Here is a 72089-nt window from a genome sequence, read left to right as displayed (position 1 = left end):
TATCTAAATTAAAACGGGCTTTGAATTATACTTTGGAAAGTTAACACCGTGTACAGTTATCTGAAATAAAACGGGCTTTGAATTGTACTTTGGAAAGTTAACACCGTGTACAGTTATCTGAAATAAAACGGGCTTTGAATTGTACTTTGGAAAGCTAACACCGTGTACAATTATCTGAAATAAAACGGGCTTTGAATTGTACTTTGGAAAGCTAACACCGTGTACAATTATCTAAAATAAAACGGGCTTTGAATTGTACTTTGGAAAGCTAACACCGTGTACAATTATCTAAAATAAAACGGGCTTTGAATTGTACTTTGGAAAGCTAACACCGTGTACAATTATCTAAAATAAAACGGGCTTTGAATTGTACTTTGGAAAGCTAACACCGTGTACAATTATCTGAAATAAAACGGGCTTTGAATTGTACTTTGGAAAGCTAACACCGTGTACAATTATCTAAAATAAAACGGGCTTTGAATTGTACTTTGGAAAGCTAACACCGTGTTCAATTATCTGAAATAAAACGGGCTTTGAATTGTACTTTGGAAAGCTAACACCGTGTACAATTATCTGAAATAAAACGGGCTTTGAATTGTACTTTGGAAAGCTAACACCGTGTACAATTATCTAAAATAAAACGGGCTTTGAATTGTACTTTGGAAAGCTAACACCGTGTACAGCTATCTGAAATAAAACGGGCTTTGAATTGTACTTTGGAAAGTTAACACCGCCATTCTATGCTCATCTGTTCTTTGTATTTCGATATTGAACACCGCAATCCTGTTAACCTAATACATAAGTTATTGCCATAAAAATCTTACATAAATAATGTTCATTTCATCGTTTCTGTAATCATAAAAAACTGCCATTCATATTCCAGAAATGATTTTAATTTCCCACAAGGGAAAACAAAACGGTCACAAAACATTATCAATAATTCAAAAGCGTGTGCTGTAAAATTACTTTGCTGTATGAAATTACAGAACTATGACATCTTCAGGTATGTGCGGGACCAAAACAGCAATAGATCATATCGCGGGATTAATGCAAAACCGTTATAACTTAATATGGAAATAGAAGGCGTTACGACAGTGTTTCGCTAAGCCCATCGAAACGCGTCTTGGACAAGTCCAAACAAATATTGTTTTAGCTTTTCAAAAGCGTTTTTGTTACGCCAAGTGCATTCGTTTTATAATGGCATTGTTGGTGGTAAAATTATTTCTACATCATTTCTGTCAGGCCACTTCATGCGTTTAATAATCAAAACTTTATGGAACTAACAACAATTGTTATCGTAACGACTCTTTATTGCTTCGTTTCCGATGGGGGAAAACTGGATGAAGTTGTAGAAGTATCATACTGAACTTTAGGAGGAATTAAAGCTGCACCCTCACAGATTAACCGTTTGACAACTTTTTATTTGTTTTTCCGTCTTCGTATGAGCCAATTTTTTTTTGGTAAATGTCCGACAACCGGTAGTATAAGACTGTTGTTTAGAGATCAGATCACATTTTTTTATATTTACGCTCGGAAATAGATGTTTTGGGTTTAAGAAAAATGAAAATTTCGGCAGTTTTCCAAACAATAGAGATCTGTTCTTATATGTGTATTCCTATATTACTAATTTGAAAGCATTGATGCCCAAATCAGCTGACTCTGAGACTAAATATGAAAAAGTTGTCAAATCGGTCAAGCTGTGAGAGTGCAGCTTGCTGTGAGAGTGCAGCTTGCTGTGAGAGTGCAGCTTGCTGTGAGAGTGCAGCTTTAAGACATGTTTAGAAAACTCAATTTAAAGAAGACATGGTTTATTGAAAATGACTAAGTAACGTAACTGAGCGAGACCACTTTGAAGAGTCAATGATACATAACGTTGACACTATTGTACTTGCCATTTCAGTAAATGAACAATCGCAATCAAACTAGTTCGTTTAAACAACGGTTGTGAAACAAGTTATTACAACATTAAATGAATCACTCTTGTTTGCCGCGATGTTACGCAAGACTGTGGGCTTGTACTGTGGGAGACCGAAGTACCCGGAGGAAACCCTCTTATCCGGCTTGGTGACTACAAACCAAACTCACATTCTGATCAGGATTCGAACCTGGGTGGCCTAGATGAGAAGCGAGTGCGCTGACCACTGCGCTAGCAATGAAACCGAGTCCGTTCTTTCCAAAGATATATTTTTTTCCAGAATTGATATGTATGGTAATTGGTCATTAGTTTACTAAATGGCATAGAGCATCTCATATACAATTATGTTAATTTCACATCCCTGGTGACCCCATATTATTATGGTATCATTTGAAAGGGTTGTGTAGAGAAAGAATATGTACGAATCAAAAATTATACAGAAACGAAATTTCTGACAACTTTTGTGACCTTGAAAATATTGTAAAATTGTTCATTTCACGTCTGATTTCAGATGAATAAAGAACAAAAGCTCAAGTTCCAATAACGCTATTCAGTGTTCAGAGTAATGCCATCGCAAATGGGATCGCCGGACAGATTCAAATGAAATCATTTAGAAGAACTCACATGTTGTCACGAAACCAACCGCCAAATGTCCGTTTTGTCATGTTATGGTTTTTGCTAAGTGAGTTTCTTATAATCTCGCGCATGCGCATTGGCTAGTATCGAGGCATTCGCATGGCCTTTCGTGCTGAACACTAAAAAGTAAGCATTTATTCTTGCTTATTTATTCGATTAGTCCTCGCATTGCATCGCCCGGCTTGCCTGATTAATTGGTTCGAAACACAAACTATTACTTATAGTGCAGTTTCGGTCATTAACTTCAAATGAGATATTAGTATTTAGTTATCATAGCCCTTTCAAATGATATGAGGAATCACGTGCCTTAAAGGGGTTCTCACATGGGTCACCACGGGTCGAAACCGATGTGACGTTAATTTCTTAATTACTTTTTTAGTAAAAAGTATATTTTTTCTTAGCCTTTAATAGACTATGCTATTTTCTGCTTCTACACGTGTGAAATATTTTAGTTATGCTTGTATTTAAATGATGCAATCCTTAGCCAAAAATTCAACTTGACGGAATTTTGTAGAATGTAGAATTTTGTGAAACGCTGAACTTTCATCGGTTGTGACCCGTGGTGACCCATGTGAGAGCTCCTTTAAGTCACGTGATTCCTCACCTTGATAATCGGCCCCAGGCTTCCAAATTGACGAAAAGCTTGTTTGTACATTGGAAACATCGTTGTTCATGTTACACATAGACGTTCACATATCAGAGATATTTTATAGTCATTGTGTCTAATCTAAACTCCGGACGAAATGAAACAAAGTGAACTTGACATTCCTAGCAAGCGTCTGCCAACCCTAGACGCGTTCAAGTGTTTGAAACGCATCAAAATAAGATAAACTGGAATGCATGCACTTGTACGCGTATAGGATTGGCAGACGCTTGCTAGCAATTGCCCATTTCTCGAATTCATTCGAAAGCAAAAGTAACCAGCTAAATCAATTCCATTCTCTATAATTGAATCCTTTCCATAATGGCACGCTAAGAACTTACCAATCGCATGCACAGTAATACTCGATATCTGGTTGATTGATTTTATTTTAGATAACTGTACACGGTGTTAGCTTTCCAAAGTACAATTCAAAGCCCGTTTTATTTTAGATAATTGTACACGGTGTTAGCTTTCCAAAGTACAATTCAAAGCCCGTTTTATTTCAGATAATTGTACACGGTGTTAACTTTCCAAAGTACAATTCAAAGCCCGTTTTATTTTAGATAATTGTACACGGTGTTAACTTTCCAAAGTACAATGCAAAACTCGTTTTTATTTCAGGTAGCTGTACACGGTGTAAACTTTCCAAAGTACAATTGGCCAACTAGTATTTCTTTCAGAAAGTTGTACATAAATTTATCGTCGGCAACAACGGAACTTTCTTCCGTTACACTCCATTATAAATGCGTAGCTCCGTAGCGTATCGTGGTATCCGACGATGACATGAGCATTTCAACTGACAAATAATGAAAGAGTGAATTAAAATATGATAAAGTGCAATGCTAACAAAGGTATGGATTCTACATAATTGAGGTACAGTTTACTTCTAAAGATACCGAGAGGCTATGAAAGAAGTACCCCCTGTGGGGACCGAATCTACAATCGTTTTCTTGACAGGCGGACACCTATACCTCTAGACCACTCTCACCCTCACCTTAGAGTTTGTTAATACCCATGCGGTAACAAGCAGTAACCGGTTTGGTGTTCAAATTAGGGTTAGTCTACTGACCAAATCCCTGTTTAAATGAACCGATCTAACTGATTAAAATAAATACTAATATAAATTTACGGCTAGAAAAATATATTGCCATTCCGTAGGAAAAAAAAGTTACTTCGAGAACGAAACCTATTTATTATTCGATATGGTAAATTGGATTGATGAATATCATCCATAATACGATGAAACCTACAGCGGTCAGTGAAACTGTCTATTAGGAGTTGAAAGGGGCTAGACAGCAGGCCCCAATTTCTCGAAACTTCTTAAGCTTAACAGGCTTCAGTAGATTATTTCCATTAGGTAGAATACATACTTGAATTAAATTTTGATAAATAAAAAATAAATATTACGCAAAAAAAAAAAAAAAAAAAAAAAAAAATAGTGAGCTGTGCTTAATCCTGTTATAAGGGACATAAACTGTTCCGAGAAATTGGGGCCAGATTATTCAAATGCAAGAATTTTATTTTGTCAAAAGCTTACATAAATCATATATCGTTGTGTTCAACGCTATGAATCTTACTGGGGTATATCTACCCAGTATGTATAAAAAACTCGGTAAATTTATCGCCACTCACCACGTGACTTTCATATGCTAAATATACACACAAGAATGACTTTCCAACAGGACGGACAATGCAAGGACGCGGAAAACTGCTGTGAAACAACGTAGATACAGAGCACGACAGCTTAACATCGGTGATCGACACTTTTGAAAGAGATTACCTCTGCTGAAAATTCAGGTAATCTATCCATCAATAACAGAAAAACATGCTTGTGGTTACAAAACATTGTTTTTTAATGTATACATTATGTTATTTAAAAAAGAAATTAATAAAATTGCTATATAATCATAGCACGTTTTTGACCTCCCTTTAATATATGAAATCCTGATAGCAGCTTCATTATGGTGTAATTCAAAAATGTTATCCACGCCACAATAAAGTAATGGTTAATCAATATAAATCAATGATAAAAATAATCTTGATGTTAATATGTTAAATGCACTAACACATCTTTGCATCCTAATGATGGATGGCTTACATTAAAATACAGGCAATACTATAACGCAGTATACTTTGCTTCGAGCTCTACATGATTTCAATATGTACTATTTATTTTTTGAAATTATTGTGTAAAACACACTGGCGCGACCAGTTACGACCCATATATATATGCCTTAATTTGCAGCCTTGTGACCTATGCCATGACCTATCTTTAGGCCTAGGCAACACTTCAAGATGAAAGTGGCCCCCTTTCCCATTTTAATGTATCACCTCTATAAACGTGAATTCTTGATGAACATTTCTAGGGTTTTTACATTTAAGTATAAAAAACATACAGTTTTGCTAAAATCGTAGACCAATGACCTCTGTCATGACCTAGGTTGAGGCCTAGGCTACACTGTGGTATAGGTGTCAGTGGTCCCCTTTCTCATTTTTAAGGTATCACCGCTACGCATAATTGAAATTATCATGGAAAATGCCTAGGATATTAACCTAAAAGTATAAAAAAACCAAAGCCTGCCTAAAATCACCGCCAATTGACCTATGCCATGACCTAGGTTAAGGCCTAGGCTACACTGTGGTATAGGTGTCAGTGGTCCCCTTTCTCATTTTTAAGGTATCACCGCTACACATTATAGAAATGTTGATGGAAAATGCCTAGGGTATTAACCTAAAAGTATCAAAAACCCTGAGCCTGCCTAAAATCGCAGCCCATTGAGCTATGCCATGACCTAGGTTAAGGCCTAGGCTACACTGTGGTATAGGTGTCAGTGGTCCCCTTTCTCATTTTTAAGGTATCACCGCTACGCATATTTGAAATTATCATGGAAAATGCCTAGGGTATTAACCTAAAAGTATCAAAAACCAAAGCCTGCCTAAAATCACCGCAAATTGACCTATGCCATGACCTAGGTTCAGGCCCAGGCTACACAGTGGTATAGGTGTCAGTGGTCCCCTTTATCATTTCTAAGGTATCACCGCTACGCATAATTGAAATTATTATGAAAAATGCCTAGGGTATTAACCTAAAAGTATCAAAAACCCTGAGCCTGCCTAAAATCGCAGCCTATTGACCTATGCCATGATCTAGGTTTAGGCCTAGGCTACACTGTGGTATAGGTGTCAGCGGTCCCCTTTCTCATTTTTAAGGTATCACCGCTACGCATAATTGAAATTATCATGGAAAATGCCTAGGGTATTAACCTAAAAGTATCAAAAACCAAAGCCTGCCTAAAATCACCGCCAATTGACCTATGCCATGACCTAGGTTAAGGCCTAGGCTACACTGTGGTATAAGTGTCAGCGGTCCCCTTTCTCATTTTTAAGGTATCACCGCTGCGCATAATTGAAATTATCATGGAAAATGCCTAGGGCATTAACCTAAAAGTATCAAAAACCAAAGCCTGCCTAAAATCACCGCCTATTGACCTATGCCATGACCTAGGATAAGGCCTAGGCTACACTGTGGTATAGGTGTCAGTGGTCCCCTTTCTCATTTTTAAGGTATCAACGCTACGCATAATTGAAATTATCATGGAAAATGCCTAGGATATTAACCTAAAAGTATCAAAAAACCAAAGCCTGCCTAAAATCACCGCCAATTGACCTATGCCATGACCTAGGTTAAGGCCTAGGCTACACTGTGGTAAAGGTGTCAGTGGTCCGCTTTATCATTTTTAAGGTATTACCGGTAAACATAATTGAAATTATTATGAAAAATGCCTAGGGTATTAACCTAAAAGTATCAAAAACCCTGAGCCTGCCTAAAATCGCAGCCCATTGACCTATGCCATGACCTAGGTTTTGGCCTAGGCTACACTGTGGTATAGGTGTCATTTGTCCCCTTTCTCATTTTTAAGGTTTCACCGCTACGCATAATTGAAATTATCATGGAAAATGCCTAGGGTATTAACCTAAAAGTATCAAAAACCAAAGCCTGCCTAAAATCACCGCCAATTGATCTATGCCATGACCTAGGTTAAGGCCTAGGCTACACTGTGGTATAGGTGTCAGTGGTCCCCTTTATCATTTTTAAGGTATCACCGCTAAACATAATTAAAATTATTATGAAAAATGCCTAGGGTATTAACCTAAAAGTATCAAAAACCAAAGCCTGCCTAAAATCACCGCCAATTGACCTATGCCATGACCAAGGATAAGGCCTAGGCTACACTGTGGTATAGGTGTCACTGGTCCCCTTTCTCATTTTTAAGGTTTCACCGCTACGCATAATTGAAATTATCATGGAAAATGCCTAGGGTATTAACCTAAAAGTATAAAAAAACCAAAGCCTGCCTAAAATCACCGCCAATTGATCTATGCCATGACCTAGGTTAAGGCCTAGGCTACACTGTGGTATAGGTGTCAGTGGTCCCCTTTATCATTTTTAAGGTATCACCGCTAAACATAATTAAAATTATTATGAAAAATGCCTAGGGTATTAACCTAAAAGTATCAAAAACCAAAGCCTGCCTAAAATCACCGCCAATTGACCTATGCCATGACCAAGGATAAGGCCTAGGCTACACTGTGGTATAGGTGTCACTGGTCCCCTTTCTCATTTTTAAGGTTTCACCGCTACGCATAATTGAAATTATCATGGAAAATGCCTAGGGTATTAACCTAAAAGTATCAAAAACCAAAGCCTGCCTAAAATCACCGCCAATTGACCTATGCCATGACCAAGGATAAGGCCTAGGCTACACTGTGGTATAGGTGTCACTGGTCCCCTTTCTCATTTTTAAGGTATCACCGCTACGCATAATATAAATTTTGATGGAAAATGCCTAGGGTATTAACTTAAAAGTATCAAAAACCAAAAGCCTGCGTAAAATCGCAGCCCATTGACCTATGCCATGATCTAGGTTAAGGCCTAGGCTACATTGTGATATAGGTGTTCCTGGTCCCCTTTCTCATTTTTAAGGTATCACCTCAACAAATATTGAAAAAATGATTTAAAATTATTATTGTTTAAGCCTAAATGTACCAAAAACCCTTAGCCTGCCTAAAATTGCAGCCCATTGACCTATGCCATGACCTAGGTTGTGGCCTAGGCTACACTGTGGTATAGGTGTCAGTGGTCCCCTTTCTCATTTTTAAGGTATCACCGCTACGCATAATTGAAATTATCATGGAAAATGCCTAGGGTATTAACCTAAAAGTATCAAAAACCCAAAGCCTGCCTAAAATCACCGCAAATTGACCTATGCCATGACCTAGGTTAAGGCCTAGGCTACACTGTGGTATAGGTGTCAGTGGTCCCCTTTCTCATTTTAAGGTATCACCGCTTCACATAATAGAAATGTTGATGGAAAATGCCTAGGGTATTAACCTAAAAGTATAAAAAAAACCCTGAGCCTGCCTAAAATCGCAGCCCATTGAGCTATGCCATGACCTAGGTTAAGGCCTAGGCTACACTGTGGTATAGGTGTCAGTGGTCCCCTTTCTCATTTTTAAGGTATCACCGCTACGCATAATTGAAATTACCATGGAAAATGCCTAGGGTATTAACCTAAAAGTATCAAAAACCCTGAGCCGGCCTAAAATTGCAGCCCATTGACCTATGCCATGACCTAGGTTTAGGCCTAGGCTACACTGTGGTATCACAGTCTACGGAGCCTAGCCTTCGGTCTTTTATCTGAGTTTGAATGAAAGTCTAGTGTGTGAAAACACTCCGACAAACCTTTTCACAAAACCGCCGCCTGATAGAGCATAGTCAAAACATTATTTTGGAAAAAGGTTTGTCGAAGTTTTTTTTTTAAATTAATCACTTAATCGAACACCAGAAATAAAACAAAGGCGGGACTCTTTAAGCGGCATAGACTGTCCTTTGTTTCATTAAAACTGGTGAAGCATGAGTAAAGTTATCTTTCATTTAAGTTTTTATTTTAAGCAAAATGTTGCCTTCCTACGTAGGATATACGACGCAATTTATCACATGGTATACACACACTGGGTATCAATACGACAATAGCATAGGCCGTAGCTTCGATTTACGCCCGGGAATCTGAAACTACTATATGCCTCACGGCCTCTCATAAAACGGACTCAATTATTCTTCTGTAATACATTTAGCAATCCGTTCCGTAACAATCAGGCAAAAACTGAACAAAATAACATAATTCAACAGAAACAATACACAATTAAATTTGGAATATAGTCGACCCCTCGTTAGCTCGAACTCGCTTGGATCGAATTTCTCGTTGGCTCGAACTAGATGTAAAGGACCGATTTTTTAACTGAGGGTAAACAATCCCGCATGGCTCTAAATTTTCGAGGCTCGATATATTTTCACCGGTTCCTGGGAGTTCGAGCCATCGGAGTTCGACTGTATTTCAATGAAATTAACGTGTTTTCGCAATATTTCCATCGTGTATTTAGCATTCGTACATACAAGCATTTATCGTATACAAGAAAAATATTGTCAAGTATTTTTGTCGACTAGATTTTTGTCGACTTGACGAGATATAACACATGATGCTGAAGTTATGTTGATTTGTCCATTACATGTACAGTCGAACCCCGTTGGCTCGAACTCCCAGGGACCGGCGAAAATACCTCGAGCCTCGCAAATATTGAGCTAAGCGGGATTTTTTACCCTCAGTTTAAAGAAATCTGTCCTTTACATCTAGTTCAAGCCAACGAGGTATTCGAGCCAAGCGAGTTCGAGCCACCGGGGTTGGACTGTATTGTGCATTTTATTTGATTTGTCGACAAAATCAATATATCCACTAATAAGTGAACAGCTCGACATACTCTTGACGCTATATAATTCGTCAAGTCGATATAAAAGAAGTCGACAAGACTTTATAGCTGCACTACAGTGATTGTAAGTGTTGACACATTAAAATGATTTGTCTCAAAATCGGCTGATTTGGGCATCAATGCCTTAAATTCAGTCATATTAGCAAAATATATCTAAAACATACATTTTTGAACCTAAATATGAAAAAAATGCGATCTGATATTTTGTCAGAAGTCCTATATTACTGATTTCCAGACATTCACACAAAAATTGACTCATTAAAAGACAAAAAATAATGTCAAAACGATCAATTCGTTAGAGTGCAGCTTTAAGATCACGTGACCAGTAAATACGATAAACGCTTCCATACATATTATGTGTTTTATTTTATACCAGCAAAATGAAGATGCAGAATACTGAACTTTGTTAAATACAGCAAAATGACATACCCCAAAGTTATATAGTTATATACAAAATTATAGTTATATAATTATATATTATAATAGTCAAAGAACACATTCGTTAGTAATTAATATACGAAAAATGTATGTTTCAAAAGAAATTGAGAGAGAGAATAATAATGAAAAGCGTTGATACTCTAAAATTAAAAACAATTGCTGCAGCTTTTACGCCACTATAAGATAACCTCTTTAAATGCTTCAAATAAAAACAAAATTACATACCTAAATAACTGATATTCCAACAAAATATTTCAAAGAAATGCCTGTCCCCGAAGAAAATGAGCGGAATAATGATTGCGTAAATTTTAATAACCTTTTTATAGGCCGACTGTAAGAAAGCCCCCTTGAATGTAACCAATAAAAGCAAATAAAAAGAGGTTTGATAAGTTGATGGTATAATATTACATACATGAGAGTTATCAAGATAATGGATAATACATTTTCTAATAGGACACTATCTTTCATAACAATAGATTTGGGCATTGATTGCCCAATAACAAACAAAAGTATTACTACACCATTTAAAGATTTGTTCTTTGAGAGAAAATTTAACTGTCCGCCACCTGGTTGAATTACATCATACGTCTACAACTTTAGTTGCGTGTTTACTACATTAGAGAAGTACATGTTAGTGCGTTGTTATTATTGTGATATTTACAATTCAAACAAATTACAGCGACCTGATGGGGCTATCAGTCACCAAAGCTGGGAAAATTTCGTTTATACATATGACGTCGAATTATAGACTATAGAATCAAAGAAAAATTCCTTTCAATATTGATAAATTTGACACTACGAATATAGAATACTTCGTCTTATCAAATAAATTTAGATATTTTTCGAGGATATAAGAACATCTAAACATGTAATAATATAGTTAAAAACTACGGCACATATCCATGCAAAATGTTATATTTCAGAGTTTCAGTTTGTTGGCAATATCATGAAATACATGTCGTTTGCCAAACAAAATCATCATTATATATGCAAATGGCCATACACAAAAACACAACAGATTAACATCTGACAAATATAAGTTGTAGCTACACAAAATACATTTATATGTCAATATTTATAAATATATATCAATAAATATCAAATAAATCAAGCAAAACATAACATAAAGTAATGGTGAAAGGTTGTTGTTGGAATGTACTAACAATAAAAAGTTGTTTGAAGTAAACTAAACATTCGACATTGGACATTCAAGATGGAAAGTCGTCCTGGCAGGTCATTGGACATTGGACATTCAAAATGGAAAGTCGTGCTGGCAGTAGTAGTAGTAGTAGTAGTAGTAGTAGTAGTAGTAGTAGTAGTAGTAGTAGTAGTAGTAGTAGTAGTAGTAGTAGTAGTAGTATTAGTAGTAGTAGTAGTAGTAGTAGTAGTAGTAGTAGTAGGTAGTAGTAGTAGTAGTAGTAGTAGTAGTAGTAGTAGTAGTAGTAGTAGTAGTAGTAGTAGTAGTAGTAGTAGTAGTAGTAGTAGTAGTAGTAGGTAGTAGTAGGTAGTAGTAGGTAGTAGTAGTAGTAGTAGTAGTAGCAGCAGCAGCAGTAGTAGGTAGTAGTAGCAGCAGCAGCAGCAGCAGCAGCAGCAGCAGTAGTAGGTAGTAGTAGTAGTAGTAGTAGGTAGTAGTAGTAGTAGTAGTAGTAGTAGTAGTAGTAGTAGTAGTAGTAGTAGTAGTAGTAGTAGCAGTAGTAGTAGTAGTAGTAGAAGTGTTTATAAAAGTTTTACGCTTGTCTTTATTTTCTGAAAATTTCTTGTTTTATAAATTTACGTGAACAAGTGTTTATACAATTGAGCTTAGATTGCATGTTTTAGAAATTTGTAGTAAATATGCCTATGCAATAGCAAAAGTAATATATAAGGACAGCGTATCAATAGCCTTTTAGTGAGGTTCCCAAAATCTATTCTATCTCTAAACTAGTCGATAAAAAAGAACAAATATGAATGAGGAGAGGGTTGCACCTTGTTTCCATCCGAAAAAAAAATACATGAAAGTAAGTCGAAAATATCTTTCACACATGATTTAACACTCTGGTATACAGAAAATATTATATTTTAAATCTTACTACTAATTCCAGGGTGTCCTAATTTAATTCACCAGAATCGTGAATGAGCATGTCAAACGCCTTTTCGTCACCTATAAAAGCACACTCAAGTTTTATTTTCTTTGCTAACAGAGTGTAAAGGCTAAAAATACAAAATCCATATTGAGCAACAATAAGTTAATTTTCACTTTCCCACCACTTATTTATTAGATTACGTAATGTAGGGAGAAGAATTAAGCCATCTTATACACACGTGTTATGCCTCGTAAAATAGAGGGATTATGTTTATCCCCCTTTTTATTATTTCGAACAATAATCCATGCATCGGAGTAGGACCATCTGTCTAAATTACAATTAAAACATGTGCAAGATATGTCGAAATAAAATCTTTGCAGTCAATAAAGGAAGTCTGCAACTGTTCATGTACAATTAGGACTCTTATGACTTGGCATGGAATAATATGTTTTAATTATTTTATCAATCTAAACACTCCAGAAACTATAATCATTTAGCGTAGAAGACATAACAGTATACTATCTCATTTCAATATTTACTATTGTTACTGTTCGCGAATTTCAAAACTAATATATGACTGTTTTATTTCAATATGCATATTTAAGCTAAATTATTGTAAACTTTACTAACTGATGACTTATTGGTACAAAGAGCCTGGTGTTATTTGTTCGATTCTTTATATTTTGAGATTTTCTGTACTGTATATACACATGTAACAATAATAAACAACTTATATATGTATATATGTTCTTTATTTCCTCTTGAAGAGATACATACATAATTATAATAAAGAGAACAAAAATACATGCACATACATAGCAAAGCAATTGATATAAGAAAGACAAAATATGATTAACTAATGATTAAATGCAAACATATGATATAAGAAAAAAAAAACAACATATAATAAATTAATACAATTTAACAGATGCAATCATATGATGTATAAGGTAATATAATGAAATGTTCAAACATAAAAAAATGTGATTCTTTATGACGTTATCAATATTTGTTAATTTGTTCATTTAGTGATGATTTACATACATATATATTTTATACATTATTATAACGACAAAATGACTTTATGTATTGACAATATACATAGTTTCAGGCTATCAATATTTATACGAATGCTTTAATCAATTACAAGTGTTATTACATCTTTATAGCTTTGCATAAGCTTATAATTGAAAATGCAATTTTATTACACATAAACATTTAAAACATAGCTAATTGCGATACGTAGAAAGTGTTTATGAACCTTCTTGCTAGAAAATGCATGATGCCTTTTTCCTAACAAATATTGTAACTTTGTTTCATCATCACAATTAGTCAAACACATGGATACATCATTGATAAACTCATTTGAAATAATATCATAGAATCGTATTCTTATGTCTGATGATAAATGGCAGTAAAATACAACATGATTTACAATATTGTCAACTACAACACCACACGCATGGCATAATATCGGTCCCCTATTATCATACGGGTTTGGTGATATCCAGAGTTTGCTCACTTCCAGTGCATGTCGGCGTGACCGGAAGTCTGATGCGCATGTCCATATTATCGCTGGTTCAATACTTGTATGCAAACATCTGAATCTTGTAAAAGAAACATCGTTTTGTAATCTCTGTTTCCATTTATTCAAATGGTGTTGATACACTGCTTTTTTACAAGTGATCTTCCAAGCTGATTTCGTAGGAAATTGTCCTGTGTATGAATATCTTGTAATAACTGGAAGCAGATTGTACTTTGATAGTATGTTAATTATATCCGGTATGTATCCCCGTTGAGTGATTTTATTTGTTCGACATGCATACATGGCTAGCCGCAGGTTGAAGATTTGCTTGGAGAGTACATGCACTGGCATATTACAAAGACATTCAAGAAACGTTAGTTTTTTAATATCTATTTGACTTTCTATTGACTTCATACCGAGCATCGCCAAGCATATATCAATACGAGTTCGTATAGGAAATCGCTGTATTAGTTTTGCAGCCATTCGTATAAAGCGTTCTAGTTGCAGATAGTTTGTCTTCGATAAGTTGTTCCACAGTTCTGCCTCAAAAAGGAGTTTTGATACACATATTTTTGACACTAATTCTGCTGACGTAAGTGGGTTAATTAAACAGGTTCCGACGTTCAGCGACAACATTGAATAAAATGATGCTTCAGCTTTTCTGCATGCGACCGTAACTTTATCATTATCTGTCAATTTGTCATTTAGCTGTACACCAACATGTCTTAACTTGTTCGTGTGCTCAATTTTATTATGTCCTAAGTAAAAACTATTGCTCGTCTTATTCCTGGAATGGTCTCCAAATATCATGATAAAGCTTTTTGCTGAATTAATCATATATCTAAATTTGCAGGTGTATTCATACGCAGTATTTAGTAGATTTTGGAGCCCTGACGGCGATATTGCACTTAAAGCGATGTCGTCTGCTAAAGTAGTATTGCTCGTTGCTATGTTGATGATATTTGTCCCCTGGTTACTTCGCTCCAACAATTCGAGGAGGCCGTTTATGAAGAGGTTGTAGATCCAAGTTGAGAGTATCCCACCTTGCCTTATCCCTTGTTTTACCGGGAAAAAGTTAGACGTTAAGCCATTTGCCGATATGCAACTATACATGTCAGTGTGAGCGTCAACAATTAATGACCACGTTTTGCCTGTTATACCCAGTTCTGCAATCTTGTAAAATACTGCATCCAACCAAACTGTATCGAACGCCATTCTCGTATCGAGCATCGCAACATATACTTTATTATTAAGTTCTAGATTGTGATATATTGACTCTTGTAGGTTAAAAGACGCAGTTATTGCCCCTGTGTTCTTCTGATAAGCATTCTGTTGACGGTTTGGAAACTTAACACCAGTGTCTTTCATCCACGTTGTTATTTTACTGTGCAAAACCTTTTCAAAAAGTTTGTAAATTACTGGCAGTAGTGTTATGGGTCTGTAATTTCTTGGGTCACTTCTTGGTTTGCCGTTATCTTTGTAAGCTGGTATGATAAGTCCCTTTTTACACATTTTAGGAATAATTCCTGACACAATTATTCGATTAAATAAAAATGCCAGTGCTGCACACAATGCTTGTCCGCCGTAGATCAGATGCTCGTTAAAAACTATATCATATGATGAGGCTTTTCCTTTATTAAGCGTTTTAATATACGATTTTATTTCTTCGCTAGATATTGAGGCTAATTCTGGCGCACTAACCACATCGCTACCATTAATATCTTTTAAGCGGTGTACTTCTTTTTCAACAGTTTCTTTGAAATTGTTGTCAAAATGGTCACAGTTGAGGGGGGTATAAACGTCTTTGAAATACTTGGTGAAAATTTCAAGTATACTTTCTGGGTCCCTGGCTGTTTCGTTTTCGTATGATAGTTGACTGCATACAGTTGATTTTTTATGTTTTCTAGATTTTACTAAGCTCCAAAATAGTTTGTTATCGCATTCAGCTGCTTCTATAAGTTGATTATTAATGTCCTTTCAACTTTTTCAATCGCCGCTTTTTGTATCGTAACAAAACTTCGTTTATATCTTTTATATGTTGCATATGATTCGTGATGCCATCCACGTGGCTGACCCTTCGCTATCCAACATTGCCTTGCTTCACGCTGTTTATTATACGCGCTTTTAACTTCCTGTGCCCAGTAAGGCTTTGCATGACGGTTATATTTCGTATGTGGGAGACATTGTTGTGACGCTGATGTTATTGCTTTAATGATTGTATTATATATCACGTTAACATCTTCCGTTTCCTCAATTTGCAAACGTCCGGTTAAGCTTTCTTCGTAGGCGGATATATGCGTTTGGTTCAGTTTATGCCATGCAATGTGACGTTTTATATTAACATCAGTTGTGCGCATAAATGGTACAGAAATAATTGCAAATACAGGTAAATGATCAGATACAGAGAACATATCATCATCTAATATTTCAACATGCTGAAACAACTCTTTATCGCCATTTGAAATAATAATATGGTCTAACATAGACTCCATAGTAACATACGTAAATTTAGGACCTTTACATGAAGGTAGATGCATTAAAGATAACATATTATTTGACATTACGAAATTAGAGAATAATAAACCTCGTACATTGTTATGACTATTTTGTATAGTAATTTCGGAATTCATGTCTCCAAAGAACATAACAATACCATCAGCAGAGTATGTGTTATAAATCGCATATAGGGAATTTATATAGTTTTCAAACATATCATTTGGATAATTTGCTGAAGGCATATATACACAAAACGCAAATATTTTTACGGATACACAGTCTATCTCTATACCGCATATTCTGTCATTAATTGATTCGTTAATATGTTTAATTCTGTAGTCCAAATATGATTTATACATAATACATACACCGCCCTTTCCACAGCGTATATTATTACATAGATTAACATTTTCGTCAAATACGGTAATGTTTCTATATCCATGTTGTATTGTATCAACAAAGTATTTTGAATGGTTAAACAGTTTATGTTCGGTAATAAAAGCTATGTCTATATTTTGTGAAACTAACAGATTCGATAGACTTGCCGCTGAGGACATTATTCCTCTCACATTCCACGTGCATATTCGTAAGTTCTTATCATTTGGTATAGATGAATTAGTTAATGTCATGGGATATTGGGTGATGAGCATGTCCGTTGTATAAATCGCCTTGCTCAGTGTGACCTTGTCCGGAATGATAAAAGTCATTGTCTGGGCCACGGTAAGCGTTCACGTTCGCATTACGATTGTTATATTCACCGTGTGCGTTGTATGAGTCACGATTGTAACTACCATGGTTGTAGCCACGATGCTGATGATGGTTGTCTGTGTCTTTTCGATGACTGTTCCACTGTCGTCTTGGCATCCACGCGCGGCACTTCATGAAGCTGGGCCAAAAGTCACAGTCCTCAATTAAGTAGCTTTGGTAGGCGGGAACTACGATCTTCGCTGCCAAGTCTCCTGATTTACACTTGAACACATAAGTGTCGACAGGAGTAACACAATTGTCAGTTAAATATTTCGTTAGTCCGCTCTCCGATGAATCTGGGTCGATGTTGCTAACGAAATATTTACGCGTGCGCCCATGAAATTTCCCCTTGAACGTGTAGCTAGGTTGCGCATTTACGTTTGGATCCGCATCATTCTGTCTTGCAGAGGTTATGATGGTCTCGATATGATTAATATTCCTCATTGATTTATCCCCGTGTTCTATACTGCTATTAGTTTGTACTGTAGTATTTGGGTGTTTATCAGGAACCTGCGGGACACAATTGTGCGTTACGTTCGGTCGCACCCATTTTGCCTTCTCATGGTCGTAATAGATCCTTTTGGCCGACGTTTCATCAGGAACATTTGATCTTGCATCGCTCTTGGTTAGATCACCACTCGCAATATTACTTTCACTATCGCATTGTTCATTTGCAGATAACGTGTCAGTGGTTTCAATGTTATCTTTGTTTCCCGTTTCGTTCGGTTTGGTGAGTTTCTGTGCAATATACAGTGGTTGATGCTTTGGTGGCTGGTGATGCCTTTGTCTGTTCCTGCTGCTGAATCTGATGTTTGTGCACAGGTTTATTTATCTCTGTCTCTGTGTTACGAGCTTCAGTGTTTGTGGTTGCATGTCCCTGTCGGACTACATCCGCGTAGGATTGTGTTTGTGATTCAACAGACATGGTTGATATGTCGTTCTTTTGATGTACACGGCTTTGTTTTATCTCATCGATCGTGTAGTCCAGTTTCGTAGCATAAGCTTTAATGACGTTAATGTTTGTTTCATTTATAGTATTAATTCTTTCTTCATTTTGAATTAAGGAACTATACAGTTTTGTCGTCAGACTTTTCATTTCCTGCTTTAAAGCCTGATTTTCATTCTTCACCGTGTGAAGATCTGAATTTAGTTTGCGTATTGTGTCTCTATCAGTCTTTAATTCATCCTGCAGGGAAGTGTATTTATTCCCTAGATCTATTACCGATGCTAACACTTTACTTAGTTCCATTGTGAATTCAGTGCTGGGCATCGCCTCTTCTAAAGTGTCCCTGGACGTTTCTTGTGTTGGGACTTGTGGTTTTATTTTTGTAAAAACTGTTTCTATTTCGCTATGGTCTCCCTGTAGAAAGGCATTAATGACATAGCAGTCGGAAGCGAGTTTCTCATGTGCTGGGTTCTTTCTCGAGCCTCGACGGGTTATTAGCCTCCCCGCTGGACATGTTGGAATATATTTCGCGCGTCTGAGCAAAACGTCTCTGTACGATGATATATCTGACTCAGAACTATTCGTGAGTTTAATAAGTTTGTCAACATATTAATCCCTGGGCAGATTTAAGAGTTCTCTATCTAAAATGCTAGATGGTTGGGCACCTGGAATTTGTGTCGCATGGAAGCTGTCATTTTGACAGAGTGTTGTTTGTGGTTGACTATGCCCATATGGTGTGCTCATAAGCGGGTTGGTTTAGTCCACGTAAAACTGTTTAAGATACGTTTGTTCAGGTGATCTCTGTACGTTAAACGATTTATTTGGGCTGAGTATGGTCGAATTATCACCATATGCCCTACAAAGTCCGGCCGCGGGCTGTAATTGGTGATAATGCACTTGGTCGCAATTTGCGTTCGCGGGGCTATTCATGACGGGCGAAAAACCGCTAGCCATTGCTGGCTGTATCCGTTAATCCATTGTTACACGATAACGGTCTTGGTGATCTGAGTTTTAGTCACAAATCAGATCATAAATCGTGTATATCCGTATGAAAATAGAATAATCCAAATATCCAAAACACAAAGGAATTTCGTAAAATCCATCAAAACTCATAAATGAATATGATTTTGTCTTATAAACGTTAATCACATAATAGGTCTGATATTTATACACATGTATATCATTTTATAGAAGTATTAATGAGCTATATCATTGTTAAAATCCATATTTTCACGAGCTCACAAAAACATAACTTCTTCCTTTCACGCATGCGCTAGAGAAGTAAAAATAAAAGTTCTTTTACGCGGTGACCTCCCTTAACAATGAAAAAAATAGAATATATTTTTAATGATAAGCCCTTCTTAACTATTTGTTCTAATCAAAATAATACATTGAATTAACAATGAAAAAAACAATTTTTTTAACCGAAATTTTGTCTGGGACAAATAAAACACAGGTATTTTATTCGTCCATGATGTGTTGGAGGACAATATGTTTTGTCCCAGTGCTATTCATGTACAGATTATAAATGCGCTTTTGTGTTTGCAATTGATCTAAAAGCACAACAAAATCATAATGATTGTAAGGAAAACTTCAAGAATTTCTATTTATCCATCAAGATATTTTAGATAGAGGCCATCGTTTTATTTATTTAAATGTGAGTTTAAAAAGTGATAATATTGGTTGTATTGTATTTGTGTTTTACAAACAAAATGAGCATACCACAGCAATAATTTATTTGCGAAATAGTCGGTGTGCATTATAATGAATTACAATATACAGTAAGCTTCAAACAAAACAAATGGTAACCTAGACGGGTAATGTTCCCCAGGAAATGTTTTATTTTTATTTATTTGCAGGTAGGAGCATACCAGTTTGTAATGAAAATACATTTCTTTTTAGCTAGTTATAAGATATGTTGTGATATGAATAAATAAACGATTGTTGACGGAGGCTATGATGATTTTGTGGTCCACATCAACATCATTTTTGTCCCTTATAAATACATACTTATTATATTATTGTTATAACGGGGATTACGTTTTCGGTAGTTTTCATAAAGACGGTACCAGTGTCAAACAGAAAGAACATTCTAGTTCAATTCCATTGGTGTGGATGTTTCCAGTACAGCTTAAGACTTTATATGACTTTCATATCATTTCCAATTATCCAGATAATTTTTATTCGCACACATCTCGATTTCGATTGGTTTGTTGAATAATGCAGGTTTTAAAAATATGCATCTTGCATTTTTGGTGTTAAAATCGAGCTCAGGATCAGTAATATTGTTCAGGCTGCATGCACACCCACGGTTTATTGATTTATAAACATTCTAAAATACAATGCATTGTAACGAAGTATAATTCTAAAAATTGACCGTAATGACCTTACTATAGGTGTAACTACCGCATATTGACCGTAATGACCTAACTATACGTATTCTACCGTATATTAACCGTAATGACCTAACTTTCTGTAAAGTACCGCATATTGACCGTAATGTCTTTACAGTACGTATACTACCGCATATTGACCGTAATGACCTTACTATACGTAAACTACCGCATATTGACCGTAATGGCCTTACTATACGTATACTACCGCATATTGACCGAAATGACCTAACTATACGTATACTACCGCATATTGACCGTAATGACCTTACTATACGTAAACTACCGCATATTGACCGTAATGACCTTACTATACGTATACTACCGCATATTGACCGTAATGACCAAACTATACGTATACTACCGCATATTGACCGGAATGACCTTACTATACGTATACTTCCGTATATTGACCGTAATGACCTTACTATACGTATAATATCGCATATTGACCGTACTGACCTAACTATACGTATACTACCGCATATTGACCGTAATGACCTAACTATACGTATACTACCGCATATTGACCGTAATGACCTTCCTATACGTATACTAACGCATATTGACCGTAATGACCTTACTATACGTATACTACCGCATATTGCCCGTAATGACCTTACTATACGTATACTACCGCATATTGACCGTAATGTCCTAACTATACCTATACTACCGCATATTGACCGTAATGACCTAACTATACGTATACACCGCATATTGACCGTAATGACCTTACTATACATATACTACCGCATATTGATCGTAATGTCCTAATTATACGTATAACACCGCATATTGACCGTAATGACCTTAATATACGTATACTACCGCATATTGACCGTAATGTCCTAATTATACGTATACTACCGCATATTGACCGTAATGTCCTAACTATACGTATACACCGCATATTGACCGTATTGACCTTACTATACATATACACCGCATATTGACCGTAATGTCCTAACTATACGTATACACCGCATATTGACCGTAATGACCTTACTATACATATACTACCGCATATTGATCGTAATGTCCTAATTATACGTATAACACCGCATATTGACCGTAATGACCTTAATATACGTATACTACCGCATATTGACCGTAATGTCCTAATTATACGTATACTACCGCATATTGACCGTAATGTCCTAACTATACGTATACACCGCATATTGACCGTATTGACCTTACTATACATATACACCGCATATTGACCGTAATGTCCTAACTATACGTATACACCGCATATTGACCGTAATGACCTTACTATACGTATACTACCGCATATTGACCGTAATGTTCTTACTATACGTATACTACCGCATATTGATCGTAATGTCCTAATTATACGTATAACACCGCATATTGACCGTAATGTCCTTAATATACGTATACTACCGCATATTGACCGTAATGTCCTAATTATACGTATACTACCGCATATTGACCGTAATGACCTAACTATACGTATACACCGCATATTGACCGTATTGACCTTACTATACGTATACTACCGCATATTGACCGTAATGTCCTAATTATACGTATAACACCGCATATTGACCGTAATGACCTTAATATACGTATACTACCGCATATTGACCGTAATGTCCTAATTATACGTATACTACCGCATATTGACCGTAATGACCTTACTATACGTATACTTCCGCATATTGACCGTAATGTCCTAACTAAACGTATTCTACCGTATATGAACCGTAATGACCTAACAATTCGTAAACACCGCATATTGACCGTAATGTCCTAACTATACGTATACTAGCGCATATTGACCGTAATGACCTAACTATACGTATACTACCGCATATTGACCGGAATGACCTTACTATACGTATACTACCGCATATTGACCGTAATGTCCTAACTATACGTATACTACCGCATATTGACCGTAATGACCTTACTATACGTATAATATCGCATATTGACCGTAATGACCTAACTATACGTATACTACCGCATATTGACCGTAATGACCTAACTATACGTATACTACCGCATATTGACCGTAATGACCTTACTATACGTATACTACCGCATATTGACCGTAATGACCTAACTATACGTATACTACCGCATATTGACCGGAATGACCTTACTATACGCATACTACCGCATATTGACCGTAATGACCTTACTATACGTATACTACCGCATATTGACCGTAATGTCCTTACTATACGTATAATATCGCATATTGACCGTAATGACCAAACTATACGTATACTACCGCATATTGACCGTAATGACCTTACTATACGTATACTACCGCATATTGACCGTAATGTCCTTACTATACGTATACTACCGCATATTGACCGTAATGACCTTACTATACGTATACTACCGCATATTGACCGTAATGACCTTACTATACGTATAATATCGCATATTGACCGTACTGACCTAACTATACGTATACTACCGCATATTGACCGTAATGACCTTACTATACGTATACTACCGCATATTGCCCGTAATGACCTTACTATACGTATACTACCGCATATTGACCGTAATGTCCTAACTATACCTATACTACCGCATATTGACCGTAATGACCTAACTATACGTATACACCGCATATTGACCGTATTGACCTTACTATACATATACTACCGCATATTGACCGTAATGTCCTAATTATACGTATAACACCGCATATTGACCGTAATGACCTTAATATACGTATACTACCGCATATTGACCGTAATGTCCTAATTATACGTATACTACCGCATATTGACCGTAATGTCCTAACTATACGTATACTACCGCATATTGACCGTAATGACCTTACTATACGTATACTAGCGCATATTGACCGTAATGTCCTGACTAAACGTATTCTACCGTATATGAACCGTAATGACCTAACAATTCGTAAACACCGCATATTGACCGTAATGTCCTAACTATACGTATACTAGGGCATATTGACCGTAATGACCTAACTATACGTATACTACCGCATATTGACCGGAATGACCTTACTATACGTATACTACCGCATATTGACCGTAATGTTCTTACTATACGTATACTACCGCATATTGACCGTAATGACCTTACTATACGTATAATATCGCATATTGACCGGAATGACCTTACTATACGTATACTACCGCATATTGACCGTAATGACCTTACTATACGTATACTACCGCATATTGACCGTAATGTCCTTACTATACGTATAATATCGCATATTGACCGTAATGACCAAACTATACGTATACTACCGCATATTGACCGTAATGACCTTACTATATGTATACTACCGCATATTGACCGTAATGTCCTTACTATACGTATACTACCGCATATTGACCGTAATGACCTTACTATACGTATAATACCGCATATTGACCGCGATGACCTAACTATACGTATAATACCGCATATTGACCGCGATGACCTAACTATTCGTAGAATGCCACATATTGACCGTAATGACCTAACTATACCAGTACGTATAGTTCCGCATATTGACCGCGATGATCTAACTATACGTAAAATACCGCATATTGACCGCGATGACCTAACTATTCGTAGAATGCCACATATTGACCGTAATGACCTAACTATACCAGTACGTATAGTTCCGCATATTAACCGCGATGACCTAACTATACGTATTATACCGCATATTGACCACAATGATGTCGTAACTATACGTATTCTACCGCATATTGTCCGTAATGTCCTAACTATACGTATTCTACCGCATATTGTCCGTAATGACCTAACTATTCGTATACACCGTATATTAACCGTAATGACCTAACTATACGTATTCTACCGCATATTGTCCGTAATGACCTAACTGTACGTATTCCACCGTATATTAACCGTAATGACCTAACTATACGTATACTACCGCATATTGTCCGTAATGACCTAACTATACGTATTCTACCGCATATTGTCCGTAATGTCCTAACTTTACATATTCTACCGCATGTTGACCTTAATGACCTAACTTTACGTATACTACCGCATATTGACCGTAATGGCCTAACTTTACGTATACTCCGCATATTGACCGTAATGGCCTAACTTTACGTATACTACCACATATTGACCGTAATGGCCTAACTTTACGTATACTACCGCATATTGACCGTAATGGCCTAACTTTACGTATACTACCGCATATTGACCGTAATGGCCTAACTTTACGTATACTCCGCATATTGACCGTAATAACCTATTTTACCTCATATTGACCGTAAAATGACCTCACTATACTTATAAAACAACCTTCATTTTAGCCAATGCAATTGCAGAAAGGCAATCATTAAGTACTAGACTTAATCATAACGAGTTTCGTCTTTCGCGGGTGTTTAAAGGTCCGCCTACTGCCACTCATTCAATACACACTCATTGCGTCAGAGTTTGCCTTGTCAATGTATCAGCCAATGAGGTTGATTTCTTAGTCAGTTAGATGACCTGAAGGAATTTCTTAATACTAAAGAATGGCTCTTTTGCTACGCTCACTCCGCCCATTCTTATTTATAAAGAATTTACTTCATGTTATCTAACTATTACACATAACGCCGGGTATTGCCTAACTTTTCTGATATGGTACCGCATATTGAGATTAGTGCTTGCCCTACATTGTCAGCCAATCAGGGGCACTAGATGTTTAAAATGTTTAGTATCTTATTTGTGAAGAATCGTAACATATTGTTGAAGACGACTCTTCGTAAATAAGTCAATTGCTATAGCTGCGCATTCGCATATAGCCATGTCTACTGTAAAGCTGATGCAATTTGGGCGTTTATCACTCATTAACAGGTAGATCAATCATCAGGCTGATAAAGCACGTTGTTCCTTATTGAAACTTGATTTTGTAACATTTTAGACGTCCTTCCTGGTTATAACACAACCTCATCCTTGGCCCTGAATTTTTCTCTTCGACTTTACACCTCACCCAAAAACCTTATATGACTTAAACAATTATCGGAGCACTCGTCGAATTGGCATTGCCCGAGAGCGAGTATAAATAAACATAAAGCCATCACGCCAATCTCGCTTAGTGACTGTTGGTCATTGGTCATTGTTACTTTAAACAGGACCTTCTTTAAATGTAAAGCTGCTGGGATTGTCCTACTTGTGTATTGTAGGGTGCTGCATCATTCGATTATATGATAACAAATCAACAAGAGAACAATGTATTTAAAATGATGATTTAATAAACAGTTATACACACTACTTATTTACAAGAATAGAGCTAAAACAAAAACAAACAAAAACTTATATTGAGCATATAAAGAAATATAAAATAGACAAAACTATTACAACTGATGTGCTTGCTATGTAATGCAACCCTGGTACCATAATTTAGTTTTAATGTTAAGTAACACGCCAACTCTCTATCAGCGGAACTACAGCAAATGACCAATAATGAGGTCATTAATGATTTTACTAAGATTTCTTTTGATGGAAATTAATAACATGTTGAACTTAACGACGTGAAATTAAAAAAAAGCTGCACTCAAAAAGAAAAAAGGCTGTTTTGAATTGAATTATTTTTCATAGGTGTCAAAATCGATTCATAATGTTATTTTTTTATGTAATTATATACATTATTATACAATATAAATAAAAATTGGAATTAAATTATTTACGTTCCCTGTGCGATACTCCCACCATACCTTGTCATAAACCAACCCTGGATTCAGTAAAGGCTACCAGTCGCTTACGTTAACAAACGTGTTTGTTTTGTTTCCCTGTTACATAACAACACATACCCTGAAAGCAGGGAACAAAAATCGCAGACTCCTTTAATTAGGCTAAACTGAACTCCGGACAGGAGCGCTGTACAACATTTACGTATACATTTAATATTTGTCCATAAGCCGGTCTTCCTCTTGCACCCATGATCTCGAAGTATTTAGGAACAAAGTTTTGCTGAATGCTTGATAATAGTTAAACAAATAAAACAAAACACGATTCAGTTTGTATATTTAGGAACTATTTCTTCGGCGCAGGCGCCTTGTACAACTTAAGCGTATACAGTAAGTTCGTAAATGCGCCCAAATCAATTAATCCATCCTCGCCGACCGCACTCTTCAGGAAGAACTCAATCTCCTTTTCCTCGAGGTTTCTGCCGGTGGCCGTCTTTAGTGATTTCAGCCCCTCCTTCGCCTCATCGGCGTCAAGCTTTCCACTTCCGTCCGCGTCAATCTCCTTAAATTTGGCGATCACTTCTTGACAACTGAAAAACACAAATGGTGAGTTAGATACGAAACACCAATTTAAAAACAGCACGTGTTCACCTGGAGCTGTCATAATAACTGTTTTAATAGGACACATTATTTCACGGACATACTTTATAGCATGTGTTCGGCATATCTATAAAAAATGCAATATGCAAAACCATAGCTTACTCATTTATCGCATGCTTTACTGTTGTGAAATAATTTTTTGAATAGTATTTCACATGATTCCGATTCCGCGTATTAATACATTTAAAACCGGAAAAAGGAAGTCATTTACCTCCTGGTATCGTCGAATTTAGATTGCTTTAGAAGATATACCTTATTGCCAAAAATAATGGAAATAATTGAAAATAAATTCCAACGATCACAGTTATAGCTAATCACTGAAGGTATTCGTTAAAACCAAAGAGAGTACGTTTAATGTTAACGACTTATATTTCTCAAACGTTGACATGCAAATTGGACAAAAAGACCTCAAGGTCAATAAAACTAGAACTATCACTGGAATAATGACTACTTCTACACACAGCCTCGCCACAGGACATCATTTTCTCCCACCTCAAATATGTAGATCCAATAATTTAACCATGCTAGAAATTCTTATCTTACCCACGGGCGAAGATAAAATTCCCGTATGGAACTCCTTTTTAATGGTCGCCACATTGAAATTACCTCCCTTGTTGAAGACTGTCGTTTGTAGCATCATGGAAACCTTGTCTTGTGGCAATAATTAGAACGCTAATCAATTATTTCTCGCTTCAAATGTCACCATAAAACAGTTTTCACGCAACTTTCAAGAAATAATGCTTCACCCTCCATAGAACTATTTAAAGACCGATTTGACTATTAACATACATTTTGTAATCTGAATCACTGTGCGCATATCCATGACAACCACGAATTATCGCATATCCATACGCACTTATTTTCACTAAGCACAAAAGAGTTTCAGCAAAAATATGCATTTTTACTTAATTTTGATTAACTGAGGTGGGAGAAAAAGCATCTACCATAGCCGCTCGTATAAGATAGGTTCATCCCGACCCTCGCGCAGGGTGTTTTGTGGAAACTCGGTAAACCTCGTTTCCGCAAAACACCCTACGCTCGGGTCGGAATGAACCTATTTTACACTCACGGCCATGGAAGATACTTATAATATCAGGCAGACCATAAAACAAATATACTTTTTTTTACTTTTTAATTACTACAAAATATGTACTATTATTAAAACGCGCACTCAATAGTTATAATTCTCACCTTGCACTAGCTCTCTCTTAACTTTAATGTCAGGCACTACACATATCTAAAGCAGTCCTAATTGCAAATATATACTAAGCATCAGAACACTCACTCTTAAACTATATGCAGGTAGTTCGCTACACAAACTCCAAGGATACTATTCCGTGGCTACCGACAAAATATGTCAGCCGATATGACAATGTTTATGAATATTAAGATCATTTCACAAAGTTCAAGGACAAGTAACGGAGAGATTAGGTTCTGGCTCGTGAAAAATACCTCATGTACTCGATAATTATATCAAATAAAGGACACATAACTCTTGAACTACTTGACCAATACTGCCAAAAAATGTGTGAAGTTTTAGTACAATTCCTGGTGTTCAAGTGCACCAACTTTCAAAACGACCCCCTTTGCTTGCTGGGGTATAGCACATCAACTAGCACATTCGGAGCTCCTCGGCCATTTTTTACGAAAACAACCTCGGATGTATGCCGGTACAACAGTAGAAGTAGTTCGTAAACTTTTGAACTATATTATTAATTAAATGTAGTGTTTAAGCTTGTATTTGTAGATCCAAGTTTAACTGTATTGCCAGTGAAGTGTAAAATTGCAAACATAATTAAGATTCCCAAGAGTTAAGTCATTAAGTTTAACCGCTAAATCGAATTTACTACGCGATCTATTTGCAGCGTAGTTAAATTGTACCGATTTCTGACACCTTAAACCGTCCATATTCATCCGAGGTTGTTTTTTTTGCAGAAACTGGCCGAAGAGTTACGAATGCAAATAGCACAGTAGCTGGAGGATAGGTGAGCGATTCAGGGCCTTAATGACACTCATGGAAAAACTTATATCATAGTTTTCACACCCTGGCACATAAAACACTAGAAATGCATAAGCAGTGACAAAGCATGTTATTTGATGAAGTCATAAACCTCCTGAAGCGCTATCTGTCAGGGTATATCAAATATGATTTTAGGTTTCCCCACGAGTACAATTAAAGCTGCACTCTCATGGACCGTTTTAATATTTTTTATTCTCATTTTTGCCTTGGAATGAGCCAGTTTTTGCGAAAATGTCATAGAACCAGAGATATAAGTTTGCTGATGAAGGATCAGATCGCAGTTTTTCATATTTACGTTCGAAAATTGATGTTTTGGCATGCCTATTTTTTCTGAAAGCGTTAATAACGCTTCAAGTTAGCCACAAAACTTCGATTTTCCAACGTTAGTATTAAAAATTGCGATCTGATATTTTCTCACCAGTCTTATATCACTGCTTTCCAGATATTTATGCAAAAATTGGTGCATTCCAAGACAAAACATAAAAATAGTTGTCAAAACGGTCAATCTGTGAGAGCGCAGTTTTAAGACCCTTAATCGCCCATCTATCCTCAACCCACTGTGTATCAGTTTAGAGCGTTCACTTACTGGTCTCCCATGCACATAAAGAACTGCTGGAACTCCCAGATGGACATGATGCCATTCATATCCTTATCGAAAGTGTGAAACATGATCTCCGACTGCTCCTCATCCAGACCAAACTCGTTAGAGAAGAGCGTCATTGCCTGGTCTTTCTTCAGGTTTCGCACGTTGTTCTTCATGTATTTCTCGAACACTGCCATAACCTCCGGCCTGCAAATAAGAAATGTGGCAACGTTATTGAAACTATCATCATAGCCTTCTTAGAACATTATTTTTACCTGGTTTTCATGTAAAACTATCATCCCGTTCGACTGAAATGGAAGATTACACTAATCATAAATTAATTATTATGATATCAAATTCATGATACTATATGTGCAGGGGTGTTCCTGGATCTTTTTGAATTGTACGCCAATATACTTGACTGAGTTGTAGAAATATGAAGGTCTTTCATAAGAGTGGTCTCCAAAAGTTATATTGGTACGTGTGTGCGGGCAGGGTGTCCCATAACGAAGATTGTTTTTAAATAATACAATAATGAAAGAACCTTTTTTACCATTTTGAATGCCAACCTTCAGTAAAATTACAACTTTAAGAAGCAAAGCGTTTTTCGCATAAACAACTCATTAGCCTTCAGTTTTAGCACCTTTGTCTTTTGTGGGGAACCTTAACTGATTTATACGTCGGACGTACTGGCGAATGGCTAGGTAAGCCCCTGATGTGCTTTTAATTACTGCTAGATCCTTAATAAATGTACTTTTCTTTGGACCGATGAGAGTGGAGTTATTATTCAAGTTAACGCTTGATACCACATGTGCGATTTCTTTCTATTTTGATCACTGGAGTTTGATAACACGTACAGACAGAACAATTAGGTACAGGGGGTAACATGTGGCAGTACTAGTACTTGCAGTGTGTGCACAATTAATGCAAGAAACCTATGTTTTGTGTTGTATTATGTATTTGATGACGTTAATGCGATGATTGGGAAGTCGTCTCGGAATTTCAAACTAGAACCTTTGAGGAGGGTTTAATAAGAATGATTTCGATCTCTTGATAGTTGTTTTGATTACTGTTTTGTGTACATAATTCAAACTTCAATTCATTGAGCATAACATTACTAAGGTATAATACATAAAAGCGTACGTTATTTATTTTATAGCCTTAGACTTACTGTTCACCCGTTAATAAAAATATTTTTATATATAACCGTACACGTGAAGAACTATATTAGTTTGTCTGTGTTGTCATCCTAGATATGAATATTACGATCCATAAAACGATATTTATATGTGAAAGAGGCATTGTGTGAACAAACATCATATTTATTATTACCTGTGTATTTACTATGTTTTTTTGTTAACATGTGATTACGACTTACCTTGACGATACACCTTGTAGGAGTCTTAATAAACTATATCTTATTTTCTGTTTAGTTTGACTTCAAGCCCATTGAATTACACCCGGAAGCAGGTTTGCTTTTTCTCATTAATTTTCCTCATGTATACCTACCGATTGCTTTGAAGGCAAACAGCTCATTACCGCAAAATCCATCTAAATTTCTTCTTATCTTATTTCCAGAAAAAAAATATACTTCGTCTTTTTTATTACTACACATATATCATTGGGTATATGATATTCCTAATTTTAGTATCTCTTCAGTCGTATGAAATAAAAATTAATTTATTTTCAAAATACATTATTTTCATTGACTTTATTGAAAACACATGCTTGAATGTTAAAAGCACTAATTCATCTCTTTTTATTTGACAATGGAAATTTAAAGAACTCGACTAAAGATAGCCGGTTTCGGATATTCATAAAACATCTTAAGTCATTTATTTTCTTAAGTCATTTTCCTAAGTAAAGTAATACTATTTCACTGCTTATATGATATAATAATTTAAATATATCTGAACTTTTTAATAGACATTGATTTAAATCGACATAGATACGTTTAATTTTAAAACACTTATACTTTTCTTTTAATTTGACCTTGGAAGAAGAGAGAAATCGACTTAAGTCAAGAAATTACCTAAGATTGTATAAAAATACCCGCCCAGAACAATAACCAACGATATATATTTGTTTTACGTTTTCTTGGTATTCCAACCCCTGGTATGACTGAGACATTCTTGCTTCACAATAAAAGCATATTATCTGCATGACATGTTTAGTATAGACAATTTGTTTTGTAGAGGAAATGAGTAGAGCTTATGCTGAATATAAAATGTTTTTAAGTGTTTAGTTTTTTTTCTATAGCATTACGTATGGCACTTATCTTTACAAAACTTCTGGCATTATGTGAGAATTAATAGAGTCTCTGGAGATCAAACGTGATGACGCATTCAAATAATACATTGTAAACTACAGTGCCAAGCCCAGAAGACAAACATTTTACGAAGACCCGGTAAATGGCCAATGGCTAACAGACACAGAAAGCCACAACAATAGGCCACACATGCATCAACATATCTTTCTTAATTAATGTTTGGGTACCGCATTGGTACGGTCAGGGAAGCAGGGGTTCACTTTTGGTGTGTAATAATGGCCGATCTTTATTGATAACTGTCGGTATAACCGCCTTTAAACAGTCAGCGAAACAAAAGTTTACTAGGGGTTTATGGCTCATCTTTATAAATAAATGTTGATGCTACTGCCTTAAAAAGGCCAGAAAAAAAACAAACGTTTACTAGGGTTTAGGCTTTATAAATGTCGAGGTAACTTCTTTGAGGCGCCGGTCAGCGAAACAAGAGTGCATTGGGGGTTTTAAGTAGTTCGTGGCCTATCTTTATAAACATGTTGGGATTTCTTCTTTGAAGCGGTCAGCGAAACAAGAGTTAACTGGTTATTGTAATAGTTTATGTCTAACTTGAACAATCGCCAGGAAGGATTCTATTGCCGTTCTAGTATGAGCAAGAATCTATTCAGAAATAAATTTTACTATTATTAAAAAGAGTTAAAATTATATATACATTTCCTTAAATAATAGTGGTTAACAATAATAATGAAACTATAAGAACGCGCCAAGTAGCCAATAGCTTATTTTATGGCCTTAGCCTTAACGACACAAAGAATAGTTTTCAATAAATATTTGGTACCGCATTGGAACGAATGATTCCACCACTACTTCCCCCGACTCTTTTTTCGTATTGAAGAACACAAAGCAATAAGACAAATTAAGGTTTTGGTTTGCGAAGAAAGCATGTCAATATTCCTGAAATGCGTTGACTAATAATCATCAAAAGACTTTGGCATAACATGGAAAATCGACGAAAAAAAAACCACAAACTCATAACTAGTATCGAGTCATTCGCGTGGTTCGTCGAGGTAATGACTATACCACGCTACCGAGCACTGAAAAACATTTGGTAATTAGGCACTGCGAGAAACTATGTGGTTAAAACTCTGTGATATTAATTTCAGAATATCTCTTCGCATTCTTAAAAGCAAGCACATGACTTATGGTTTCTTGAATGTTACCGGTAAAAATAAGATATCACGCTTGTTTTTGCCCCATAAATATGTTAAAACACAAACCAGTTTGTATTAGCTATATTAATGGTACCTTAAGGTTCAAAATCAACGTAAGCGCGAGTATCCTGTTTCAACATCGCTCGAATTGTCCTCAGTAAGAGTTAAAAAAAGAAACAAAATCGTCAATATACCAACAGCAGTATTCAAAATAATTAATATACAGAACGAAAAAAAAATACAAAAACTTACGGCACTTTTCCTCGTCTCATAGCCATGTTTATGTTCCAATCAGCACGAGATCAGTGAATAACAGAGGTCGATCAATCGTTCACTCCTGTGGCAAGACACACTACAGGTACATAGGTAGCGGGTGGAGTCCTTTCCCATAAGCCTTCCTGTTAGATTGGCCCCATGCTTCATGTTGTATTAATTGTATATCGTATGCACCATCAATATTTTATCTTTATCATTATCTTCAAGAAATACCGATCATGGATTTTATCTCCACCTGAGCATATTTTTATTTATATTTAGAGTATGGGAAGTATTTGACTCATTTTTGATGCGAAGAAAATTAGCGCGAATTACAATGTATAACAAATGGAATACTTTCTGGGTACCATTCGAAACCATTGAGACATGATATTAAATATCCTTTAAGAGTGGTACTATTTTGCTTATTTTTGTTGACAAGAAGATTAACGCGACTTATTAAAAATGGAATTCCTTGTAAGTTCCATTTGAAGTCATTGCGAAAATCAACGCAGCTACATTTGATTTAGATATATTAGCTTTGAATTTTACATTTACCGGTATTATACATTTTTTACATAACGATCAAGTGTTTCCGGTCATTTGAACAGTGCTGGAAAATAACAAAGTGACGCGCAACAACGCGCCAATTGAAATTATCTAAATAAAAATGTTAATGCAACTAATTAGTATTATAAGAACGTGTCAAAAAAGCAAAATCAAACGGTTTTGTGTGAAGAAAAAACATCATTAAGCTTTATTAATGCGATGTTCTTTGGAACTATTTGACGGCAATTGTGATTTCAAATTACTGCGCGTCATGACGTCAGTAAACAACGACGCACGCGTGACTCCAGTCTGCACCGAAAATGAAAGCTACTTAATTTTTGTCTCGCCAAAACTGTTTCCTAGTAGCCATGCTACCCCAGCCTCCCCACCGTTGCCTGCTCATGAACTCGGCGGGTTGCTGGGTACATGCATATGTCGGCGATCAATTAGATCTTTATCATCAATAATCATGTTATCGAGTAGGATACAGTTTATGAGTGAGTAGATATTATCATTCCCCTCACAGATATATTTAGTACAAGAAAGTTGACCTTCACCGACAATTATGCTATCCGAATAAATACACCGAGGTGATATGACTGGTTTAAAAATACAATAATACTAAACTGAAACTCCAAAAATGGGTTATTTCTCAATTCTGTAGAATCTTTATTATTGTTCGCATTGCTTTTTGCGGTAATATGATATCGGCTTCCTGCGAGTGGCCAGGCTTATCAGCAATCTGTACTAAGCTAGCGTCGAATAAATACCGTTAATTAGTAGCAGTCTATATCTTTCATCCAAATAGTTAAAAAAAAACAAACACACTCTTGATCAGACATGGATTCCCTTTTTTCGTTGTTTCAATACACAATGCTTTTGAATGTATATTAGACACATGTCCGCATGTTTGACACATGAACGTATTCAAAAGATGTTAATATAATATTGCATTGTCAAGATTAAGGATGTCTGCACACAGATTACAAGTTGAGGTTGGTAGATGGCATAAACCAGCTGCTATACCTTATCCAGAAAGAAAATGCCAATTGTATGATGTACTAGAAGATAAATTTCATTTAGTTCTAGAATGTAAATTTTAGACTGATATAAGAAAAAAAACTAACATTATCACATAGATAAATATTATTTATCAAGACCGAATATGAATGAATTTATAGAATTATTCACCTCTTAGAATACTTATCTAAGTAGAAAATTATCGATGTATGTATTAAAAGCTTTCGAGTTGAGAGAGACCTTATTTGTTTATAACGTATAATATTTATTGATTCCTCTCGCTACGTTCATGCTGTGCTTTGGTAAGGTGATTGTTATAACAAGTTTTAATTAAAAGATGAATGGCCATTGACTATGATTTATGCATATACGTATTTTACTGAGTGTGTACGCATGGGTATATTGCCTATTGTGTTCTGAAATAAATTCTAACTCTATAATACATTTTCGTATATATGGCACATGTTTGTATATAAAACACACGCTGGTATATATGATACATTTTCGTATATATGGCACATGTTTGTATATAAAACACACGCTGGTATATATGATACATTTTCGTATATATGACACATGTTTGTATATAAAACACACGCTGGTATATATGATACATTTTCGTATATATGGCACATGTTTGTATATAAAACACACGCTGGTATATATGATACATTTTCGTATATATGACACATGTTTGTATGTATGATGTTTGTCCGTTCATGTATATTTGACACATGCTGGTACGTATGACACATTTTCGTATATATGACACATGTTTGTGTGTATGATGTATGTTCGTATATAATACACATGCTGGAATATACGACACATATTCGTATGTTTTACACATTTCCGTATATATGACACATTTTCGTATCTCGTTTGTAATTTTAGACAGGTATACAACGACATAAATTGCAACAGCATGTATACAGAAGACAAATGTAAAGGCAAAGCATGAAGTCTGTGCGATAAAAATTGAAGTAGATCAACAATGAAACGTGTTTGTGTACTTCAAAGATAAAATATTAGGCATACATGTATGAGCACTCGAAAAACTTATAAAACTGTATAAATTGAAGGCAATTGTAATAGTGAATACACTTCACTGTTATGACAGTAAATAAATTAGAAAAGAATACTGTTCATTATTGTTCATGGTGTTGAATCGCACTGCAAAAGTGAAAAAATCAACCACAATATATATATATATTGCAATGTTTAGCTGTCCTCTAAATGAATTCTGTATACTATTAGTTTTTCAAAACGTCCAATGGGTTGTCGCGCTGTTCGCCAATGGAGATTACTGCGTCGGATATTGAGCAATATATAGGAATTTGTAATGGTAGCGTGTAACCTTCAGCCTTTCATGTTAAATGAACATTCTCAGCAATCAATGTACGAGCCTGTTATAATTTAAAACTTCGTTATCAATTTAGGTAAACGTTTGTTTGTCTGTTTAAAAGACACCGTCCCTCACATTTAGTCGTGCTATGTGGAACATATCAACAGCATTCTTCAGCAATTTATTAACTGGTCCCTAAGTTGACGACATCAAACCTATCCGGCACCCTCCTGGGGCGCCGACCAATGACACGATAAATGAGTTCCCGTTTCACCACGCTTGTCAATAGTAGGATAGCGATTTACCTATCGAAATAAACAAAGATACAGTATCTCAGACACGGCTCTAAAATGCCGGAATTGTTGCCACAATGTAATCATGAAATCTTGATGGTATTTATTTAGATAATCGATTATCGTAGGTCGCTAACCCCGGTTTATATTCGGTTAACACTACATAAATATTACCCAAGTAGAAGTAGAGCGTTAAAGTGTAGCAGAGTTAACCGACAATGTTAACCGATTCAATAGTAAAATATTTTAGGAATTATATTACCTCCCTTTAATATATTTACTATCAGAATCAGTGAGTAGTGTAACAAAGTATATTGTTTTCATGAATTACTTGCATTGAATAACATATATAAACAATACTATTTTTAAATTAAATATAGGGGGAAATTATATAAACTGCCAATTTCCCTTGAAGATTTGTCAACGGTAGGTTTCATTACTTACCTGTGGACTTTTGTCCATAGACACATGATGAAATGTGGTCATGATCTCTTTGATTAATCCACACCGGGGCAGTGGTCAGCGACGGCCTTTAGTCTCATTTCTGACCGTCAATGGACTTCAAATATAAATCCTACTAGGTACTACATTAATAACTCTCCTTAGAAAGCATTAAATCCGATGATAGTTTCTGGACTAGTCATGCGGTCACCCCATATTTTTCCATATTGTTATACAGTATCGTACTAAAATGGCGTCTTCTTTCCGATTCCCATGAATATTCGGACGAATAATGAAACATTTAGATATGTAAACAGGTTGTCGACGTGATATATACGTAACGGGGTTAGTAGGTGACCCGATATGGGATATAGGGGGAGCAGGAAACCGCATTGCCTGTTGGACCAAACAGACCGTATGTGGGATTGATGCTGTAACGGCGTCGTCGGGCTGCTCGTTTGAAATGGGAACGATGTCTTTTGGAACGCTGCGCTGGCTCCATTTTCTGTAGGCCACCAAAATGAACTCGAACAAATACTTGAGAAGTTTAATCTCTCGAAAACCGTTGGATACTTCGCCAAAGTGTTTTGTGTATCGAAGCACTTCAGTACAAATGCAAATGTGTGCCTATTAATGTTGTGATATTAATTGAGAGTTTCAGACTTATTAGACAAGATGTAAAACCGACTTTTTAAACCTTCTGTTTATAATAATAATATTTCTTGTCAACAAAGCCACAAATGTTTAGGCTTCCAAAGGATTTCGCCCCAAGGGCCGTATTCTTAAAGCATCTTAGAGATTTCTTTCAACTTTTTTACACCCAAATATGAAGAAAAATCTAAATCATTAAATTATATTAATGCATTTGCTGATAATATTTAACACATTCGGTTTTAAAAAATAACAAGTAATTTTACAAAATATTAACAAGCTTTAATGACTTAAAGGGACTCGCTCATGTTTTTCCACGATTTTGTTTTCCGGTAATGCATCTGATGCATCTGAAAACTCATAACTATTTTACTCTTTGATATCGAATTTACAGAAAAAATACATTTAAAGTATAAAAATAGATATTATGTTATAAGTGGGGAGCGAACCCACGCCGGTAGTCAATGAACCCCCCCCCCCCCAGAAAACTGACAACAAAACCTCATGCCTTCAAGGACTCATACTTATACACAAGGATAACTTTTATAACCTGTTAGCCTTTTGTTGAATCGCGTTACTAGCGTTTTCAAAATCGTAGATTTCAAAGACAATATTTGACCAAATATCAACATTAACTGATTAAGGGTTCCAGCCGTCAATATCTTCATTTTAACACCCCTAATGATTTGCCTCACTTTATTTCGTCATACAAAAAAATTGCGTTTTACAAAAGCATGAGCGTGTCCCTTCAAGGAATACGACCCACAAATACGCTAGTTCTCGGATATCTCCACAGTGTTGATATTTGTCTCAGGTGACCACATACTATATTGTTATCATTTTACAGATATTTGCCTACCGCAACTTAATATGTACAATAAATGACCGAACGTACGTCCTATGCATTTTTGCAGTTTGTATATACAAGGCGTTTGCTCTATATTTCAACTGAACTCGGACATAAATGACATATATTGCCATCTTTGAAGGCCAAACCAACTTGTTTTCTTTTAATTTAGATCAATTGCGGTATTTCTTTTTCTGCACACAAAACAATAACAAATACTACCAAAATAATATGAGATTACCATGCAACCAAAATACACATATATCATGCCTCCAACATAAATGATTTAACGCCATAAGTCCACGACTGGTCATGCGGTGAACCCATATTTTTCCATATTGGGGCACCAAATTTATATCGTACCAAAATGGCGTCTATTTTCTGATTCCGATGAATATTCCGATGAATAAATGAAACATTTAAACATGTAAACAGATTGTCGACGTGATATATACGTTAAGGGGTTAGTAGGTGACCCGCTATGTCTTCGCTCTCACCCGAAATGGTTTCCCTTGTCCAGTATATCCCATATCGGGTCACCTACAAACCCTGTAACTTATAAAATATTTGCTGGACGGGTACATGAACTGTCATTATAATTGTACATTCTTGAACATAACATGTAAATATTGGAAGGAGGTATTTTTCGCATGCTAATTACATCAGCTTTTGTCAATATTGCAACTAATGAAACTAGGGTTTACAAAACTTGAACATACACAGAACTGTCTTGCGGTTAGCTATTTTGATTTTGATTGTTAATATGAATAAAACATAATTATATGTACACTTAGTATCGTAGAAATCAAACAATGTACATGTATATACTATATACATTAATATGTTACTGCCTTTTAGCACGTGGCTCCACAGCTTTCAGTTTGGGTTTTCGTATGGCATTTCCGGCGACCGGATCTTCCTTAAAATCCATGTGTATTTGTTCCTTGGTATTACCCATTGTAAACACCTTAGCGTTTGTGTACATACCTTGCGCTAAAAGCCCCTGGCGTTTCTTTGCCACGTTCGCACCTGTCAACGCATCGTACTTGGAATTAATAGAGCTCATGTTTTTTCCATACCGGAATCCTGTGACAGAATGGTTTGTTATTGAATTACGAGAAATAAGCGCCTTGTTACCATAGTGACGATCATTTGACTCGAAGTTCATTGCACGTTCGTTTTGATTGTTGCCATGAGAACCACTTTGATTATTTCTATTTTGCGACAGGTTTTCCTTGCCGGAAAGATAGGTTTCCGTGTTTTTCAGTAATGACAGGTTTCCTCCTGACCCAAACGTGTCAAACTTGTATTGATAATTAAAGTACTCAACCGGATCGACATCCAAGTCAATGTCTTCCAATCCGAAGTGCATATGTTCAATACCATGCACTATCTCCTCTCTTGAGCTACTTTTAAGCGGAGGGCCAGCGTCTTCCCTATGACTATCACGAGGGTAATTATTATGTTCATTTAGTTCAACTTTCTTCGGACTTACTTTTAAGTCATCTGGACTGCTCCATTTTTCATTGGGATTGAAACGCATATTTTCTACATTTCTGGTCCGCGACTTTGGCCTAGGGCTGATACTTTCGCCAGGCGCCCGCCGGCCGTGACCGGTCTTAGGACGAGGCGGAAGTGACTTCATGTCCACATTTTGATCGCTCTTTGCAGCACGGTCATTCGGTATAGGAGGAGAACTAATAGCAATGTCTTTACTCAATTCACTATCATTGTCACTGTCGAAATCTGTCGAATACGCCTCGTCGGCGTCGTCATGGTCCCGGCGCTGCCAACGGGAATCTGGTCGCGCCGACATTGGTCGATATACTCGAGGAGTTTCTTGTTCCACATTTACACTTGCTTTGTGTTGTGACGTGACGGGTCCCGGCAATTTTGATGGCGTGATTACTGAGTTTTTGTTTGTATACATCGTATTGTTCGTTTTCGAATTGGTTAATCTTCCATTAATGTCATATTTACTGTAATTTTTTGTGAACTTGCGTTTAACTCCATCAATTTTTCTGACGTTTTTGTCAGTAAACGTTTCTTCATTATAAACGAGAAATGTGTTCGGCGTCCTGCTAGCGTTACCAGCGGCGTTGTAAGTCTTCCGTTGAACGTCGACGTCATTTTTATTTTGACGCGCGGCATACCGTTTACGCACAGTGTCCTTGATAATTTCAAGTTCTGAGGCTGTTGGCGTTATGGGCGTCTGGCGGGCGTAGCAGCCGTTGGGCTGGTTTCTCGTGGCCATCATGCTGCACTGGTATACAGTGGGTGTGACTTCCGGAATGCGTGTGTGTTCTCCTTAGATGCTGAGCAGTTCTGCATTTTTAAACCGTCGCTTCTCGATGATTTTACGTTCCATCTGTGAATATTAAAAAATAACGTTTTCCTGTTATACAGCAATTCTACTAAATGCCGTTCAATTGATTCCGACCATAGAACAAATAACAATAGTTTATAGACAATATAATATATGACACATTATGACATATTACTTATTATACTCACTTATTTTAGCGCTGTCATTTTAATTATGAGCTGTTCATTGGAGGAATTTGTGAGGTATGTTAAACATAATTTACGGATACATGATCAAGCCGCCCCACTGGGATGCTTAATTCCATTCTTTGATCCCGACTGTGAATGTTACTGTTATGCACAATAAAACAAACAGCATGCTTGGTTGCTAGCGACAGTTTACTGATATCATCATTGCTAGTTAAATCATTTTAATGTTTTTATGCGTAGCCATTAGCAGCAAATTGCTGCCGATTGTTCAAGCAGCTCTACGCGGGGAAAACACGTCAAGGATTATATTGCATTCAATTTAACAATTATTTTATTTCTGTGCATTTATGGAAACTATTTATAACTGATAATAAGAATGTAACTGTGTATTTAATAGCTCAAAACGAACAAATATTAAATGACTGGTGGGTCCTAAAAAATTAACAGTGATCAACTATCGTCTCAAAACGTAGAAATACCGTGTATTCTGCACCTTTCTTTGACAATAATCACGGTATCCTTCATAAGAACCATTGTTTTCGATAGTTACCATCTTTGTCGGTTAATTAAAACACTATTATTAATTGTAGTTTATCTTTTTTGGAGTAAGAGTGCATCTTTTATAAAAGAGAATAAATGAGCTTCCCATAACATGTTGCTTTATATTACAGATTGACAATGTAACAATTTTATAGAACCAAACTTCACGTGCTTTTCACAGCGGCGGCGAGGCCATCACCAATTCCGCTAATGGATTTATTTTCCTACCACTGCGGCGTTTCCTGTTTGAGCGATGGCCATTGCGTGACGGATGGGCGTACAGTTTGCAATAAGCCACTTATATCATTTAATGAAGGGTAATTTGAAAACGTAAAAAGCGATCATCTCCCCAGTGAGATTTCAACATCAATAATAGACAGATATGATACCTGCTGACACTTTTGTTTTGCGGTTGTCATGGATACTAGACATCAACAAGTTATATGCGCATTGTACCAGTATTTACTTTTTTCAGTGCTACAAAGCAAAGCACGAGACTGATATAGTAGGGGATAAAGCAAAATAGAACAAAAGTCAATTAAGGAATTGGTTCACTTCGATTGATATCTCGATTGAGGAAAATGTTGTCAATTATGTTTTATTACTTGATCAATGCTTTCTGACTTAATTAATACCATTTCTGCGGGAAATTTGCACGGCCGCCGCCAGTCAGACTCAGCAAAGCTTCCCGTAAAAGATGACAAAGTTAATGGTTTGGAAACAATGGAATCTAATTCATTATCTTTTTGCTATAATTTTACATGTACCCGTAGCAATAACCGACTGTTATGCTCATATAAAAGGTACCTTTATTTGCTGCATCGATGGTAACTTCGCAATTTTTCATTGTCATTCAGATTGGTGCACATGTTGTTAATCAAATGTACCCCTAGCAATAACCGACTGCCACTGTCATAAAAAAGGTACATTTATTTACTACATCCGCGGCAAGGGAACTTCATACAACAGTTTTGCCATTCTGAACATGGTTAGTTGTTATTGTTGAGGTTATAAAGGTATGCATTATAGCTTGGCCCATTCACATTCCTAAATGTGACTTGATCAAAATTTGGAATCCAAAGCGGGAGCTTTGCCCCAACCGGTTGATGGGATATTCGCCAAAAGAGCAGTTTTGTACCGTAAACACAGCATGAACGACACCAAATCAGGTGCATTAATTTAAATGTTTCTACTATGGCGCAACCACCTTTCCGCTCGTACCGATTAGTCGCTCTCTCCGTAAACCCTAAAATATTTGTTTGCTTCCACTAACCCCATATTTTCCACCCGACCATACAACTTTTTAATGCCGTAGAGTGAATTTTTTGTAATTCACTAAAGAATTGTGCATTTTTTGAAGTGAATATGTTAAAATTTGACCATTTTATATGAAACAAGTGAAACACCCTGATATATGATATAGGTACAGATTCCCGGTTCTCAAAAAAATGAAAACACTTTTGGCCTTATGATATTTTTTTTTACATACAACTGGAAAATATTAATTTAACAACATTATTGAAATTGCGGCACGTTGCGTCACTTAGTTCACGCTGCGGATTATAGATTTTTTACTACTAATAACGTGGTAAGTATTTCACCCCAATCTTCTCGATTACAGGGAGCAACATGTTTAATTTTATAGAAAATAGAAAGAAAGAAAATATTTTGTTTCCAATCGGGGACATTTTAGAGACTTTTTTATTTTTATAAATATTGGCGTTAAATTTTTGGCACAGTACACTGTCATTTCAGTGGATTTTACTGTGTATGTTTGGCTAGTGAATTCGTTCCTACAATAAGCCCATATTATCAATATAACAATGCTTATATTTAATTTCTCCCTGTGAATTTCATTCGAAAATATTCAGTGTTTCATGAGTTATTCAAGAAAAAAAACTCCATTTTCGGGCGAGAAGAGGTCAGTGACCAGTTCCAATTTCTAAAGTTTTTTTTTAATTCTTAATTTAACTGTATATCCTTTAGTAAACTCTTTATTGACGTTTTGGCTTGAATATCTTTCTTTTAAAATGATGACGAAGACATTCTTGCAGCATTTTCTTCGTAAGTATTTTAAAAAAGGATTTAATCAGACATATTCCCCAAGGAATAATTACAGTGATTTATATGTTTGAAATTTCTAAAAATATACTTTCCAAATATAAACTTTGTCACAAACAGACTTTCAAGACGAGCCTAGAATATTTTACAAGCACCAACGATATAGCACTTGTATGTGCCAAAAGAGCTGATATAAAATATAAATTCGATAACAACATACTTCAAACTTCATTGCCATAGCAACAGTGACAGACTATTCAAACATCGTAGATTGTCACCGTTTTGAAGTACCTGAGTGTATTTTAAGTGTCTTCTACCGAGATATGATAAGAAACTTACCTTTCCCAGTCGTGTCAAGAGAGACAAAGGCTGCATGTTATGAAGCTTACACTGTCTAAGGAGACATGCTAACCTGCATCAATCAACCAGATATCGAGTATTACTGTGCATGCGATTGGTAAGTTCTTAGCGTGCCATTATGGAAAGGATTCAATCAAGAGAATGGAATTGATTTAGCTGGTTACTTTTGCTTTCGAATGTATTCGAGAAATGGGCAATTGCTAGCAAGCGTCTGCCAATCATATACGCGTACAAGTGCATGCATGCCAGTTTATCTTATTTTGATGCGTTTCAAACACTTGAACGCGTTTAGGGTTGGCAGACGCTTGCTAGGAATGTCAAGTTCACTTTGTTTCATTTCGTCCGCAGTTTAGATTAGACACAATGACTATAAAATATCTCTGATATGTGAATGTCTATGTGTAACATGAACAACGATGTTTCCAATGTACAAACAAGCTTTTCATCAATTTGGAAGCCTGGGGCCGATTATCAAGGTGAGGAATCACGTGGCTTAAAGGGGCTCTCACATGGGTCACCACGGGTCACAACCGATGAAAGTTCAGCGTTGCATCATTCTACAAAATTCCGTCAAGTTGAATTTTTGGCTAAGGATTGCATCATTTAAATACAAGCATAACTAAAATATTTCACACGTGTAGAAGCAGAAAATAGCATAGTCTATAGATTAAAGGCTAAGAAAAAATATACTTTTTACCAAAAAAGTAATTTAGAAATTAACGTCACATACTTGTTTACTAACATCGGTTTCGACCCGTGGTGACCCATGTGAGAACCCCTTTAAGGCACGTGATTCCTCATATCATTTGAAAGGGTTATGATAGCTAAATACTAATATCTCATTTGAAGTTAATGACCGAAACTGCACTATAAGTAATAGTTTGTGTTTCGAAACAATTAATCAGGCAAGCCGGGCGCTGCAATGCGAGGAATAATCGAATAAATAAGCAACAATAAATGCTTACTTTTTAGTGTTCAGCACGAAAGGCCATGCGAATGCCTCGATACTAGCCAATGCGCATGCGCGAGATTATAAGAAACTCACTTAGCAAAAACCATAACATGACAAAACGGAAATTTGGCGGTTGGTTTCGTGACAACATGTGAGTTCTTCTAAATGATTTCATTTGAATCTGTCCGGCGATCCCATTTGCGATGGCATTACTCTGAACACTGAATAGCGTTATTGGAACTTGAGCTTTTGTTCTTTATTCATCTGAAATCAGACGTGAAATGAACAATTTTACAATATTTTCAAGGTCACAAAAGTTGTCAGAAATTTCGTTTCTGTATAATTTTTGATTCGTACATATTCTTTCTCTACACAACCCTTTCAAATGATACCATAATAATATGGAGTCACCAGGGATGTGAAATTAACATGATTGTATATGAGATGCTCTATGCCATTTAGTAAACTAATGACCAATTACCATACATATCAATTCTGGAAAAAAATATATCTTTGGAAAGAACGGACTCGGTTTCACTGCTAGTGCAGTGGTTAGCGCACTCGCTTCTCATCTAGGCGACCCAGGTTCGAATCCTGATCAGAATGTGAGTTTGGTTTGTAGTCACCAAGCCGGATAAGAGGGTTTCCTCCGGGTACTTCGGTCTCCCACAGTACAAGGCCACAGTCTTGCGTAACATCGCGGCAAACAAGAGTGATTCATTTAATGTTGTAATAACTTGTTTCACAACCGTTGTTTAAACTAACTGGTTTGATTGCGATTGTTCATTTACTGAAATGGCTAGTACAATAGTGTCAACGTTATGTATCATTGACTCTTCGAAGTGGTCTCCCTCAGTTACGTTACTTAGTCATTTTCAATAAACCATGTCTTCATTAAATTGAGTTTTCTAAACATGTCTTAAAGCTGCACTCTCACAGCTTGACCGATTTGACAACTTTTTCATGTTTAGTCTCAGAGTCAGCTGATTTGGGCATCAATGCTTTCAAATTACTAATATAGGAATACACATATAAGAACAGATCTCTATTGTTTGGAAAACTGCCGAATTTTTCATTTTTCTTAAACCCAAAACATCTATTTCCGAGCGTAAATATTAAAAACTGTGATCTGATCTCTAAACAACAGTCTTATACTACCGGTTGTCGGGCATTTACAAAAAAAAATTGGCTCATACGAAGACGGAAAAACAAATAAAAAGTTGTCAAACGGTTAATCTGTGAGGGTGCAGCTTTAATTCCTCCTAAAGTTCAGTATGATACTTCTACAACACCATCCAGTTTTCCCCATCGGAAACGAAGCAATAAAGAATCGTTACGATAACAATTATTGTTAGTTCCATAAAGTTTTGATTATTAAACGCATGAAGTGGCCTGACAGAAATGATGTAGAAATAATTTTACCACCAACAATGCCATTATAAAACGAATGCACTTGGCGTAACAAAAACGCTTTTGAAAAGCTAAAACAATATTTGTTTGGACTTGTCCAAGACGCGTTTCGAGGGGCTTAGCGGAAGACTGTCGTAACGCCTTCTATTTCCATATTGAGTTATAACGGTTTTGCATTAATCCTGCGATATGATCTATTGCTGTGTTGGTCCCGCACATACCTGAAGATGTCATAGTTCTGTAATTTCATACAGCAAAGTAATTTTACAGCACACGCTTTTGAATTATTGATAATGTTTTGTGACCGTTTTGTTTTCCCTTGTGGGAAATTAAAATCATTTCTGGAATATGAATGGCAGTTTTTTATGATTACAGAAACGATGAAATGAACATTATTTATGTAAGATTTTTATGGCAATAACTTATGTATTAGGTTAACAGGATTGCGGTGTTCAATATCGAAATACAAAGTACAGATGAGCATAGAATGGCGGTGTAAGCTTTCCAAAGTACAATTCAAATCCCGTTTTATTTCAGATAGCTGTACACGGTGTTAGCTTTCCAAAGTACAATTCAAAGCCCGTTTTTATTTCAGATAGCTGTACACGGTGTTAGCTTTCCAAAGTACAATTGGCCAACTAGTATTTCTTTCAGAAAGTTGTACATAAATTTATCGTCGGCAACAACGGAACTTTCTTCCGTTACACTCCATTATAAATGCGTAGCTCCGTAGCGTATCGTGGTATCCGACGATGACATGAGCATTTCAACTGACAAATAATGAAAGAGTGAATTAAAATATGATAAAGTGCAATGCTAACAAAGGTATGGATTCTACATAATTGAGGTACAGTTTACTTCTAAAGATACCGAGAGGCTATGAAAGAAGTACCCCCTGTGGGGACCGAATCTACAATCGTTTTCTTGACAGGCGGACACCTATACCTCTAGACCACTCTCACCCTCACCTTAGAGTTTGTTAATACCCATGTGGTAACAAGCAGTAACCGGTTTGGTGTTCAAATTAGGGTTAGTCTACTGACCAAATCCCTGTTTAAATGAACCGATCTAACTGATTAAAATAAATACTAATATAAATTTACGGCTAGAAAAATATATTGCCATTCCGTAGGAAAAAAAAAGTTACTTCGAGAACGAAACCTATTTATTATTCGATATGGTAAATTGGATTGATGAATATCATCCATAATACGATGGAACCTACAGCGGTCAGTGAAACTGTCTATTAGGAGTTGAAAGGGGCTAGACAGCAGGCCCCAATTTCTCGAAACTTCTTAAGCTTAACAGGCTTCAGTAGATTATTTCCATTAGGTAGAATACATACTTGAATTAAATTTTGATAAATAAAAAATAAATATTACGCAAAAAAATAAATAAAAAATTAGTGAGCTGTTCCGAGAAATTGGGGCCAGATTATTCAAATGCAAGAATTTTATTTTGTCAAAAGCTTACATAAATCATAATCGTTGTGTTCAACGCTATGAATCTTACTGGGGTATATCTACCCAGTATGTATAAAAAAAACCTCGGTAAATTTATCGCCACTCACCACGTGACTTTCATATGCTAAATATACACACAAGAATGACTTTCCAACAGGACGGACAGTGCAAGGACGCGGAAAACAACGTAGATACAGAGCACGACAGCTTAACATCGGTGATGGACACTTTTGAAAGAGATTACCTCTGCTGAAAATTCAGGTAATCTATCCATCAATAACAGAAAAACATGCTTGTGGTAAAGTTTCCTTTTAAAGTCACAAAACGTTGTTTTTTAATGTATACATTATGTTATTTAAAAAAGAAATTAATAAAATTGCTATATAATCATAGCACGTTTTTGACCTCCCTTTAATATATGAAATCCTGATAGCAGCTTCATTATGGTGTAATTCAAAAATGTTATCCACGCCACAATAAAGTAATGGTTAATCAATATAAATCAACGATAAAAATAATCTTGATGTTAATATGTTAAATGCACTAACACATGTTTGCATCCTAATGATGGCTGGCTTACATTAAAATACAGGCAATACTATAACGCAGTATACTTTGCTTCGAGCTCTACATGATTTCAATATGTACTATTTATTTTTTGAAATTATTGTGTAAAACACACTGGCGCGACCAGTTACGACCTATATATATATATATATATATATATATATATATAATATCTTGACGTTGGGGATATCCTTTTATTAGAACACTTCCTTATGTGCCGACAAGATTGACTTAGCAAATTGAATTAATATAAATTTCTTTACAATCGTTGTAAGATAAATTAAGATATGGGCATTAATATTATAGCCGACAAAATGATTTATTTTCATTAGAAATTCAATTTCGATAATATATAAATATTATAAAATACAGGTGTACGAGAAATATATGTTTTATAACTCGGACCAATAACAATCATACTCCAAAATTATAAGAACTAATTTATTGATCGGATAAGACCAATTTTAGTGTTTGTGAATAGGCATTTATGTAGTTCAGGCCCAGCACCGCCGAGCGACCACTTTGATTTGATAAATTCATATTAAATAACATAAACCGACTTAGTGTTCAAAATAAGGCTCTGTCTACTAGCCCAGAAACTGTTAAAATAAACCGATTTACTTGACTAAAATTAATACCAATATAAATGTACGGCGAGAAAAATACTGCCATTCCGTAGAAAAAAAAAATGTTATACACATATCATCTATAAGGTACAGGTTAAAAAGAATTAAATCGATAAACAAATTGGTCTACGTAATGGACGCCTAAAAGACAATATTACATAGCGTTTCCTTTTTTATATACTTTTTGGAAGTTCGTATAGATTTTTCGGTGAAATATAAAATATATTTTACCGTTTCAATCATCAGAAACAAAAATTTGATATTTTTCATTGCTTTGAGATTTTAGCCCCCTCTCACGTCCAATTTAAACATTCGCTCGCACAGAGCTAGGGCGTCAGTTCCACAATTTGGCCTACATTTCCGAAAAAAACCTATTACTGTCATTAAATTCCTTTTGAGGCATATATTAAAAATATTTACGTTTGAATGTTAGATCATTACAATTTTCACCTAGTGAACACCAAAAAATGTAATAATGATAGATTTTGATGCTCACAATGAGCAATAAAATGCGATCTTACACTGAAACAAACAAGTCTCCGCTATAGTATCCATGTCTTTGTGTTTGACATTACGCATGCGGACAATGTTTTGAATCATGCAATGGAAACAATTGGAATTCGTATGTAGTCATTTTGTATTCATTTCATTCAAACTCACAAAGTGCGAATGTGTACATACATTTTAAATACATATTTAAGCTATACACAAAACATTTAATTTCATTACAATATTTGAATAGTTTACCTTGCCGTAATTTAAAAAGAGATGCTTTCTTACTTTATAGTAAAACGAAATCCATACCTGTATGACAGCAAGAAACAATTCACACCAGCAGCCAACTCCGATATTTCACACGACTTCTGATATACTGGCATAACATGCACTGACTCCGAGAGAAAAGCCAACGCGACAAGCTATGTTTTGCGACCAATACTTTGCTAGCATTTCCGCATGACACATTTCCAGGAAAACTCATTTGTTGGTAATTTAACGAAGAAATTGTTGTTGTATAACTTCTTTTATTTCACGATCGATTGACTTTTTATGTCTCAAAAGTCAAATCTTTCGTAACACCAATATAAGGCCAATATAAATTAATTGCTAGATTTTCATCCGATTGTTTTTTTTAATGGGGGCGGGGTAGACATTTTATTTGTTATTTATTATATTTCGTAGACGATTGTTCAACCGTTGAAAATGTGTTGATGCTCTTTCTTATTGTACAAGGGACTATATACATGTGTTTAAGACAAACCACGAACACGATCGAAACACACCGACACCGTAGGTAAGAACAAATGCTGTTCCCAGACAGTAACGGACCGATACGCAAATACATACCCTAGTTAAACATTTTTATTTGAGTCAATACAATTTAAGGGGCGGCGGAAAAAGCGGGGGCGTGCGGGGATGAAAATCTAGCAATCAATTTATAGTCGCATCAAGGCTTTATTTATTAATTTGTCAATTAGTTAGTAAGGTTTGAATTTGAGATTCAAGACTCAAAACTTTGCACATGCTATTGATATTGTTAAGGTGCTGTTTGAAGAGCTACAAGGGTAAAAATGCTATATAACAATATTTCAAAATAATTAAAAGGTATTTTTTCAATACTACTACTACTACTAATAATAATAAATATATCTATTATCGCTGTACATTACAGGAAATCAATTATATGCGCTGTATATCTTGTAGATTTTGGTAAGTGTGTTATTTTTATTTTGCTAGTTTATTGTTCTAACAATGAACCACGTCTCCAAATAAAATCAATACTGTATTTTATCAGAAATCCCGTCATCGATGTGGATTGTGGATTTCGGATAGTTTGTCGACTATTTCTTTTCCATTTGGATTTTTTATCGAAATAAATTGAATGATTTTGAGTGAAGCGGGTTTTGTTTTTGGAGAAATATGTTAAAACACATTTGTTATATGTACCAAACAGTGCCATCCACTACCTCAATCAATGTTTAATTTTACAGCGACGATGCTAGCCTGTAATACATAGCAACGCAGAACCACAACGCTGCATGCTAGAATGTGGTAAAATTTATTGTCACACTGAATAATTACATAATGCACCGGTGATGTTACCCAGATTTTGCATTAAACTTAGAACCATGACAGATGCATGTATATGAAAAAATGCACTTGTTCAGCTATTCCGGCAAATAAATAACTTATATAGAATATTATTTTTAATGAATAGCTGGTTAAAAATTAGCACTTCTTGTGTTCTGGTTTAACAATGTTTGATCTGTGTGTGCTATAAAAAGTTAACTGAAATCTAATGTACTGTTTTTATTTTACTTGAATGTCTAAGTGTAGTTATTATTTAACTGAAAATATATATTCTGTAGTTGTTTCTATGAAATCTGTATTTTCGATTACTATTTTACTGTCAGTGCTGCTGTCTGATTGTTTTTGGAGTTAAAAGTTTATGATCCTGGATTTGGAATATATAGTTATGTGTATGTGGTTTATGGTACCAATTTCATAATTTTCCACATATTCATAATAGTCTCATCTTTTTTAAATTTTGATCAAATACCTGTACATGAAATACATCTGTAAACACGATAATGCGTTTCGATGAATTTGTTTGCAAGTTCATGCTGTGCTTATAAAAAAACTCATATTCATATACCTTTTATTTAAGTTCTTGCTAAACATCATTTTTCACTTAAAAAGGCTGTGTTGCCAAAGTTCTTTGATACAAGTTCCATTTAAAGTGTTTTTTTGTTTATTTATTATTTGCTTTTAATTTATTTCCAATCGGTTAATAAATAATACATTGGATATGCATATTGTTAATATGAATTAATGAGAACATGAGATTATCTACTCGAAAAGTGTCAACGCTAAATGGCCCTGTGCCAATAAACAAACACAAAGGAAATGGCCCCGGACAAAACTTAAAGCATGAAAATTAACAAAGGGCAATTACTCTGAAAATATGGAAGCAAGTTACCGTTCTTGTGCTCTGCACTTGCCCTCAATGAGATCTATCTATATATGAAATTTCAAGTTGATATCACTAATAGTTTAGGAGATATGCCCCAGACAAGTGAAAACGGGACGCGACCGCCGCCGCCGCCGCCGCCGCCGCCGCCGCCACCGCCACCGCCGCCGACAAAAGTAACCCCTATATGACGCCTTCAGGCCACACAAAAAGTACACTTTGTGCTCTAGAATAAATTTTCTGTAGTATAAAGTGCTCTTTAAACAACATCCTGTATAAAGGAATGTTCATTTTAACAGTAAAAATGCATAAGTTATGTGGAAATATTGTGATATTTTGGACAGACGTGCCATGTTTCACTGAGATGAAATTAAGTTATTGATCCGAAATGAGTCTGGGGACATGCATACTTTTATTGACAAATACTTTGTAGTTCAGAACTGACAACTGTCACCGAGCTAATTGTGCGATTAATTTTTCAACACTGTGTGATCTCATATAAGAGCATGGTTACGTATGGTACAAGGATCGCTACTTTCAGGGTCGTAAATTGACGAGTGTCATGTTTCGTAATTTTAATCAAAGAGCACGCGGGACGCGCTATCACAGCCTTGTACAAACTGATACAGTCAGGAGATGAAATTCAAAATCCTCTAAAACAACGTTTTATATCTGATATCTGTAATCATTAGAAATAGTTGTAATTTTGAAAATAGTTCGGTTTAAATTAGTTTTCTAACTGCATGTTTTAATTCCCCCGAAAAGTTTACTACACACGCAAACACCCGTAGCAAGAGGTGCATTACAGTGTTGTAAACCTGATACATGTTCTTCATAAAACTCAGACAACACCATACCAGCAGAACATCACTTTTAGACCAGCGCACCCTTTTTTGTCATTGGATGAATATAATTAACTCGACCGATATTTATTATTTTTTCTAGAAATATTTGTGCACTGGGAACATGTGTTCTGAGTTGAAAATACTTTAAATACGTTCTTCGAATAACAGGTAAAGAACACTTACAAATCAAATAATGCTCTTCTACAATCAGTGGGGTGGACGTAATTTGGTTTGATGCAAACATTAAGTGAGCGTAATATTTTTAACTTTCAAGATAAAAAGATAATGAAACAGTTTGTGGGTTACGATGCCATGTTTATCCACCATTTTAAATATGTTCTCAGTAAATTTATGTGCATGTTGCAAATGTGCTTGCATGTATGCATTACCATTTTCCAAACCTAAATTTCCTCGACGGTACACGTTTCCTGGCCTAGGTATTGTGCCTACCCCCAAACCCTCTTTTGTTTGTTGCAAGCACTACGTACATTTTGGTGATACTGCAATGCAAACTCTGCCTCCGTTCAATAGTACATGAGACATGGATATTGCATGTAAAACGTGTATTAAGTAATGCAAGAGTTACCCATATGTCCTAATTGAATGAGTTTGTTGATTGTGGACCTTGCTTTATCTTTTAATCAAACACTTTAAGTGGTTGATATGGTAGGGAATTATTGGAACTTGCACGCGACCAGTTTTCTTAGTCCAACACTGACCATATTTTGCATTACATCAAAAATGATTTGCCCAATCCTGAAAATATTGCTTATAGCTCTGAAACACACTTGCACGGTAGAGAACGTGCGGAATACATGCTAACGAGTCAACATTAAATTAATATAAAAGAAAGCACTGTCCTTCAAATCCATTTTTGCATTGTTTTGATTCCTTAGCAACATATCTGACTGCATCGATGCAAATGTTTCTTTTCTTTTTAAAGCGTTCTAATTGATTACATTTGGTGATTTGACTTGATTTGTCCAAATGTCAACGACACCATGGCACGCGCAACCGTGATGATCTGTTCGAGAATGGTCTTATTCATATCCTTAATGCATTGCGCTAAGCCAGTGCATATAGCACAATAGCATGTTTACATGCAATGAAATTTCCGCTAATTTGAAGAGTAAACGGATTATTTGCTTTAATAGCACGAAAGTATACGGCAACACGGGTCGCTGATTAATGAACTTTGTATTTGAAAAAGGAATAGTTTCAGCACATCACCTGTTAATAAACGATTGTATTTATATTACCATAAATTCTGTATGCTACTAGTTTGCTTAACTTTGTAAAATCGGCATGTTTCTGCTTTATCTAAATTAAATAATAGCAAATTAATGAATATATTTATGTTTATTGTGTACGGCATTGTCATTGTCAGGAAATCGTACACACCTAAACAATGAAATTGATTTTGTTTATATTATCATATTGCGTGTACGAATTACCGTCCCTATGGCCACAAAAAACCCTCCATGTGTTGCAAGTACAAATATTTCATATTACAACAGAAACAATCACGTCCAATCGTTACGAGCAGAAGTTACGTTGGTAAGTGGGAGGATAACGCCGATTATTGGTGTTAAACACGCCCAAAATAATGAAATTTCACTAAAATTATGGATAAATTGAAATGTTTTTTTTCATAAGGATAGGTGCAAGATGACCTATTATTATTGATTCCATGTACTAGTATTTATTTGGTTTCATCTAAAATGTCGTCGTTATAGACTCGACTGGAGGCTTATGATCAAAAACGACTCTTAGAAGCATGGAGGTGTTATTTGCCATCGCGTAAATGAAATAGCACATTGATTACTTGGCTGATTGGTTTTAATCCGAAGCTTCCATTTCATTGATTAGTCAATTAAATGTTAACAAGAACTGTTTGTAATTGTCTGAGGATTTAATATAAAAAGATAAAGCTTTATGTTTAAATTGTGTTCAACATTCAGCGGATATTCACATTGCCCACGCGCTTCCAATGAATAAAAAAAACAATGATGTGACGATTATGATAATTTAATTAAAAAAAATCTGGCTCAAGAGCCACACCGCAGCTTTATTGTTTGATAAAACTTTCTGTAATCAGACAACATCATTGCAAATTCGTTTGCAAGAAACTATCTGACTAGGTCCTCGACCGACTCCTCACTTTGACTGATGTGTTTTCCATCATGACCCGTCAATTTGTATTTACCCCTCGAGACACCGAACAGTATAACATTTTAAAGCGTAAACATATATCTTTTTCAAATAATGTTCGATTTGCCAGTGTCCTATGCAAATACCATCTTTCTACTATGAGCCACAGGATATCATTTTTTGATATATAACGGACTGATATTTAAAAAGACATGAATTATATTGAAAGTTTAGCGAAAACTTGATTTGACGAAAATTCCAATAAAGTTTCATGAAAATTACGTAGAACATGTAGCATCTAGAGATCTACATTTGACCCGACATGACATGTGTTCGAACTCCTTCGATAGTCCATAGAAATAAACAGTCAGACCAGTTTACATAAAGATAAGTACAACACGTGACTTAGACTTTTGACTTGATGGTCTATTTTTTGTCTCGCAATGACACAGTATCAATCTCGTCTAAGAAACATTCGGCGCAGGTTTTATGACGATGAATGAATCGTACATCGAAGTACATTTTTACTGAGGGCTATGGGCTTAATACTTAATCTATCGTAACCGTGCTTACAATAACATATTACATCTTATGTCATCGTAACTGTGCTTGGAATCCGATCATTATACATCTGAATCCATCACTACTGTTCTTGGAGTAATATCGGTAAACTAAATTCAACGTTACTGTGCTTGGACTCAGACCAATATACATCTAAATTCATCGTAACTGTGCTTGAAATCAGACCAATATACAACTATCTTTTTCAGTTTAAATATAACGTAGTATGACGACCTCAATATAATTTTGATCAGCTGCATGAACGACTGGGGATAGTTTAGATAATTATTTAATCATGATGATATCACTCCTTATTTATATGATTCCATGGTTCACTGTGCCAAAACACCTAATAGGTCAGCAAATTAAGGGAATGCGAATACATGGCGTCTAGGTTGAATTGACATGTATGTAGATTAATTATACTGCTTTTTATCATTATTTCAACAATAAATCATTGGTTTATAAGCAATTTATCTTTATTATTTGTATAACCAGGAGTTTGGTAATAGACCGAGATAGCTGACTTGATAATATATACATATTTTACAGAGACTTAACATTTAAGTGAATTTGCGCCCAGGACCAAGCACAGGAAATGTATGGAAATAGCTTGGTCTCGACTAGATTGAGACTATTCACATCACCATTGACGCACCCAGCACTAGATTAAACCCAAATTTGCTACAAAAAACTAAGGACTTTCTAATCCAAGTCCAGATTTCTTGAATTTGTCAATTATTAAATGTTATCAATACCTTGATTTAAAAAGGAAATAAGTTTAGAAACGGATTTCAGTGTGGCCACTCATCACTACTGAACACGACCTAGCACTGGCTTAAGCACGAGTGATGCATTTCAAATCTGTTTGAATGCATCCCTCACTACTCTCCTATTTCTTAACCATGGGTCCTGTGCTAACATCTGAGGGTCCCAAGCACTACTATGTGCACATTCTACTTACAGATAGTACATTTCCAAAGATGCACATATTACGGAAATTGTATCATCAAAAATGAACAGTGTATAAATGACTCGGGATAAGCAGCAACATGAATCACTGAAGCCATATTTTATTTGTAATATTCATTATACTCGATGGACGCAAAGGACCACGGTTAGGCGTTCTGTAGTAAATTTTCCATTGTTTCTGCTTCTTGCAATATTTAATAGAAGCTGTGCATGAGTGTTATTTATTTTAATTTCATGACAAATTTTTGTGGTATAACAAAAAATCTTTCACATGTCAGTATCAGCAGTCACGCCGTAATTATGCATTTTAAAGATGTTTTCCTTAAGAATTTAAACGAATTAAATTGATTTTCTATCGTTGACATGACAAAGTCATAATAACACAAACGATAATTTGTATTCCCCTAGAATCAATCCTTACTCACTCTATCTTACTAATTCGATCTTGTACTAAGACGAAAAACAACATGTAGAGTATACAAATGTTTAATTTGTTGTAAGCGTCATGGCCAATCAACTGTACATACACAAACATTTTCACATATTTCAACATATACTAACATAAACAACACATTTTCATTGAAATTATTCAAAAAGCATTGATATATCTATGTAACAACACAACTTTTGTTAAACATAAAGACAAAAGTTTGTATATCATAATGTATACTGATTTCAAGAATATAATGATGAGTTCCGATGTTTGCTATGAATGAACCCGTTAAGTTTTTTTTTTTTTTTTTTTTGAAATAAAAAAACGTCGGACATGCTTGTACACAGCTTGGTGACCATGCGCTGAATGAATCAATCAATATTGCACGGTAAACACGTGCTCGATAGAGCGCGAAATCATAGCGCCCCCAGGCGTATCGTTTCGGAACGATACAAGGGGAAACAATTTTCTCCTAATTCTTTTCAATCAAACGTAGAAAATTATATTTATTTATCTCCCCAATCAAAACCAATTATCTGTCGAGATTGAATGAAATTGAAAAGGTGCCTTACGTATTTGTTTCTTAAATCCGATCAGATCTAGTTAGTAAAAAGAAAAGAAAAAGAAATGTTGACACAATTATACATGGCCTTCCTTATTTACGGCTGTGTTAGTCAATGTGTGTACCTCAAATAAAACAATAAATGAATGAATGGATGGAAGCATAATACCAGGCCAAACTTGTCATTTCTCAATCTAAATCTAAGTTCATTTTTTAACTAGCGAAAATGACATGATTCAAAATTATACACGTTTTACTGTTGTTTTTCTTAAAAAACAACACCATTTTATTATGTATTCAAGTAATTGTAAAGAAAAAACACCCAGGTAATGAATAAAACAAAAAATAAAATTTGTGCTCTAGAATATATTTTCCCCGTGTAATAATGACCATGCTACAAAGTATTGGACATTTTAAAGGAGTAAGAACCCATACTATTTGAATCATTTTAAGCTGTTATGTTAGGAAAGGCGTGCCATGTTTCATTGAGATAAAAATACAATATTGATCGGAAATGCAGTCACAGAACATGCAGACTTTTATTGACAAATACTTCATAGTTTAGGATAGACAGTTGCCACCAAGCAAATTGTGCAATTTACTTTTTAACATTGAATATGTTATCATTTAATATCATGGTTACGTATGGTATGACCATCGTTTTGTAAAGGAATGAAAATTGACGAGCATCAAGTTTCTGAATTAATCAAAGATCACAAGGACAGCGCTGTTACAGCCTTATAAGAAAGGGCATAAGTCAGGAGATGAAACGGAAATTTAAAATCCTCAGTGTTATTTGACATCTGAAATTTGTAACCATGAGAAATATTCGTACTTTTGAAAACTCAGAAAACGCCATACAATCTCAACAGAACTAATAGACTAACGCACGTTTATTTTTCTCCTTGGATGAAGCGACATAACTCGCTCGATATTTTATCAACTTTCTAGAAATATGTGTCATGTCACTGGGAACATGTTTACTGAGTTGACAATACTTCAATTATGTTGGTAAAGAAAAGTAAATGAAATTATGACCCTTCCATAACTAGGTAGTAGGACGTAATTTTGTTTGATGCCAACATTAAACGTGCAAAATCTTTATAAATTTAAAGATAGAAAAAACAGATTGTGGGTAACGATGTAATGTTTATCCACCATTCTAACTATGTTCTCGGCAAATTTGGCATTTCTGTGCCTATTGTACCTGTGTTTGCATGTACATAATTTCATTTTCCAAACTTGGTTTCACTCGACTGCACACGTTTCCTGGCCTTGGTTTTGCGACTTAACCCCCGACTCCCCCTTTGTTTGTTGCAAGTAAATTACGCACATTTTGGTTAGACTGCAAACAAAGCTTACCCTCTGTTCAATAGTAAATGTGACAAAGATATTGCATGCAAAACTTGTATAAAGCCATCCAATAGTTACCAATATGTCCTAATTGAATGTGTTTGTTGATTGTCGACCCTTGCTTTATCTTTTAATCAAACACTGTTTGTGGTTGATAATAATGGGAATTATTGGTACTTGCATGCGAACTTGAATCAGATTTCTGAGTCTAACACTTACAATATTTTGCATAAGATCAACGAAGAGTTTCACGATCTTGAAAAAAGGCTTAGCTCTCAAACACACTTGCGCGAAAGGGAAAATGCAGTATACATGCTCATGAGTCACCATTAAACTGACATAAAAGCAAGCAATGTCCTTCAAACCCACGTTTGCATTGTTTTCAATCCATTAACAACATATCTGGTTGCAGCGATGCAAATATTTCTTTTCTTTTTAAAGCGTTCTAATTGATTGCATTTGGTGATTTGATTTGTCATGACCAAATGTCAACGACACCATGGCACGCGCAACCGTGATGAATCTGTTCGAGAATGGTCTTATCCATATCCTTAATGCATTTCGCTAAGCCAGTGCATATAACACGATAGCATGTTCACATGCAATAAAATATCTGCTAATTTGAAAAGTAAACGGATTATTTGTTTCAATTACACGACAATATACGGCTACACGGATCGCTGATGTATGAACTTTGTATTTGAAAAAAGGTATTGTTTCAGCACATCAATTATTGATAAACGATTGCGTTATATTAAAATTGTGAGTGCATCTCGTTGTTTTAACTTTGTATATTCGGCATTTAATCTAAAGCAACGTTTCTTTTATAATTCAAATTAACTTGTGGCTTATGACAAGTTAATGGAACGTAAACGTACACGTAATGTGTACGGCATTGTTATTGTTAGAAATACAAGCACAATTTGATGATAAAACGGGAGTCTACATTTTTGTATTGCCTTATTGCATATTCACTTGTCGCCATAAGAACATGTACAGTCCTTTTAGAAATAATCCATTATTTTATCTTATGACTCAGGCCCAAAAGTTTGATGTTATCGTTGGCTGGGGCGTAGCTAGATCAGATAGCAGGTCTGGTCTGCTAAAGTTTCATGCTCATAAGCGAATTTGTGAAATACACCATCTACCCCTTCAGTTTGATATGCATTTTTGGACTTTTGAAAACTTACCTTTCCAAGGGCTACACAAATATCTCGATGTCTTACAGGTAAATATTTTTTAACAGACAATCACGTCCAATCGTAACGAGAAGAAGCGAAGCAATGCTGGTTAGTGGGACCATAATGCCAGCTTGTGGTGGTACACAATACAAGAAGTATTCATTAAGGTAATCGAGAAATTGAAATGTTTTTACACACGGATATGTGCAAGATGATCTTCAAATATTATTGATTTCATGTATGTTTTGGTTTTCTCTACAATGTCGTCGTTTCCTTAATCATTCGGGAAAACACGAAAGTTTATACGGAAAAACATAATTTACAGATTTTGTAAGATAAAACAAGCAAAGAACATGAGCATAGAGTGGTAAGACAGTTTATCTCTGTTCTATGTACTGTATTTAGGTATTGTTTGTATCTTGCATGGTATTTCCTATTTATGTTTTTGTAACAGTATTCCAACATAATTCGATCACTTTGACACAACTTATACATTTTATTGGTTTATTTAAATTATAGAAGGTATTCAACCTTGCACATGCATATTGATGCATGTTTATTACCTGTCTCAAATGAAACATTCACATCCTTGTTTTATTTTTACTTGTACTTTGTTTTTACTGCATTACAGATTTCATTTCGGATAAAGATGCTGTTGATGAAAAACTGAAAAACAACAATCGAGGCCAGAAGTGTCGAGTTTTAAAGCGCATTAGTCATAGACGCGACTGGAGAGTTATGAGCGAAAACAACTTCAAGAACCTTGGAGTTGCCATTTGTCCTCGCGTAAATAAAATATCACATTAATCACTTGGCTGTTTGGCTTGAATCTGAAGTTTCCATTTCATGGATAAGCCAATAAAATGTTATCAAGAATTGTTTGAAATTGTCCGAAAATTTAAATTGATAGGATGAAGCTTTATGATTAAACTTTGCCCAACATCCACCTCGCTTCCAAGGAATATTCTGAGTTATGCGGTTGAAAAACGATGATGTATTACGATTACGATCAATTAATCAACCGAATCAGTCAATCTCATTTAGGCATACCGTAGCTTTATTATTATTTTATAATTGTTTGTCATCAGACAACACCATTGCAAGGTTGTTAGCAGGAACTGTCTGACTAGGTCCTCTACCGACTCCTCGCTTCGACTGATGTGTTTTCCATCATGACCTGGACTTATTTCTTTATCCCTCGAGTCACAGAACAGTGTAACATTTGTGAAGTGCAAATATATATATTTTAAATAAGTTTCGATTTGCCAGTGTTTTATGCATCTACCATCTTTTTACTTGGAACCAATGGGTCTCAGTTTTTAACTTAACGGCATGATATCTAAAAAGACATGAATTATATTGAAAGTTTACCGAAAATTGAATTATTATTGCAATAAAGTTTCATTAAGATTATGTTAACCATGTAGCATCTAAATACCTACATTAGACCCGACATGGCATGTGTTCTGCGTAACTGTGCTTGGAATCAGATGATTATACATTTGAATAAAGTAACTGTGCTTGGAATCAGCTCATTATACATCTAAATCCATCGTGACTGTGCTTGGAATCAGATCATTATACACCTAAATCCATCGTAGCTGTGCTAGGATTCAGATCATTAAACATCTAAATCCATCGCAACTGTGCTTGGAATCAGATCATTATACATCTAAATCCATCGTAACTGTGTTTGGATTCAGATCATTATACATCTAAATTCAACGTAACTGTGCTTGGAATCAGATCATTATACATCTAAATCCATCGCAACTGTGCTAGGACTCAGATCATTATACATCTAAATCCATCGTAGCTGTGCTTGGATTCACATCATTATATATATAAATTCATCGTAACTGTGCTTGGAATCAGATAAATATACATCTAAATTCATGGTAACTGTGCTTTGAATCAGATCATTATACATCTAAATTCGTGGTAACTATGCTTGGAATCAGATAATTATACATCTAAATTCATCGTAACAGTGATTGTAATCAGATCAGTATACATACATTTGTTTCAAAGAGGTCATTAGTGTAGCCAAACAAACGTTAGACTATCACATAAGTCATTATATCGAGGGAATGTGAGTCCATCAAGTCTAAGGTTGAATAGACAATTGTGTAGGTTGTTATCTTTATTCGTTTATGATACATCATTTGTCAATAAGTACTATTTCAGAACTTTGTGTAGCACCAAGCGTTCAGTCAGACACATATAAATGACTTCACATAATAATTGGGCTATATCCTAGGTAGAGTATAGTACTGCCACCAAGACTTGCATGACAATATTAAAAGCTCACAGTTTATTTGATTGGAACTTTTGAGAACTCAGTTACTATGTACATGCACACTTACTTATCTATTGTCGAAGGGGAGATGGGTAAAACATCTAAATTGACGTTCCTCCCTCCAATTTCTCAATGAAGCAAAATTCCTCCAAATTACCAACATCTGAGTTTTGAAGTTTAAAGGAATGGGGGACATGTGCACAAGTATTGAAGTAGCACGATGTCAGGTAGATTGCTTATTGACATCAATCCCACCAACCACTAAAACGTCCCTAACACTCGACTGATCAGAAATCTATTCGCAACATTCATTAGTTATACCAAGCAAAAGGAAAGTGCTTTGCATGTTCACTTTCTTTCTACTTCACAATCGTTACATGACATGAAGAAAACTCTAAATGGCTTAGAATGGTTGGAGTGAACGTAGCGAAACAGCCATTCTTAATCAGAAGGATTTTACTTTGTCATATGTCTTAAAATACAACCTCATTGGCTGCCACATTTTCAACGCTTAATCTGACACTTGAGCGTGTATCGGATAAGTGGACATGTAAAAAACAAACACGAAACTTGATTTTTTTAATGTTTCAGCGTCGTACTTGATGATATGCTATTTGCAATTTCAATGGTTCTAAATAAAGATGGTATTTTAATTGAATTAAAGCAGTGATTCGTGTTATGTTCAGATGCAGGACATAACTCTTGTATTTTAGAATACAACCTTCATTTTAAGCCAATGAAATTGAATGGTTTATGGTCACCAACTCGGCTGTTGGGTTACCTCCGGGTACTCCGGTTCCCCCCTGAGCACAAGACCCCTCTTTAACGTAACATCGTGACAACGAGAGTGATTAATATAATGATGTAATGAATTGTTTCACAATCGTTGTAAAATAAATAAGTTGAAACTAAACTGCAGATAGGCAATCACTATGTCCTAGACTAAATCATAAAGAATTCCACCTTTCGCGTGTGTTTAAAGGTCCGCTTATTGCCAATCGTCCGATACATACTCACTGCGTCAGATTTTGCGTTTTCAATGTATCAGCCTATGAGTGTTATTCTTAGACGACCTGAACTAATTTTTTCATGATTAAGAAAGGCTCGTTCGCTTCGCTCACTCTGCCCATTATTATTCATTTTGTCATCTAACTATTACATAGTAGAACGTTACTAGTGGTTTACGAGTAAGTCAATGTGTTAACACTTCAAAAAAAGGTTTGTCAGGGAAAAGTAAATGTTTGATACCAGACATGCCATGTTTCATTGAGATGAAAGCTCGTTATTGATCGGAAATGCAGTCAGAGAACATGCACACTTTCATTGACGAATTCTTTATAGACCAGGACTTACACTTGTCATTAAGCTAAGTGTGCAATTAACTTTTCAATACTGTATGATCTCATATAATAGCATGGTTACGAGCATCGTCATTCCATGATCACAAAAACAAATTGACGTAAGTTATGTTTTCTAACTCCAATAAACGAGCATTAGTTTACATCACATTTCTATTCCAGTTTAAATAACAATTGAATATGCATTTAATCTTTCATGATGAATCTGAATCTCTGCTATGTCTCAGATTTATTTATAATAATTATGTAATGACAACCATACATGATTATTTACTGTAATCACTCAATGTATACACAAACAAAATAGCTTTTAGGAACGACTCAAATCCACAAAAACTGACAATCCTTATATGCCAAATCATAACTATAATGAGGTATTGTTTTAACTTCCTTCACCTTCAAGAGAAATGCTAGTGTTATGTTACAAGAAAAGTACATTTTGAGTAAAAAAGTCACGCAATTTTCTATTTCCACTTGTAAACAACCATTCGTTCAGCTTATACGTACAATAACTTTTTTGTTAATGCCTCTAGAAACACAGATTAAAAAACTGAGAGAAGCTTACACGTGTGGCCTCCGGGTAGGCGTATTTATATTGCCAGAAGAGTGATAAATCATACTTAACAGGTGAAAATATCCTCCCCCCGAAATCTCTTCGAACACCGATATTTCATTCCGCATCACAAGTTTCCCTCACTTAAAATTCGGAAAACACAAAACACTTTGGACCCCTTGAAGCATGTCTATGCAAATTTTATTGCCATGAAAGAATAATAAAAGAGCCAAGATTCCTCTTTATCGTTCACATCAAGTAGTATCAAGGCTCAAAAATAAGCATGTAGGTATAAGGGTCATTTTCAAGGACATAGGAGGTTATTACTGAAATGTATTTCAAACATATTTACAAATTTGCACACATGGTTTAAATTCCGTTTCAATAATTCATTCGTTACTCAGAGAATAAGTGTCACTAAGGAAATCAATGGTTGCTAGGGAACGTCAAAGTTTCTGAGTTGGTCTCTATGGCAAACTGGTTGCCAAGGATCAGTGGTTGCTATGAAAGGCAACTATTTTAAAACGTTTCCCTTATATTAGCCTATGTCAAACTAGTGACCCCTTGGGGCGGAGTCATTTCTGATCCACAATGCATAATTTGAAAAATATTTGAAAAGGGCCACAAGAAAATGCTATATACCAAATAGCAAAATGTAGTGCTGTTTAGGAATAATATTTTAAAGCTATTTTCTATGTAAATGTAACCAAGGGCGGAGCTTTATGACACCGTGGTCATCCTTTAAAACAACTTGAAAAAAGGCCGTAAGAGATTGTTTTTTCCAAATATCTTAGCTCCAGCCATTGCGGTTCATGAAAAGAAAACGATCACTTAATTTCCTTATTTTAAGCCCTGTGGGCCCTTATGAACCGGAACAATTTCAACAAATTGAAAATAAGGCCAATACCAGGATGTTTCTGGTAAAGATTGATCAAAATCAGCGCACTGATTTTGCGAAGATGTAATCGGTGACCCCAAAAGCTCACTTTCCACTTAATGTGTTGAGGATACCAAAAAATAATTTTACATAGGTTCCAAGTAAGTTTTATGGATATTAAGATGTGGTATTTGGAGACCTACGTTTTGACCCGAAATGACCTGTATTCGAACTACTCCGATCGAGAGATCATGGAAATAAACAGTCAGAACAGTCTTATAAAGATTAGTACAACATGTGCCTTTAACATTCGACTTGATGATCTACTTTTTTGTCCCAACTTGACCAAGTATCAAACTCGTCTAAGATATCAAACATTCTGTGCATGTTTTATTAAAACAACCGAATTTTAAAGTTCATTTGAACTAAGATAAAGTTAAAGAGCTAAATATTAAATTCAGCCCAACTGTTCTTGTACTCATATCATTGTACATCTAAATTAACTCATCCAAGATATGAAACATTCTGAGAAGTTTTACTTAGACGAACCAATTGTTCGTTAAAGTACACCTGTACATAGATAAGGTAAAGTGTCGAAGACTAAATTCATCGTTAATGTGCTTTGAATTAGATCAATATACATACATATCAATATGAATATAATGGTGGTCTTTGTTCAAGTATAAAAACGTTTTGCAAAAATATGAATGACATAGATCAGCTACATGAATGACTGGGGACAGTTAAGATAATTATAAAATCATGATGGAATCACTCCTAATTTATATCATTTCATGGTTCACTGTGCCACAACACCCAATAGGTCAGTAAATCAAGGAAATGTGAGTCCATAAAGTCTAGGATGAATAGACAATTATATGGGTTAATTGTGCTCCTTGATATAATTATTATGATAAATCATTTGTTAATTAGAACCTTTTTCGAATTATTTGTCTCACCAACAGTTTGGCGACAGACCGAGATAAATGACTTGATATTATATTCTACTTTATATAACCTGGGTAGAAAATAAAACTGCCATCATTTAAGACAATCGTTAAACAAGATTGAAATGCTCACACACATTTTATGGAATGAGAGCTTTTGAGTTCTAAATTACTATGTACATGCACACTTAATTAGCTATTTGGGAAGTTGAGATGGATGACGCTACCTCCCTCCAAAGTCTTTATTAAACAAAACTTCTCCAATATATCAACATCTGAAAATTGATTGAAGGGGAAAAATGTGAACACGCCAACCCTATTCTGGGTTTTTATGTCTCAATAGTTAAAACCTTTCAAAACACCGACAAAGAAGGGTTACATATATTTGTATATCATTCGTAGTTAGGGACCCATATTAACCAACGTTTGAGTCTAAGACCCAAAACATGGCAATACCTATTGCCATTGTTGAAGGCCAATTTGAAGAGCAATAATTTAATGTACGAGTAAAAATATTTAGCAATAATGTATACATATTGAATATAAGCATTCCTGAGTCTAAGTCTCAAAGTGAGACTCAGGCCAAATTTTCCCGAAACATCTCAAGTCCCTTATTACAGGATTTAGCTAAGCTTACTCTTTTTGTTTGGGTATAGTTGGTGTAATATTTACGTTCCTCAGAGATTTTGGACTCTAAAATTATAAAAACGTTTTATAATAATCACGATCAACTCATTTGTATGTAGTGATATCAAGATTAAATAAGAATATTGGCTTCATGAAATAAGCTAGTTAAGCTTGTATCGCTAATAACATGTGAAACATAGTAACAAGTACGTTATAAGTCAAAGTAAGCAAGCACAGGGAATTGTATTGGCAAAGCATGGACTAGGTAATCTAAATCTCAATTAGTTGTTTCCATATACATCAAAATGATGTTTTACTCGTTATTCATTAAATTATGTATTAAGATGATAAAATCATTGGTGAAAATATTTTTAAGAAAATAAGTTCTATAACAAAAACAGGACTTATGATATACTTTAAAAAAAAAAAAATAGTTTAACTCGGGTACATGGTTTGCTTTTATTATATTGAAAGTATTACATTGCGCTATTTCATAGTTTTTCGACATACACGTAAAACAGCACAACAACGACAAAATGAAGTAGATATCTGGAAGCGCTTTTTTTAGCGCTTCCATAGTTGTTATACTTAAAAAAGCTCACGAGGATTTTCTTATCCAAGCACACATTCTGTAATCAATACAACTCCATAAAGAGAAAAAAAGCTTAAAGGTTATTCATCATAAAAGAGAACTCCCCACACCAGACAAAACTTGCACAAGCTTCACCTAAACATAGTTTTCATAACAAATATTTTGTTTTAGTGAAATTAAATTCCATTAACACTATACACAGAATTGCTCCCGAAAGATTCATGCTGTTTTGTAATTAAAAGACAATAAGTCAGGCATGGTTAACATGCTCACCGATACCCTTTTTTCCGTTTTAAGTGTCGCACACCAGTTCTAAGTCAGCACCCTTAAATCTATACCGAGATAAGGCTACAACTATTTATATAAACACACATCTACTGAGTTAAGAGGTATTTGTTTGTTTTGGACAGATCTCTTTTGAGCATACAGGTCGACACACCCCCTTTCAGCCACGAGGTTGCTCGTTGTAACATACCTCTTTTAAGCCAAGAGTTCACTGTTTTGAACAGACCTGTTCATAGCCAAGGAAATAGTTCCGGTGTTTCATGTGTTTTACTTGACACACGAGATGGATTTTATGTTATTAAAATTTGTTTTGAAAACGGTCAAGGGCAGTTTTTCAACAGGCATACGTAGACATTTAAACTAATTAAACTACATTTGATACCAGTAAAAAACAATCATTTCATTATAAACCTGTTCCTTCATGTTATGTCATGACAACTACGGCAAAATGATATAGAACGAGGGGTTAAGTCCTAAGAAATCGCGATATAATTGGAAACCCAAAGTCGTTTATGGGCATTCTACATCATGACATTGTATTTTCATATTAAAAGGAGCACGGCAAAATACCCCTTCAACGTCACCAATTGTGTAGAACCATGGCGTTCTTTTATTTCAAACACGGACTCTCTTTACCAGGCCGTTCTGGTAACTATGACTTTTTGACCCGACACCGTAGACATGCGCAAGTATTGTATGTTCGTGTAAGTTTCTTATGCAGTTATTTCTGGTCATTATATATAGCTTATGCATGTTATCGTAAGATCGAAGCTATTGGAAATCAAGGGACTATTTCGTCCAACCTTTTAACTACATAGAAACAAATCATGTATATAATATAGCTCTATATAAGTAGCAGTTCGATCATACTGACCTGAATACTTAAAAAAAATCAAATACCGGCCGCCAGGGTAGATGGAAATCCCCAAGTTGCAGTTTATTGCGCAGCAAAGCGCGATAACATGATCGCATACAAGTGTGATGTCTGTTTTAAACACAATTATAGCGTGTTAAGTCATCCCTCACGTAATAGATCACAAAAGGCGGAAAAAGAAATAACATTCGACTGACATGAAATAAGTTCATTTGTACTTTATCCAAAAAGCGCCCCGTAATACGTGTTTGCATGCTAGTATCATAGGAGCGCAGGGCATAAATTTACCTTATTTTCCCGTGTAGGGGCCCGCCACTTCGAAAAAACACACTCGATTGACCTAAAATCAATATGCTTTTCCTTTTTCCGTAGTTTCCATATATATTACTCCATTCGAAACCAATAGCAACGCAATTCAATCACTTCCCATACGTGTTCTTTCATGTTATGTACATGTACGGTTGGATGTAGTCTACTGCAAATCAAAATCGACTCGTTCTAAAAACAAATAATTTTACATGCGGTTAAAAATGTTCAAATGTCGAATCACCAACAATAAATTCCGTTTATTCAGTTAAGAGATTTGGTGGGGATTATGGCCACCGTGATTTGGCAATCGGATGACACAGTTTTGACGAAAAGTTCCGTTTCTAACATTGCCCATCCAGTCACTCCCATAATATACAAACACATATTGTTGCAAAACGTTTGAAAACTCATGATTGCATCGATGTTTTGAATATAATTTCCATGCGTTTCATGTCATTTCCCGCCAACTTATAAGACCATGCAATGTGACAAATCAGTTCTTTTTAAAGACAAAAAACGTACTGGAATTCATGTTCTTTAACCTTAGAGTTATATTAAAGTCTTTTTGTAACAAAAACAACATTCTTACCAAATTCAATAACTGTTAAACCTTGTCCGAATTCATGATCGCATAACCTTTGTTTTGTTTCAACATCAGTCGTTAAACTTTTCTTTTTAAAGCATACAAACATGTAAATGCCTTTCCGTCTGTTTCCTTCGTTTTATGTAGGGTTGGCCAACCCAAATCGACATTTACATGCGGTTTAAACACATTCAAATGTCGAACTACCAACACCAAATAACATTTAATCATTCAAGTTTAATTGTGTCGATTATGGACATCGTCATTTTTGCAGTCAGTTGACGCTTTTTTTACACATTTCCCTTTTCAATGCCAGTTAGCGCAAAAACAGCAACAGATAAGTGCTGTTCAATCTTATTTAAATTTAAAATGGTGAGCGTATACAATTGTTTCGTTCGTTTCAAACAGCAGTTTACATGTAGCTTAATGCCAGTTGTCATGAACATAGACTACATAACGTCATAGTTAAGCTATTTATAAATAAATGTTTGTTCTGGTGTCAACATTTTACCTGCTTTCATATGTGGATCAACAAAAAAAGGTTGCAATGATAACATGTTCAGTACACATATGTTAAACAAGAGGGCCAAATGGCCCTGAATCGCTCACCTGTCATATATTGCACATTGGTTTGATAAGAAATCAACCCCTGGAACGTGGATAATTTTGAAGCTTAAGTTTGAACAATGTTGGTAGAGGTCTACTAAACAATGCTTCACGCCAAATATCTAAGACCTAAGCCTTGTGGTTTTGAAGGTTTTACTATATACATATAAGGAAAACCAATGACTCCCCGGGGCGGGGTCATTTTTTACCCCAATGCCAAAGTTTGGACAATTAAGGTAGAGGTCCACTTTAAGATGTATTATGCCAAATAGCTCTAGTCCTTGTGAATTCGGAGATAATTTTTTTAATGCTTCCATTATATACAAATATTGAAAACCTAAGCCTATGAACACGGGGCGTGGCCAATTTTGACCCCAGGGCTCAAGTTTGAACAATCTTAATAGTGGTCCGATAAACGATGCTTCATGCCAAATATCTAAGGCCTTCGCCATTTGGTTTCGGAGAAGAAGATTTTTTAAGTTTTCATCATATACATATATAAGGAAACCCATGACCGCCCGGGTGGGACCATTTTTTGACCCCAGGGCCAAAGATTGAACAATATTGGTACAAGTCAACTAGATGATATATCATGCCAAATATCTAAGCTCTTGTCACTACTTGATTTTACGTGTGTATCTATATATGTATATTTGTTATTAATTGTTGTATGTGGCCCATATTGAAAATTGGTATGTGTACTAAATATGTTATCCAGTTTAAATTAAGACGTTACTTGTCTTTGTGAGTTCGGAGAAGATTTTTTAAGCTTTCACTGTAACACATATAGAGAAAACCATCAGCACCGGGGTGTGGCCAATTTTGACCCCAGGGCCATAATTTGAACAAACTTTGTAGAGGTCCACTAGACGATGAATCATGCCAAATATCTAAGCTCTAAGCCACGTAAGTTCAGAGGAGATGATTTTTGAAGTTTTCACTATAAACATATAGAGAAAACCCATGACCCCCCAAGGGGGCGGGGCCAAGTTTGACCCCAGGGCCATAATTTGAACAATCTTTGTAGAGGTCCACTAGACGATGAATCATGCCAAATATCTAAGCTCTAAGCAACGTAAGTTCAGAGGAGATTTTTGATTTTTTTTACTATAAACATATAGGGAAAACCCATGACCCCCTGGGGGCGGGGCCAATTTTGACCCCAGGGCCATAATTTGAACAATCTTTGTAGAGGTCCACTAGACGATGAATCATGCCAAATATCTAAGCTCTAGTCCAATTAAGTTAAGAGGAGAAGATTTTTGAAGTTTTAACTATAAACATATCAAGTATACCCATGACCCCCCGGGGCGGGGCCAATTTTGACCCCAAGGCCATAATTTGAACAATCTTTGTAGAGGTCCACTAGACGATGAATCATGCCAAATATCTAAGCTCTAGTCCAAGTATGTTCAGAGGAGAAGATTTTTTAAGTTTTCACTATAAACATATAGAGAAAACCCATGACCCCCCGGGGCGGGGCCAATTTTGACCCAAGGGCCATAATTTGAACAATCTTGGTAGAGGACCATTTGGTGATCCTACCTACCATATATCAACGGCCTAAGCCTTGTGGTTTGGGAGAAGAAGATTTTTAATTTTTCCTTTGGGTTGCCATGGCAACCAGAATTCTGCATGGAATTGAATTCTTTGAACAACTTTGATAGAAGACCACCCAAGGAACATCCCTATGAAGTTTAATTAATATTGGCCCAGCGGTTAAGGAGGAGATGTATTTTAAGTAAATTGTTGACGGACGACGCACGACGGACAAAAGGCGATCACAAAAGCTCACCCTGTCACAAAGTGACAGGTGAGCTAAAACACACATTATTGTTGATCCTACTGAAACAACTGTATTTGTTTAGTGACCACACTTTACAGATATGAGTAAATTGAACGGGAATAAACACGACTATACATTATACTTGTGAATGACACTTGCAAAATAAACAAGCAAGCTTCATGCTAGTTTTTCATTTCTTAGCTCACCAAGGAATATTACAGCGTATGAGATTGAAAAAAACCCATACAGTACCATGTAACCTTCATCTATTCGGGGAAAAATTGGTATATATAAGTCAATATATATGTATATATATAAAAATCAGACCCGTTATGATTTAAGACTTCGTTATCAATTAAAAATATATATTTTTAAAACACACTGTACTTATAGCCTCCTCACACATAGGCGAAAACCACCCGACGTCAACTTGCGTGTACTGA

The 72089-nt window shown here is 35.5% G+C and overlaps 2 protein-coding genes across 2 annotated transcripts; both read right to left on the bottom strand.

The window, feature by feature from the left end:
- Positions 1 to 25839: 25839 nt before the first annotated feature.
- LOC128233910 (uncharacterized) lies at positions 25840 to 33414 on the bottom strand. Its single transcript, XM_052947789.1, has 3 exons — positions 33283 to 33414; positions 29563 to 29766; positions 25840 to 26886 (listed from the first exon to the last, which is right to left on the bottom strand). The coding sequence occupies exons 1-3, from the start codon at positions 33306 to 33308 to the stop codon at positions 26643 to 26645; spliced, it is 474 nt and encodes a 157-aa protein (XP_052803749.1). The 5' UTR covers positions 33309 to 33414; the 3' UTR covers positions 25840 to 26642.
- Positions 33415 to 38387: 4973 nt separating this feature from the next.
- On the bottom strand, positions 38388 to 49790 carry LOC128233909 (uncharacterized). The gene is made up of 2 exons (XM_052947787.1): positions 49729 to 49790; positions 38388 to 40799 (listed from the first exon to the last, which is right to left on the bottom strand). The coding sequence occupies exon 2, from the start codon at positions 40686 to 40688 to the stop codon at positions 39276 to 39278; it is 1413 nt and encodes a 470-aa protein (XP_052803747.1). The 5' UTR covers positions 40689 to 40799; positions 49729 to 49790; the 3' UTR covers positions 38388 to 39275.
- Positions 49791 to 72089: the final 22299 nt, after the last annotated feature.

This window comes from Mya arenaria, chromosome 5 (genome assembly GCF_026914265.1).
Source record: "Mya arenaria isolate MELC-2E11 chromosome 5, ASM2691426v1".
NCBI classification, from domain to species: Eukaryota; Metazoa; Mollusca; class Bivalvia; order Myida; family Myidae; genus Mya; species Mya arenaria.
Note: the sequence above shows the minus strand (reverse complement) of the source record. Positions and strands in the feature narration are given on the sequence as shown.

Bases quoted from the DNA above. Each gene is read 5' to 3' on its own strand.
- LOC128233910 (XM_052947789.1), bottom strand. From the start codon at position 33,308: ATGGCTATGAGACGAGGAAAAGTGCC. The intron at 29,767-33,282 runs GTAAGTTTTTGT...TCTTATTTGCAG, and splicing joins ATGAGACGAGGAAAAGTGCC to GCCGGAGGTTATGGCAGTGT. The intron at 26,887-29,562 runs GTAAGTGAACGC...TGTGTTTTTCAG, and splicing joins TTTATGTGCATGGGAGACCA to TTGTCAAGAAGTGATCGCCA.
- LOC128233909 (XM_052947787.1), bottom strand. From the start codon at position 40,688: ATGATGGCCACGAGAAACCAGCCCAACGGCTGCTACGCCCGCCAGACG.